Raw genomic sequence first — 60,948 nt, 5'->3', positions numbered from 1 at the left:
CATGTACCTAGGGGTTAAGTACATATTCATAGCAATTCCTGCTACCAATTGAGCTACTAGCTCAAGTGGTAGCAGGAATTGCTATGAATATGTACTTAACCCCTAGGTACATGGTTCGATTCCTGCGGGAGGCAAAAACAATATTTCCTAGGAAGCCGATAAGCGGACCTAGGGGGGATTATTGATTAAGCCGGTAACATGCTCGGTTGGCCGACACGGTTGAAGCGTGCAGCGGATATCGGGGTGTTACAGAAATGGTATGAAAACATGTTGATTTACGAAATATGCTTTGTCATGTTTGACCACTTTACTTGAAGCGACTTTGAAAGTTGTCTCTCCCATAATAAAACCTCCAGTCCTTAGTCCCACCGGTGGGAAAGCCCCAATCAGGTCTACACATGCATGTTTCTCTCCTACCCACCCATACACCAGAACATCTACTATCCTAAGAGTCGATCTTCCCTCTTGTGGATCAGTCAAGAAGTTCATAGGCGCATCTTTTTTCATAGATACTCATGCACGCCAAAATATATCAAATATGATATCCCTAACATAATCATGTCGCTGTCTGAATCCTAGAAGCTCCTTGCAATAAATTGCATGCTCCCCAAATGTAAACACGCCTTGCGACAAATAGGGAAAACCTCATCAACAGGAAATAAAGGGATCACAAGCCAGTATTTAAGGATGATACGATACTCTATCAAGGACATATGTTGGCCTAGACTGTCAATATTGATAAAAAGGAGAAAATCTTGAGCATGTGATGCTTGCAAGCAGCCAAAAACTACTTTTTATCTTGAAGTCATGTGAAACTTTACATTCATATCGTGAATACTTTTACTAAAAAGGGAACTCGCCAAAACATGTTGTGCTTTAGGATGGATGAAATCCTTTATAGTAAAACTGTTAAGGTCAAAATCAGGAATCGCAACACTAAGATCATCCAAAGTTTTGTCAAAATCAAGGTCCATACCATGTATCCCATTATATCTCAATATATGATCCTATAACACCTAATATTGGGTCATAAAATCCACAAATGCGTATGAGATAACCTTTACTATTGAGTACAAACCCAATCCACCAACTCTAATAGGTAAAGAAGTCACCCTCCATTGAAGATCCCCGAAGAAAATACATTCGCAAACCACAATGTCTTCAAGCGCCCTTCATAACCTGTTATCAAACCAAATAATTGATTTCTCCATATGATTAGGTTGACACGTTTTAAGGCCAAAAAAGAGGTTGGCATTACCCATGCAATAACATAGTAGAAACAACTCATTATGAGGATCCCTTAGTTGTGGCAGAAGATGCATGAGATCAACAACCCTGGCCGCTCTCTTCATGGACAACCCCTCGATAAAGCCTTCATCTCGACTAACATCCCCTCAAAGAAACTCCATCCCTAACATCGGCCTCATAATGTATGAAGGAAACAACTCCCCACGAAGTTTACTATCATCACACGAAGGCTAAAATATCTCAGTTTTATGAATATTCAATTCGTGACCTAACCCTGGATCTGTCTCCCGAATGATGTCACAAGCTTTAGCCACCTCCTCTAAATCTCCTATGATGGTCCCATCATTAAGGTACCAAACATGAAGAAGAAGCTTACAATTATCACTGATCTGATGAATAAGTGGGTGTAACACAAGGGTAAAAAAGAGAGGCACTAATGGGTCACCTTGTTGCACTCTAGTGGTTAACATAATATGTCCATCCTCAAGATATAATTTTGCGGCTTGACCATAGAGAAACTCAACCCAGAAGGAAATATACAGGCATCTCACCCTCACCTCTCGTAGAATGGCTGGTCGATCTATTTTAGGTTGAAAGAATTCATGAGCATAGTCAAAGAGCCATTTCTATAATGTTTTCTCAACCCCCTGTTTGCACTGTGAAAAATGGCCTTTACATCACCCGATACCCCGATCCTTAACTATAAGTCATTGAGATATCATGCCACATCCTTACTGACCCCTTTCATTGCAACCTTGAATACCAAACGTCTTCAAATAGACCCCATATCAATTGGTCGTATCCTTCCATCAGGATTTAATAACGATATCAATTGTGCAAAGGAAACAATCTCTGCTAAACTCATATGGAATCTCCCTCCCAACTATAGGTTCACAACTAGAGTGATTTCATATAGGATATCTTTAGACATATCAGAACCTTCTCCACACATTTCATCCAATAAATTTTGAGCTCGTAAACCATCTCTACCACATGAAGTCCCTTTGGGGAATAATTGAATGCACCGGAAGACAACATCAACTTCAACCACCAGAGGAGCTTCACAGAAAAAGTGCACTACTACGGAATACACCTTCGGCGACACTATATTATCACGACCATATACCATTGTAGTCATATCATATTTTCTACGCGCATGCTTTTTTGTTAAGAAACTTTTCATCACGGATCCTATAAATAACCGTTGTCATATAAGTTGGGTGGCAACATTTTTCCTTTTTTCTAGTAAAAAATAAGCGCACATCCCTTAACATTTTTTTATTTAAAAATTGAAAGTATAAAAACTACGGTTGTTCTATTCAACCATGGTTATAATTTTCATATATCACTACGGTTGAAGCTCACAACCATTATGAAAATTTTTCCACAAAATAAAAACATAGAAGGTACTTTATTTTGTTCATAAAAAATAGGGGTCCCTACGATAGCGATAGCAAAATCTTCACCATCCTCTTCGAATATCATTTCTAGAAGAGAAATATTCACAATCCTCTTCGAATATAATTTTTGGAAGCAAAATTTTCACCATCCTCTTCAAATATCATTTATGGTGCATCACCATTCTCTCTCTCTCTCTCTCTCTCTCTCTCTCTCTCTCTCTCTCTCTCTCTCTCTCTCTCTCTCTCTCTCTCTCTCTCTCTCTCTCTCTCTCTCTCTAACGCTTATGAATGTTTAGGGTTACTACATATTTTTATGTCCTTATGAATGTGTATTGTTCATGTTTTTTAAATTTTATGACATTCAGATTTCCTTTATTTTTGTTTTGTTGCAACTCTGTTTTGGTTTTATTTGGATTTTGTTGCAGTAGTGACACTTATGAATGTTTAGGATGAAAGCTAATATATTATGGTGTCTGAGAAAGAAGTTCTTGAGTTCCTTGAAACCATAGGATGAAAGCCTTATTTATAAAACTATAGAATTCCTCAAGATGATAGAATATTAGTTGTAACCTTAAGCTGATAGATAAAAAACTATAGAATTCCTTGAATACAACTTTCATTAAATAAACCTTAAGTTGAAAACTTACAAAAAGGCCAGTCTTTTTTTATTAATCATATCTAAATGCTCTAGCTAAGAGAATGTTTGACCAAATATAATCTGCTTCTTCATCATCATCATAATCAAAATCGATGATGATTGGCCCTTTCACTCTTCTTCTTTGTCTTGACCTCTTCTTCCTGATATCTCTCACGGGTCTCAAAGGTTATTGGACCTCTTCTTGATTCCGAGGAGAGTTTTGCACAAGAGCTTTGGCCTCTACAGCTACAACAACTTATGTTCTCTCAACATTGTTGGAAGTTTCAGCAGAAGTACTCGTTTTGATTCTTTCTATTCTCCGATTCTTTGGATGATCAAGTTATGTGTTTTCGTTCAAAGAGGAATTCCACTTTTATATTGGTTCTTCTGATTCTTCATCTTCTCTGAACTTTGAAAGTCTAAAAGCCAAAAGATTTCACGCACGCCAAGTTTGTTCATTATGGCTTCTTTAACTATCTATGTTTTCTTCTCTTAGAAGTTGGAATAACCTCGAGCTGTTGAATGATTACATCTTTGTAGGTTGTTTGGTTCCTAATGAAATTGTGTCATTGATATAAACAAGTTTCAAATAAAAAATGGGTGTATTGTTGTTTCTGGTATAATATTATTGAGAATTGTTTAGAAATAATATCACAACAGTTGTTTCCATAAATCGTAGTTATAAGTAGTGCGCTATCCAATTTATAAAAATGATCACACGTCCGTCGTGGTAACTAGCATACATACAATCACACGCTACCTAATAACAGACGTGCTACCGTCTTTTTATGTGTTCACAACCGTCATTTTTTGTGTTTTCCATAGTAGTGGTGGTTGGCATGGAAGAATATGGTTTGTACGGGTGTTTAGCCTCCAAAGCCTTCATAGTATGTGCATTATAGGGGGATACACCAGAGGACCCCAACACTTTCATAGCCACTATGAAGTGATCATTTGCAACCTTACAATGACAATGCTTGACGTTAGAGCTCACCTTTGCATTTTTCTCCTCAATATGAACTCCCTCATGACCCAAGTTATCTTGCTTAGAGCTTCCCAACATACTATCAAATAACTTGGCATGACCATTGACATCCCTCCAAGTAGTTAAGCACTCCAAAATATTATGTTTTTGCATGGAATTTTGATTTCTAGACCTGAGATCCCGCCTATTCCTAGGCTTAATCACATGTAAGATGAAACGGAAAAGAAGTAACAATCGAACCCAAGCACATACAAATTCTAACTCAACAACCACCTTGAGGAGCGCTTCTTTCATTGCTTGAGAGAAAGAAAAATGGAACTTAAGAGGAAAGCTCTTTATAGTGAAAATAGGTGTTGTGAAGACACACTCTAAAAACCTTGCGTCCAATACAATCCCTCATTTGCCTCAAGGTTATCAGAGCCTATTGCAGATGGTTTAACAATACTCGTAATGTGACTTTCGACCTCTCCTGTCCCAATAGTAACCCGAACCAGACCATCAGGAGGATGACAATGTTCGACTCATGGCATGAATGCTCGTACACCTTCCACATACCCATTGTCCAACTCCCCTTAAAGTCTCCTCGAATGTCGTCAACAAATTGTTATCAGTCTTAATAGCTTCCTAAATTGTGTTTTTGTGTTCGTCACTGCATAAATGTAGCATTTTAAAATGTGACATCATACGAGAAATGCCCTTACTCTCATCCTTGCCATCAGGGCAACGATGGAATTCCTAGAATGGACAATGGAAACCTCCTATATAAGTAAAAACCATAGGACAAAGCAAAATTGTACTTCTCGTTGAGAAATTTTAACAAACACCTTGTAGACAGTAGTGAATGAGCATTTCGCCATGGTTATGATGTTCTCTAATTCAACTCATTTATAATTTCTATTTTTGACTATTAATTATATATATATATATATATATATATATATATATATATATATATATATATATATATATATATATATATTTGTATAAAATTGTCAAAATAATTTATAATTTAAAAGAGAGATGGTAGTATAATATTGGGTTTGATTTTTCAGCGTTTTTTCAAAAATAATTTGAAGTATAACATATTTTGTTAATTTTTTAAATTTTTTTTAAAAGAAGCTTCAAAACAAAATTAATTTAAATAATTTTTATAAAATATTAATTTAGGTATTTTATGCTATGATTTTTTTAGATATCAAAATTTTCAAAAAAAAAATCATTAAATTAAACTTATTTTGAGAGATATTTTTGAAAATTTCTTTATAGACCTCCCTACTTTCTTGGTCACCCCTGGTGAAAAACCAAAAATATCCCTACTTCGGAAATGCATTTCCGAAGTAATTTTTTTTCAAAATTTTTCCAGAATTCGGAAATGCACTTCCGAAAACATGAAATTGGAGTGTTTTCGGAGATGAATTTCCGAAAACCCCCATTTTTGGGAATTTCGGAAATATACTTTCGAAAAATGTATACCCATAACAACTTCCATGGTTGAAAAAAACATAACTTCAAGATCTTGTTATGTTAGTTTACGGTTTCTCTTTCATGTTTCATGTAACTTTTTTTTTTCGTTTTCATTTTAGTTACATTTTACATTGGGTTATACTACTAATGACAAACAGAAGAAGCCCTTTTGTTATACTTTGATTTTTGTTGTTGTTCTCCTCTAACATGTTTAATGTACAATGATGATGTTGTTGTTGTTGGGAGTATTTGATGGATTAACAATATACAATCTTAGTTTTACATTTTGTTTTCTAGCTAATCCCTTTAGATATAGTTCTAATCTGTAGTGATTATTATGCAACTGTGATGGAGTCTTTTTTCAGATTTCATATAGAATCTATTGTCTTGAGTGGTGCAAGAGCTAATAATTAGGTAGAAAGTGCAGAGAAATGCTGGCCAACCTTTCTGGATCTGCTTACTGCTAGCGAAGAGGAAAAGGAATGCTTGTTGCTCTGGGTAAGTATTTTTCGGAAGTATACTTCCGAAATCTCCAAAAATGGGTGTTTTCGGAAATGCATCTCCGAAAACACCCCATTTGATGTTTTCGGAAGTGCATTTCCGAATTCTGAAAAAAAATTTAAAAAAAATTATTTCGAAAATGCATTTCCGAAACAGGGATATTTAGGGGTTTTCGCTGGGTGAGCCCCATAGGGAGGTGGATAAAGAAATTTTCATATTTTTTTGAAAAATTATGTAATTTTAACTATATTTTAACACTCAATAATATCTATTTATTTATGTTTATGTTGTTGAGTGTTAAAATTAATACTTAAAAAACAAATTTAAATATTTTGAGAAAATGAGTTTGATATATTCACGAGTTTTGTTTTATGTTGGCCCTTTTCTTTGTGTAATGACAATTTGCCAAACGTTTGTAGAAACGTTAAAGTTATATGACCCTTGCATATGGTCCTCTATTGCATCTGGCCCTAAAGTTGCACCAAAAGGTGAATGAATGGTCAATTGTGGATTGGGATGCTTCATCGGCTGCACCCATGTTCTCACATAATGCTAAGTAACGACACTCAACATTTGTGATTTTCATTCAATATTCTTACTAAGATAATGAAGTATTGACATGATCGGATTCAAAAAGTTTTTACCATAATGTATTGAAATGATGAAATAACTAAATAATTGACATAGATTTCCTAGGGAACAACTATGTCGAACTTTATAAGGGAATTAAGTGTCCCTCCATTTTTGCATTTCAACTCCTTTTACTATTACACAATAATGTTGAAACAAAATGTTAGGGAATTAAGTCTCCCTCCATTTTTGAAATTTTATAACTCTAGAAGTAATAATAATATAGGATTTTTGTGTATGGTAGCTATCTACAAGCTTGACTATTAGTCATGTGAGGTTTGAAATTGATGTCATTCTTATTGTCAATGAAGGGACGTATAGGTTGGCCACAAATACTATAATAAGGTATTTCTATTAAGACACAGCCTTTAGCCCACTAGCTCAAATTTGGAATTTGAAAGGACAATTTAGACCGACACAAGAGCTATAAATAGAGACCTTTGGATGAGGATCAACAATGCATATGAGTATATGAAGAGCTCTTTTATGTAGAAGTTCATAGTGGAAGTGCATATGTTTGTCAGCCAGTGGAGAACTTTGATTGGATTTGACCGAGTAGTTAGGACCGTTTTATTGGGCTTTTGACCATCCCGAAATCGTTTTCCCCAAGTCATGCTATTAGGAATGTAGTGAGAATGTTGGTGTTCAAGTCTTTCTGACCGGTCCAAGCGTGAAGCCTGTTGAGGAAATTGGCCTATTGAGAGGATGATCTCAGAAGAATAAGGGATTGTGTTGTGATGATAAGTGAGAGTATTTGACATTGGGAACAACACACTTAATTCCCATCAGATCTCCGTAATGTGGCCTCGGTGGGAGGCTACCACGTATCTTCATGCACCTAGGGCAGAGAGGTGACACATATATGATACTTGAGTATACTTGAATGTAATTACATAATCGAAGCTTCATTTTGACTCTTGGCCGTGGCTTTCATCTTTTCTGTTGATTTTCTTCCATTGATCTCCTTGCTTATGAATAAATAACTTGACGCTGGATTCACTTTTTGACATCTTTTATCTTTGAAAAAAATGATTTTCTTCTTCTCCGCATGATTATTGTGATCTTTGTTGATACTTTATGGGATTCAGGTTGTTTTCTTTTAACTCATTTTCTCTTCATTATTCAAAACTTACAAAAAACACTTTAAGATATTGATTTTTACCCTTCGCTTTTCTCTGATTTCCATTATCTTTGAGGGATGGCCATTTAAGAAACCTATAAATCCCATTTATCAACCTTAATATTGATTTAGAAATTAGTGATGCATCTACCCAAACTGAGGCGGAGGTGATAAACTCAAAAATGGTAGAACATGAGGCAGAAAACTAAAAGATTTATATCCGAAAAAATATAAAGCTCGCTCCTACTAGGATAAATATTAGGGAGGTTGCCTTTGGATTTACTTTTGCCGGAAATTCCTTGGATGCTCTAGAGACTGTGAGGAACCCCATAGAGGAGCATAAGGATTAATCTTATCATATATATTATAGAAGTTATGTCGGCCTTGAGCCTAGTGATGTTGAAATTAGGTAGTGGTTAAAGGATCAATCAAGGTGTCATATCACGATCTTCATTTTGTGTGTGTTGAAAGTAACACATAAATGGTGAGACAAGCACAATAAATTCTGAAAATCTATGATAATGGTGCTCAATATTCTTAGGCGGATGATGAATTCTTATGGATACAGTATTTGTATACCAATAAATGTAGACAAAAAATGCTTACCAAAATGTAGGCTCATCTCTTATTGAAGAATAATGATACAAATTGGGCAGGGAAAGGACTGTTTTCACCATTATTGTGGAACCTTGTTTTGCACATGATATGCTTTTAACAAGGACATCAACTATTGTTGATGATGCCAACTAACGTCTTATGATAAGTCAAACATGAACGAATAAGAAGATAAAGATGCAAACCTAATCATTAGGGTTTGATGGACTTGACTATCTGATGATGGAAATTAAATGGAATATAATATATAGTCGCATCTCAAACTAATCAAGCAAGTGTCTACAATAGAGAATGAACATCTGGAAAATTCTTAAAGTGTTGTGGTATTTACTAATTTAGTAGTGAGTGAACAAATTTGTAAAACATAATGGCTTTGTCATAAAAGCACGCATGACTAAAAGAATACAAACACTAAAAAAAATTAAAAATGTTTTTACCGAAGAAATATTTTCAAAAAATATCTTGGAGTTGTGCCAGATGAATTGGGAGCAGTCAAAATAGCTCTACGTGAAATTTTGACTTTTCTAATCTGTTGGAACATTTGTCCAATTGGTTAGATCAGCTCAATATTGAGTTTCAAGAAATTAGGAGAGCGCCTTAATGACATGCAACACTTAAATATGGTGTGTCCAATGCGCCTGTTGTGTTTATGAAATACATATATAAGATCTTCCATCCCTATTTGGATCAGTTTGTTGTGGTATTTATAAAGGATATTCTGGTTTACTTTAAATCAGCTGAAGAGCATGCATGACACATGAGAGTTGTGTTATAGACTCTGTAAGAGAAGAAATATGACAAGCGATCCAAGTGTGAGTTTTGGTTGAAATAGGTGAATTTTCTTGGCCATGTAATTTCTAGTGGTAAAATATTGGTGGACCTGTCGAAGGTTGATGCAGTGTTGTTATAGGAGACGCGTAAGCATGTCACTGAGATCAGAAATTTTCTTGGTTTGGCTGGTTATTACACGAGGTTTATAGAAGGATTTTCAAGGATAACCTTGCCTTTGACTCAGTTGACTCAAAAGGGTCAAGCTTATGTGTGGGATGCTCAGTGAGAGGAAAGCTTTCAAGATTTGAAGAAGAGGTTGACGATAACTCCATTTTTGGTTCTACAAGATGCTAGTGAATCCTTTGTGGTATATTGTGATGCTTCGATGACGAGCTTAGGTGGCGTGCTTATGCAAAATAGTAATATGGTAGCTTATGCTTCAAGATAACTTAAGGTTCATGAAAGAAATTATCCTACCCATGACTTAAAGATGGCAGCTGTCATATTTGTGCTTAAGATTTGGAGGTACTATATGTATGACGCAAGGTTTCAAGTGTTTAACGATCATAAAAGTTTGAGGTACATGTTTGATTAGAAAGAATTAAACATGAGGCAGAGAAGGTGGCTTGAGTTCTTGAAAGACTATGACTTCGAGTTAAGTTACCATCCAACTAAAGTAAATGTTTTGGCAGATGCTTTGAACAGGAAGTCCTGACATATGTCGGCATTGATGGTTAGAGAGATGGATTTGATCGAATAGTTCTGAGATCTGAGTTTAGATGCTAAGTGACTATGTGGAGTATTATGTATGGTATGTTGAAGTTTTCTAACAATATTCTGAACGAGATTAGATGTGGCCAGAAATCATATTAAATTTTTTTCCACATGTCTTCGACATCTGAATAAGATTAAAAAACAGTTACTCTATGTGATCCTTTTATCTTGTCACAGTAGATAACTCATTTTCTCGAGTTTATGGAAACAACACTCCCAAAATCTAAGGCAGATGTGTCGAACTCGACACCAAGGTCAAAAATTACTCTTGTCGAACATATAACCAAATGTCTTCACTTTTTAACTATGTATTATTTCAGCATCATATTCTCTTTGTTGAACTCAATGTGTTGAGAATTTCATGCTAAGAACTTTGTGTTCCAATATATGGTTCCTTGTAATTTTTACCTTTATCACAAATATTATTTTGTTGTTTACCCCTCTCTTGCCTGTTTGGATATGTGAACGAGTGATGATAACAATTACTTTATTCCTAATTCCAACTTCCTTAATCCACCTTATCATCTCTTCTCGTGTATCAAATTTTTTTGTAGTTGAAAATTTATTAGACATATCTACACATATTTTTATTACATATCTATAATATAAAAAGAGTTAAGAAAAAAACCTATCAGATAACTTACCATTAAGTTATCCGGTCTACAAAATGAGAATTCCCCGGATAACATTATAATCTAGTACATAAGTAAAACAAAATACAAATCGGAGAATGGACTAACAAGTTTTCTGAAAAAACAAAATACAAATCGGATAACATTATTTTAAATTATCCAATAAAGAAGAAAAATGTATCAGATGATTTGTGTCAGAGTTATCCAGTGAAAAAGAAAAATGTATCAGATGACTTGTCTCAGAATTATCGGAAAAAAAATGTGAGGGTGCAAAATCCATACAAATTTAGAAAATTTAAATGAATGGTAAAAAATAAAATGGTAAATTAGTTAATATGTTACAAAAAAAATTAAATTGAAATATTTTACAAAATGTAGGGGTAGGGGTAAATGCATGGGTATGGGGTAAAGTTTTCATGAGACACTTTAGGCAAGTGCCTGTGACCCAGCAAACGACACAAAGATGGAAAGGTAGAAGATATTCCAGGTGGATGTTAATACTATTAAATTGGGATTCAGCCTTCAAAGTTCTAAACAGCTGCAAACAGTTTTCTTCGAAAGAAAATCATATCAAACCATGCAAGTTTAAGTTATATATAGAAATTGTACCAAAAATCTTTCCTTCCAACACAGTACAGACTGTATTTTGAACAACTAGAAACATAAAACATAATCAAAATGTTTTGTGGTATGTTAGCTGATAGAGACAAGACAATCTATCATTAAGCAATGCAGGAGCTTGGATTGAATATGAAGCAGTGAAGATCTTGATCTAAACAAAGATGAAATCCTTATCATGTTATTTTTGTAAATGCGGCGCAGTTATTATCATACAATTAATGAGTAAAATAAATTTATGCTATCAATAATTTGATTATCAAAAGACAAGTTAAAAGATTCATCTTCCAAGCTATAAATTCTTCAGTAAATCAATGATAAATGATGCCCTAATTTTTATAGTAAAATTTCAATTAAATTGAATGAACGTAGATGTAACATGTATATTTTGTTATCTGCTTAAGTTTTATCAATGTCTTCACCATCATTGTTCCTCTTACGGCCACCCGTATCCTATGATATATCAGAATCATTCAAATCACTATCAATAGGTTGTATGGTCTGACCAAATAACATTATTGAACCTGCCCTAGTTTTCTTGGTGTTGCAGTTGTTAAAGGAGTTCAAAATATTACAATTCGGTGTTTGTTTCAAGGGTCTCATCCATGGAATCGTAAGCTCTTGCATTGGAATGGATGAGTGATCTCTCTCTCTCTATCTCACTTGATAAGACAGAATTTTGAGCAGCTCTTAACTTTTTGGTGGGTGGAAACTGTATATCTGGTGTAAGTGTGTTAGGAATAACTTCAACCTGCCAAGGACATAATTGCTTTAGATTCTCAGAGACATGAGGTTCATCCCATTCAATCTACAATATTGAGAAGAAAAATGTAAGAATCTAATACCAATCATTTAAGAGTGTAAGAATCAAAATCAAGATCCTTCAATTGTATTAACAGTATAAATACATTTGAAAATTGAAATACCTGAAGCATGCGCCATGGACGAGTTACGGGAGTTGAGAGATTAGATATTATGCCATGAAAAATGGAACATCCATTTGCTGTATCATCATTCTTCAACGTGTGTAATTCTCATCCCACTAAATATCATAATACTTTTCATATGAATTTGTTTTCAATCATTATTTTTTATTGTTTATCTTGAGTATTATGCTCGGATTTTATTCATATATCAAATATTTATTTTGTATTTTTATTTTAATTAAAAACTAAATTTATCTAGTATTTTTTTTATATTATATCCATAATAATTTTTTCTTGTTTATTTATATTAATCCATAAGAGTTTAAGGATATAGTATTTTACTCTATTTTCATTTTCAAATGCTTAAGGACAACTTTGTAATCAAAGTTAAACATTAATTGGATAATGTAGAATGCACTCAAAACGTTATCGGTTTGAGGTTTTCAAAGTGATTCTAAAATCTTGGAATAAAGAGGTTTATGAAAATCTTGACTCCTATTCGATAGTTTCAAATAGCAGATGTGTAAAGTGGATTTTTTTTTTGTTGATCTTAAACATGTATCTGTTGAAAATTGATTCTAGGTTTAAAACAATTGTTGACATGTGGTATTTGCTTAGGGTTAAAGATTCTCGATTGTTGATCTAGGTCTGAATGGATTAAGAAAAGTGACACTAATTTTGGTTACTTTCGTACTTCAATTAAGGGTATGAGAAGAATGAATGTTTTCTTAACTCTTAAGATTGGTGAGCCGTGGTGTTAAGAAAAGTGACACTAATTTTGATTACTTTCGTACTGAACCATTTCTTTGAGATTTTTAGAGAACTGAATGTTGTAACACCTTATCTAGAGGTGTAGTTTTTCAATCTCTTTTGGATGACGACAAACTTTTTGTTGACTCCCTTAATTTAGTCTAAAAGAGCTAGATTGTGCAGTGTTCTAGTGTGATTATAATTGAAGTCTAGGCTCATATGATTTTAATTTCTCCTTCCTCGAAAGATTCTAAAATATGTTTAGAGTATACCTAAGGGTTATGTTTGATTAATTCCATCACTATGCATCTTTTCCTCGTAGTTTTGCATATTACTTTGTGACGTTGATCCCCAAAGTTAACTCCCTCTCTCATTTGGGAGAATTTAGGCATATCTCTTTAGTGTGGTCCTTGTACAAAGAGATGGTTGATCATTGGACTTGGATCAATGACGGATAAGCTCATATCCCCTAGTAAATCGGCGTTCTTAAGGACCCGTATCCCTTGTCGGATATTGATTTTGAGAGTTTTTTTACCTTTACAATGAATATCCACCAAAGAACTTTTTCAATAAATTCCGCAAAAAACTTTGCTTCGTTGTGTGTCACAACCTCCGCCCTCCCCTTCCTTTCTCTTCGGTCTTTGATAGCGTTGAAATCTCCTCCCATTATCCAGTCTCGGTCTTTAAAAGAATCCTTCAACAAAAACGAATTATTCCATAAAATTTTCTTTTTGCTCAAGCCGCACGAAGAATAGATATTAACCACATAATAGATATTACTCTTCCAAAGAACTTTAATCCCCAAGTAACCATCCCCTTTAAAACTATTTAACACTTCCAAGTTTCCAGCCTTCCGTATAATTAAAAGACCTCCCGACATCCCTGATGAGTTAGAAAAAGAATAACCAATATCTGTGGAACTCCAAAAACTCTTAGCAACACAATCTTGCAAGCAAGTTAATTTTTCTCTTGAATCATAAACACATCCGCATTACCCTTTTTTTAAAAAGAACTAATCCTTCTCTTTTTAAGAGCATTCTCACCCCTCTAATATTCATGGACCCAATAATCATTTCGACCCGGTTGTATTCTCCATCCTAACTTCCTTCCCTTACTAACTAGTTTACTCCGACCCTCCGAATCTATCACTCCCAATGCTATTATTGCTAACCAAGGTTTGCAACCGATATTACTATCCAAAAACTCACACTGTCTTTCATTGTTTATACAAACATATGATTGCTCCTTTTGATCTTCGAAGCAAAATGAAAGGCTCCCACTATTTTGCCTAACCGGAACCGAAAGATTAGGAAGAATTGGACCTTCCTTCCCCTTTCCGTCCTTAGAACAACTAAAAGAATTGGAATTCCCCTTATGCTTCAAAATAATCTTCCCCCTCCTTTTGTTACATTTCCATTACGAAATAAACTCTTGCAACTCATTATGCTCATCTTCAACATGTTCTTAAACTTCACTTTTTAAAGTCGTTTTCTTTTTGGAGAACACACGAACAAACATTTGACCACTAACTGATTCGTCTTCGAAGAAAACGAGAGCAGGAGATATGTCCTATTCGCTTCTGGATCTGCACTCTTAGACCCTTGAATATTGACTAATGCCTTATCAAAAGATCCATTTAAACCTTCCTTTGAGTTGTTACGACTCTAAGATGAAACCATTTTCCTCACTTCAGAATTGTATCCTCTGTCCGTCTTCTAAGAAAACCTGCCAGAGTAATGTTTTGTACCAACCGAACCCCCTTGAAGAGATAATTTCTCTATGTTGTCTATTGAATTAGCTAACCTAAAATCATCTTCCCTGACGAACATGTCATTTGACCACTCATCTTCTGACACAGGACCAGTAATTTGATATTTAGAGTTACCTGAGACGATACGTAATGGACCGTACGTGTCTCCCCTGAGAATAAGATTAAACGCCTTGCCATCGATGTTCACTCTAATATTATCCATGAGCTTGAACGAGAGAGGCACTCTCACCATGAGTCTCGCAACATCGAGATTAGAACCTTAAGATGTATATCTATGCACACGAATGAACCCAGAGAATCGGCCAAAGTCACAAAGAAATCAACATTCCAAGCATGGGCCGGTACACCGTAAACTCTAATCCAAACAACTCTACCATCATCAACCTCCATCTCATCCCACTTCCTAATATCCAAAAACCTTCCACCAAGTTTCTCGCTCCCCTTTAATATCTTCGATTAAACCTTCCTCTGATTCTTCTAAGAGACATAAATTCCCTCCCATCTGACTTTTATCGTGAAGAAGCTCTCCGTCTCAAAGTGAGTTTGAATAATATACGTGAGCTCGGAACAATAACATGACCAACATAAGCTTTGTTAAACCTTACTTTGTTTTCCTCTTTTGAAGGCTAATTGAAACTTGAATAGACCTCCTCCTTGTGACCTCCCTTTGGATGAACGTTTGAGACGACATCAACAAAGTTCTGTTATCCCTCCATGTGTTGATACAAACCTTCTTTCGACCCTATTCCTCACCAGAATTCCTAGCCCTAAAATCCGCCTTCCCCCCAAATCTAACCTCTTCTGAAGCCTTGAATCTCTCAAGTCGTGGCAGATTAGCATGAATTTTTTTTCCCGAAATAAGAACGTCATCCAATTTGACCGCCATAACCTGTCATCCTCCACCTCCTCAAACCTTGCAAATCCAATTTTTTCTCTATCTTGTCCCTCCTAGAAGAAATCGACACTTCCACCACCTTCCCTATGCACCCAAACAACTCAAAGAACTCCTTCGCCTTGCAAACCTCCGGGAATTCAGAGAAGTAGATCGAAGTAACCTTTGAAAGCTTTTCTCTTTGATTTTGATTTCTTCCTCCTAATAGAAAGATGTCCCATCGAGGGACCCAGTTTCTCAATGAACGCTTCCTCGCGACCTCCTAATCGTTCCAGTTTCATCATGAAGGGTGAAATTCAAACCCTTACCCCTTTTAGAGAGAGGTTAGAGAAAACGAGCCTTAGAGAGAGAGAAAAAATTTGTTTGTGTTCTTTGTATTTATACGGAAGTATAGTTCAAAATTTGTTTTTGTATATCATTACTCTATGAAATTGAGAACCAGTTGAGAAGTTGGTATCACATTTTAACTGGTTCAGGAAAAAAATAGAGCCAAGTCCATTGAAGAACCAAGATTGAGAGGCTGCATGTTTAGGCAAATTGTGTTTAGGCTGCATTTTTTAAAACAGGCTAGCTTCAAGAGTGTGTTTAGGCAAATTGTTGAAGTGCTGCAATAGTTAGAAAGGTAGAAGAAATTCCAACAAAGTAGAGACTGCATCAAAAATCTTTCCTTCCAACACAATACAGACTGTGTTTCTGGCATATTTCATTAAGCAATGAAGACCGTGATCTTATATTCTATACATAGATGAAATCTCTATCATATTTTTTTTAAATGTGGTGCAATTATTATCATACAACTAATAAGTAAAATAGATTTATGCTATCATAAAAAACCTAAATGGATTTGTATTTGATAATCAAAAGACAAGATAAAACGATATATTTAACAAGCTATAAATTCGTAAATAAAAAAAAATTTAATGATTCCATAATATTTATAGTAAAATTTCATGTAAATTGAATAATGATTCCATAATTACTATAACAAAATTTCATTTAAATTGTACCAATGTACATATATATTTTGTTATCTACTTAAGTTTTATGAATGCCTTCAACTTCATGGTCTCCTTTGCTATCAGAATTATACAAATCACTTTCTATAGGTTGTATGGTCTTACCAAATAACACTATTGAACCAGGAGTAGTTTTTTTGGTTTTGAAGTTGGAAGAAGTTGGAGTGGAAACAAGATTTTGCATGTTATTTGGAATGGATGACGAGACAGAAGCTTGAGCACCTCTAAACCTTTTTGTTGGGGGAGACATTATATATGGTGGTGTACGTCTGTTACGAATAATTTCAACTTGCCAAGGACTTATTTGCTTTAGATTCTCAGGGACATGTGGTTCATCCCATTCAACCTACAATATTCAGAAGAAATGTGTAAGAATCAAAATCAAGATCCTTCAATTGTATTAACAGTATATGCATTTGAAATACCTGAAGCATGCGCCACGGACGAGTTGAAGGATGGGAGATTGCACATATTGTACCATTAAAAATGGAGCATCCCTTGGAAGTATCATCATTCTTCACCATGTGTGTAACTCTCATCCAACGACTCCAATTAACTTTCATTGCATCCTCCACTATCTTCGCTCCCACCACAAAATCAAAACCACCTACCGTTGGATAGTACACAACTTCAAACGCGGCGTTCTTCTCTGCCAATTCTACTGCCAACTTAACTTCCTTTTCTGTCATTTTTGCAGCGGCAGCCAACTTCCCATTCCTACGAATTCCAATGGAGATATTTCCATTCGAGTTTTTAACAAAAACAACTGTATCACCGACAACCAGTTTCTTCTTGCTAACAAATCCACTCCAGCCAACGGTGAACAGGTGTTGAAAGGGACATAGACGGTGGAAGTGGCGAATTTCCGAGACTACACCGCAAACGTCCTTGACAGATATATCTTGAAACCGCGATTGGTTTCTAGAGTCAAGCGGCGGGAGTGCTGGTAAGATCGCCTCAGCGCCGGCCCTAGGAATGTAGAGTACAGCCCCGCTTCTAACATCAGTATTAGTGAGAGTCTTGGCATAGGAAACAATCTGATCACCATCGGCTCCATTGTCAGACTCAAGAGGAACAACACTGCCGTCAATTACGGGAGTGAGGAGTAATTTTGCATAAACTTGATCAGTTTCAGGATCTGCAAAGAGATCAACGGCGGAGACTGTGCAGAGAATCAACGGACGGCAACGATCGAGTGTTTGAGTGTTAGGACAGACATGTTGTAAATGACCTTGAGGGAAATAGTATATTCTGGAATGAAGTTTTGGAACAGTGAAGGAATCTCCGGCGATTTTCTGCCAGATTTTGGGATCAACACGGAGGTGTTGCTGTTGAGACATGGCGGAATGATATCTTGCGGAAGAGGAGAACGAAATGAATAGAGAGCGGGAAGCTGCGAATAGGTTTGAATGTTTGATTTTTGGTTTTTGAAAAGTTGGTATATATACACGTTAGAATCAATCGTCGCGCACCAAATTTTTCGTTTAGGTTTTAATCTAACGGCTATCCATCATTATCTTCCGGGTACCTAAAACTTTTTATTCATTTTCTATAAAAGCTTTTTAAAACTATAGTAATTATAAATACTATTTTAAAAATTAGACCGAAACAGTCGAACGAACCAATCAACCTGAAAAATGGAGGTTTAATTGGTCTGATCTGATTGCTAAATCAAATGCTTTGAACCAGTGCGAATCAGACAGAATCAGAAAAACTGATAAAATTCAATGAACCGCCGATTTTGAATAATCGACGAGTGAAATGCATGATTTTTTTCTCTGACAAAACGATATGGTTTTGATAAATTTTTTGAAAAAAAATAAATTAAAATATAAGTAACTTTGTTCACAACTTGTTTGAAATTACACCTTATTCCAAATTTATTTGTATTTTCTACTATTTTGAATTAAATCATAGTTATTCAATTTAATTCGGTTTAGTCGTGTGGTTACGCTTAGTTATTTATTGGTTCAACTAATGAACCAGTGACTTTGTACCCTCACCAATTTGATATCGGTCATATTTTTAAAATATTGCTAATAAAAGTTTGTATTCATCTAATAATTAAATAATCATATTATTTTTCATATAAATTGTTTTTAAGTAATTTTAGATTTTTTATAGTTTAAATATTTGTCTCGAGTTTATTTTTTATATTAAACATTTATTTTACATATTTATATTTTATTAAACACTAAATTTATTGTATATTTTTTATATTCAATCATAATAAATTAGACTATGTACAATTCGATCTCTCATCCATTCTCTGTCCCTAAAAGCATTTCTCTTTCACATATCTCATATATATATTTGAGAGACAATGTACATTCTAATAAAAGTCTGGTTCTCACTCAGAGTTAATAGAGCATGTCCCAATATAATTCTCAACATGTCCATAAAGATAAAATTAAGCTAAGATAGTAAAAAAAACAAATTTATCATCTCGGTATTTGACCAACATGGAAGGAATTGAATAAAACATCCCAGTCATATAAATAGCCATAAATGGTCGATATTAGATAGATAAGCAAGGACTAAATTCTCGATAATTGCTCTCAAGGAGACAAAGAAACATATGTCAAAGTGACATCTATTTTGACTGGTCAAATAGAGGTAGAATTATTAATCTGTGTACCTAGTGTATACATTTGGCGTCCACTGTGAAGCCCAATAAAACTAACTTGGGCATCAAGTTTAATCCATATAACGCTGCTACCAACGACACGATGATGGCGCTGCTGGCGAAGGCATTTGGCGATGATAATGAAAAAGATGAGGACAATGATAAAGAAGATGAGAACTTCATAGTAATCTTCTCCATGCTTATGTAGGAAGCCTCTTGCAACTAATCTAGCCTTATAATTTGCCACTTGGTCATTTGGTTTCATTTTTGTTTTGAATACCCACTTAACACCAATGCACTTCTTGTTCCTCAACCTCAATTTCTTCTGTCTCTAAATCAGACAGATAGAAGTGACTGCCAAGCTTGTTTGATGCCTTGTCCTTCCAGTTCCAGCATTTTGATTCATCAAACTTTACATCTTTGTTGAACACTATTTTCTTACTATTTGGATCATATAGTTTGTAGGCACCAGTTGAGTGATAACCAACCATAATCATTACCAGAAGTTTATCATCCAATTTTCTTCTCAGTTGGTCAGATACATGTATGAAACACAATGAGCCAAAAATCTTCAGATATTGAACACTTGGTTTTACTCCATACCATGCTTCTTTTGGTGTCTTGTCTTGCAGCTTCTTTGTGGGACTTCTATTGTTAAGATATGTTGCAGTAGCAACCGCTTCACCCCACAAATAATGAGGCATCTGCTTTTGCTTCAGCATGCTTCTTATCATATTTACCAAGGTTCTGTTTTTCCTCTCTGAGATCCCATTGTGTTGAGGTGTGTATGGTGCAGTGACTTCATAATTTATGCCATTTGATGAGAAAAAATCATTAAACTCAGTGAAAGTATACTCACCTCCTCCATCAGTTCTTAATCTGCTAATTACTTCACCACTTTCATTTTGAACTAGCAGTCTAAACTTCTTTAACACACCAAACACTTCACTTTTCTTAGCTAACAAGTAAATTCATAGTTTTCTATTGAATTCATCTATGAATGTTACAAAGTAGCTATTTCCTCCTACTAATTTCACTTCAAATGGTCCACATACATCAGAGTGAATTACCTCAAGTTTCCTGGATGCATTGAATGGTACTTTTGCATCGTATGAGTTGCTGACTTGCTTTCTAGTGCAATACATATCACACACTTCATCAGGTAACTTTACCTCTGGTAAACCTTGCACCATTTTCTTCTCATGAATCATATTCAAATCCCCAAAATTGATATGCCCATATCATTGATGCCATAACCAGTTTTCACTCTTAGTTTCTAATAGCAAGCGCTGATCTTCAATTACATTGATGTTTACTCAAAAAGTTCTTTGCTTTGACAATTGAGCTTTCAGAATCAATCTATTCTTGCTATCGAAAACCTTCCTAGCTTGTGCTTCCATCTTCATAGTGTACCCCTTTTGCAGTAATTGACCAATGTTGATGAGGTTGTTCTTCATACTTGGTACATACAACACATCAGTGATGTATGCTTTCTTACCATCCTTCTTGTGGATCAATACTTTCCATATTTCAACTGCACAAACTATGCTATTGTCTGCAAATCTTATCTTTCTATTAGCTGAATCATCTAATTCAGAGAACCAAGATTTCTTTCTTGTCCTATGGTTTGAACACCCAGTGTCCAAGTACCATTCATCACTTCTTTCTTCTTCCTCCTTGACTGTTGCCATCAAGAGTGCTTCATCAGAATCTGAATCCTCATTGTGAGCAAATTGAGGTTCATCTTTGCTCCTTGGGACCCTCTTTGATCTGCATTCAGATACATAATGTCCCCACTTCTGACAATTATAGCACTGAATATCTTTCTTATCCTTCTTGAATTTTCCTTTTCTTCACATACTGGGCCTGCAATGCTTGATCAAAGGATGCACCTTTACCTCTTTCTTTGATCCTATCAGTCAATCTTAATTCGTGTGCTTCAAGACTTGCTTGCATTTCTTCTATCTTCATAGAATCTAGATCCTTAGATTCCTCTAAAGCAACCACAATGTGGTCAAATCTTGGTGTTAAAGTTTTGAGAACTTTTTCAACCTTCATCACATCAGTGAAAGTTTCACCATTCCTTGTCTTATGATTTGTAAGATTGATCACCTTGTCAAAGTATTGAATGATGGTTTCTTATTCTTCCATTGTCAACACCTCATACTATCTTCTTAATGCTTGAAGCCTCACCTTCTTCAATTTATCATCTCCAAAATACAGTTTCTCCATTGCATCCCATGTCTCCTTTGCACTTCCATAATGCATGATCTTCTCAAAGATCTCATTACTTCCACTCTGATGAATCAAGAACATGGCTTTTCCATTTTTCTTCTTCAATTCTTTATGTGTTGTTTGTTGTACATCAGTTGCATTTGCTGCTAATGCTGGTACATTTTCATTCACAACTTCAATAACATCCTGGAACCTGAAGATCACCTTCATCTTTACGAATTCTCTAACAACAATGAACGGACCATGCTCTGTTATACCAATTTGATGGAACAAAGGATGAAATGATGAAGAAAACTAAGCAAAACTGATTTTGAAATTGCAGAGGAAAGGAATAGAGCTTGACAATTTTATTGATGATTGAATGAAAAAATATTTACAAGACATATGGAACTATTTATACATCAAAAGATGTAACAACTATGAAACAAACTACTAACAACCACTTAACTTCATATGCAAGTTTCTAAACAAACTATTAAACAAATGTAAAACTGATTTTAACTAAATTGAATTACTAAACCAATAGTGCTGCAATGGATAGAAAGGTAGAAAAAATCTCAGGTGGAATTTAACACAATGAAAATTGCGACTCAGATCCTTCAAAGTTCAAAACAATGGCAAACACAGTACAGACTGTGTTTTGATTAAATAGAAAGATAAAATAATATAAAAATGTTTTCTGGTATGTTAGCTAATAGAGACAATCTTTCATTAAGCGATGTTGGAGCTTGGATTGAATGTGAAGCATTGAAGACCATGATCTATAGAAAGATGAAATCCTTATCATATTTGTTTTTAAATGCAGTACAATAATTATCATACAATTAATGAGTAAAATAGATTTATGCTATCATCAATAAATTGATATGTTTTTTCTAAAAGTGTGCCTATAATCAAAAGACAAGATAAAATCTTACAAACTATAAATTCGTCAATAAAACAATAATAATTGATTCCATAATTTTTTTAACAAGTTTTATCAGTTTCATTACTCCTCTTACAACTATTGTCTCCTACAATATCAGAAGACTCATACAAATCCCTTTCAATAGGTTGTATCATCTTACCAAATAACATTATTGAACCCGGTCTAGTTTTCTTGTTATTGCAATTGTCAATATCAACATTCTTTATTTTAAAGGAGTTCAAAGTACTAGAGGTGTGAGAAATGCTAATATTTTGCTCAGTTGACAACACAGAACCTTGAGCACCTCTCAACTTTTTTGTTGGAGGGAATTGTATATCTGATATAGGTGGGTTAGAATTAATAAGTTCAACCTGCCAAGGACATAATTGCTTTAGATTCTCAGGGACATGAGGATCATCCCATTTAACCTACAATATTGACAAGAAAAATTTGTAAGAATCAAAATCAAGATCCTACTTGCATCAAGAATATTTACAGTCAAAATTGTTAAAAGAAAGTTTTTAATTGTGCATCATCCAATGGAAATCATGTATGACTTAAATTATATTAACATTTGAAATACCTGAAGCATGCGCCATGGACGAGTAGAACGAGAGGAGAGATTAGATATTCTCCCATTAAAAATGGAGCATCCCTTAGAAGTGTCGTCATTCTTCACCATGTGTGTAACTCTCATCCCACACCTCCAATTAACTTTCATTGCATCCTCCACTATCTTCGCTCCCACCACAAAATCAAAACCACCTACCGTTGGATAGTACACAACTTCAAACGCTGCCTTCTTCTCTGCCAATTCTATTGCCAACTTAACTTCCTTTTCTATCATTTTTGCAGCGGCAGCCAACTTCCCATTCCTACGAATTCCAATGGATATATTTCCAGCCGAGTTTTTAACAAAAACAACTGTATCACCGACAACAAGTTTCTTCTTGCTAACAAATCCACTCCAGCCAATGGTGAACAGGTGTTGAAAGGGACATAGGCGGTGGAAGTGGCGAATTTGCGAGACTACACCGCAAACGTCCTTGACGGATATATCTTGAAACCGCGATTGGTTTCTAGAGTCAAGCGGCGGGAGCGCTGGTAAGATCGAGTCGGCACCGGCCTTAGGTATGTAGAGTACAGCCCCGCTTCTAACATCAGTATTAGTGAGAGTCTTGGCATAGGAAACAATTTGATCACCATCGGGTCCATTGTGAAACTCAAGAGGAACAACACTTCCGTCAATTACGGGAGTGAGGAGTAATTTTGCATAAACTTGATCAGTTTCAGGATCTGCAAGTAGATCAACGGCGGAGACTATGCAGAGAATCGACGGACGACAACCATCGAGTGGTTGAGTGTTAGGACAGACATGTTGTAAATGACCTTGAGGGAAATAATATACTTTGGAATGAAGTTTGGGAACAGTGAAGGAATCTCCGGCGAATTTCTGCCAGATATTTGGATCTACACGGGGGTGTTGCTGTTGAGACATGGCGGAATAATATATTGCAGAAGAGGAGAAGGAAAGGGAGTATTGAAATGAATAGAGAGCGGGAAGCTGCGAATAGGTTTGATTCTAGCTTTTTGAAACGTTGGTATATATACACGTTAGGATCAATCGTCGCGCACCAGATTTTTCGTTTATGTTTCAATCTAACGGCTATCCATTATTATCTTCTGTGTACCTATAAGTTTTTATTCATTTTCTATAAAAGCTTGTTTTCTTTTTTTAACGCTATAGTATTTATAAATACTATTTTAAAAATTGGACTGAAACCGTCGAACGAACTAATAGACTTGGAAATTAGAGGGGTAATCGATATGGATTGATTGTTGAATTAGATGCTTTGAACCAACGCGAATCAGATAGAATCAGGAAAAACTGATAAAATTCGATGAACCGGTGGTTTTGAAAAACTGGCAAGTTAAATGCAAGATTTTTTTTCTCGGATAATCCGATACAATTTTGATAAATTTTTTTGAAAAAATTAAATTAAAATATAAGAAACTTTGTTCAAAACTTATTTGAAATTACACTTTGTTCGAAATTCATTTGAATTTGTATTTTCTCCTATTTCGAATTAAATCAGAGTTATTTGATTTAATTTGGTTTAGTTGTGTGGTTAAGCCCAATGATTCATTGGTTTAACTAATGAATCAGTGACTATGTACCCTCACCAATTTGATACCGGTCCTATTTTTAAAATATTGCTAATAAAAGTTTGTATTCATCTCATAATTGAATAATCATATTATTTTTCATATAAATTTGTCTTAAAGTAATTTTAGATTTTTTCAGTTTAAATATTTGTCTCGAGTTTATTTTTTATATTAAACATTTATTTTACATATTTATATTTTATTAAACACTGAATCTATTGCATATTTTTTATATTCATTCTTAATAAACTAAATTATGTACAATTCGATCTCCCACCCATTCTCTGTACCTAAAAGGAATTCGCTTTCACATATTTCATATATATTTGAGAGATGGTGCACATTCTAATAAAAGTCAGGTTCTCACTCAGAGTTAATAGAGCATATCTCAATTCTCAACCTGTCCATAAAGATAAAATTAAGTTAACATAGTAAAAAAAACAAATTTATCATCTTGGTTTGTGACCAACGTGGAAGGAATTGAATAATGCATCCAAGTCATAAATAGCCATTAATGGCCGATATTAGATAGAGAAGCAAGAACAAAATTCTCGATAAATGCTCTCAAGCAGACAAAGAAACATATGTCAAAGTGACATCTATTTTGACTGGCCTAGTAGAGGTAGAATTATCAATCTGTGTACCTAGTGTACATTTGGCATCCACCGTGAAGCCCAATAAAACTAACTTGGACATCAAGTTTAATCCATATAACATTGCTACCAATGGCACGATGATGACGCTGTTGGCGAAGACATTTGTTGATGATAATGAAGAAGATGAGGACAATGATAAAGAATACCCCAAACGAAATCTTTAATGAAAATACAAAGGAGGATCATCCTCGTGAGAATGAGGATAAAAATATGTTGTTAAGGCCAATTTCGATGAAGTGGTGATTCCATTCGAGACTATAAAACCGATGAAAATAAGCAAAATTTATAACAACCAGACTCCTCCCATCAACTCTCATGATCAAAATAACATAAGTGTTAGTACTATGGTTTTAGGATTGGCAAATTTTGCTAAAACATGGTTTTATGCAAAGATGTTATGGAAGATGTTCTAACATGTTGCTCAAGAAAGATGTCCTGACAGATGTTGTGACAAGTTATACCAGAACATTAGCATAGGCTATTTTAAATCTTGACAGATTTGATTTGATTCTATGATATTTCTTTTGGATATATGTCAGTATATTTCCCTGGTCAAGAAGATTTAATTTGGAACAAGTTTTTATATCTCCGACAATTCAAGTTGCCAAGAATGGATGAAAATACAATTTAGGAAACTTGATATTTGTATTCCAAGATTAAAGGAGATTTATCTAAACATTTGGTACATCAATCAGCTTATGGATCAAGAAATATTTGGATGCAGATTTCGAACCCCATGGACTGCAATGGTGTATTTAAAGAGAAGATCAAACCTAATGTAATTTGTAACTTTCACATAATTTGTAAATTAGGGGAAGCTTAGAGTTGCAGGTTTCAGAGTCACTTGTGTAGGTGTTTGTCAACCTTGTATCTTCTGATACTTGTGGTAGACATTTCTTCTCACTCATAAGCCTTTAGGTAATGAGTTGAGTTTGTTCTCACTCTTGAAACTTTTAAACAATAGAGTTGAGTTTTCATTTTGGAAGAGTAATCTTCTTATTGAGCTGTTTCTTGATGTAGTCACTAGGAGGATTGGGACTGTTAGATATCAATGCAGTTATTTAGGTTGTGGGATGTCGACTTCCCAAGTCTAGATGTCGACTTCTAGGCAGAAGTAGTGCTAGGTAGTGATTAGGCAAGAAGTTGTAAACTGAGAGTGTTTAGTTTTGAACAAATACTACTGATAGTGGACTTTCTTCCTGGCTTGGTGGCCCCCAGATTAGGTGTTGATACTACAATTTTTATTTCAATATCAAATACAGCTTGATAAATCTGTTCAGTTTAGAGACAAATGTTGTAACATATGTCTTGACATTGTTCTGATGTAAAGACATCAGTATTAACATGTTTTTCTTATACCAGAAATTTCAATAAGGTACCATGTAATTAGTAAAATTTATTATTTTTTGCATTGATACACATCCAGCTAAAATAGGAATACACTACAACTAAATATTCGCAATTATTATAGTTTATGCCTTTTATTCAATTACTCAAAATTACAACCTGTGTGTAAACCTTATACAAGTAATCACTTGTGAAAATCCAAATCACATTTGTAAATTGGTCCAGAGCTTATATGTTTTAAAGCAGGCTAGTAAAAAGTGGTATGAAAAACTCAATTTTTTACATTTAAAGCTGGGATATGCTCAGTCAAGTTTAGATTATTTCAATGTTTACTCTAAAAAACAATCACATCATTATCATACTAGTATATGTTGATGCTATTATACTAGTAGGAACCTCCTTGTTTGATTTTGACCACTATTGTAGGCAATAATTTTAAAATCAAGGACTTAAAAACCTTGAAATATCTTTTTGATCATAAGGTGGCATACTCAAAATAAGTTATTATTGTTTCACAAAGAAAGTACTTCTTGGACTTATTGAATGATACATGTTTATTGGGTTCAAAACATACGGCAAAATATTTGGATCTTTCAACAAAATTGCATCAAGATGGAAGTAAATCTTTTGAATACATTATTTTTTTATATAAAACTCATTGGAAGACTCTTGTATTTGAATAAAACAAGACCATACATAACTCTTACTACTCAACAATTAAGTCATTTCATTCAAAATCCAACAGAAATGAGTTACCAGCCTGCTTGTAGAATGATCATATATTAGAAACATAATCATGGTTATGGTACTATATTATTTCCTAGGTCAATTGAGTTGCGATTCCTAAGTTACTCTTATTCGGATTGTGTTGGCTTCATTGATTCAATGAGATCTACATCATGGTATTGTTTCTTCATGTGATCATCTTTATTATCATGGAGGATAGATAAGTAACAAGCAGTGTCTAGATCTTATGAGGCATGATATTTGGCACTAGCTACGGTCATTTGTGAATTAATTTGGCTTTTATGTCTTCTAAGAGATTTGTACATCATTTTTTTGAAGATATCATTTTTATATTATAACAATAAAAATGTTCTTCATATAGATTGTCATTTGACGAGAGAAAAGGTTTGACAAAGAATGGTAAGATTGCTTCCCATTCCTTCTCAAGAGCGAAAAGGTTTGACGAGAGAAAAGGTTTGACGAGAGAAAAGGTTTAACGCTTTTATTTTCAAGCTCGGTATATAATGTATGGGATCGTGGCTCAAGAACAACAGCAAAAATTGAATGCCCCATATGAATTTACAATCGTAGGTCAAAGAGTAACCATAACCGACTAGTAATCAATTTAAGATCAATAAACGCACCTAGTCTATTTAATTAGATTTCATAAGCTTGGTATATATCAGCTTATTTAGACTATTAGATTTCATAAGTTTTTTTAATAATTTAACGTCGGTCTAATTAATTAAATAGACTTTAAAAAGTCTAAGTCTAATTTTTTATTAAATAAACTACTCTAACAAAGATAGTAGGTCAATGTTCAGCCAAAGTAATCAGAGAGTGGTTTCCGGATATGGTTCCTTTTCACCCGGTCAACTCAACCTCCCAATGGATCGTCTTCATTAGAGTTTGAGCTTTTAAAAACACGTAAAAGACCTGGAATTTCTTTCTCACACTGCCCCACCCCCAAATTTAATACGCCATATGCCACACTTTGAAAATAATAATTTCCCAAAGTGTCATTCCAACCTCGTTGACATGGCAACAGAGTATGACACTTTAGAAAATTATTTTCAATGTGTAGCATTTAGGGTATTAAATTTGGGGGTGGGGCAGTATGAGAAAAAATTCTAAGACCTGCTTGCATCACCCTCTTATCCACAGACTTGAGATGCTCTTCAAAAGCACCGTTGCTTATGTGGAATATCGATTTGACTTGGCTATAAACCGGAGAGTAACCATGAAGTATTTCGAATAAATTAAGGCACGGTTCAAAAATTATGATATTTGCACTACTTTATTTCATTAGGTGATTAAAGAAACTACTTTTTGCAATTACAGTGTTTTTTAAAGTGAGCCTCTATTTGACATTACTACCGTGGGTCAATACAGACTCCTCTAATCTATTGAAGACTCTAACCAATTTAAGATCAATAGCGGCTCAAGAAACATTGAACTTGCACTAACTCCATTCAATAGGGCTACGGCACATATCTACATTTTCTGGACAAGGGAGGGATCAACAAATGTAAAAACAAAATAAAATTCCAAACAGTAACTACTTGGAATCCAAAGAGGGTGGTCCGCCCTCATCCGAAAAGGCACCACCTGCATCATTTGATTTCTTCATTGCTTCCAAAATCCCAAAGTTGCCACATACCTCTGAATCACCTTCATTGTCTCCATTGGAGGATACCCCAGATAACGACACTAATCCCATAGCAGCAATGCTGTTGGCAATAACATTTATATCTCTTGTTCCTGTGTAAAGCCCACGGCTGCCAGCAACAAGAACATTGTTTTGTTTTTCATCCAGATTGGTCAAAATTACTGGTAAAGGGTTCATCATAACCTGTTGCTGGTTCCCCTGGCTTGAACCACTAATCAGCAATCTTAGAGTCTCTCTTGCACCTTTCACCACAGCATCAGACTCAGAGATTAGTGGGTTCACAAGATTTGGATGCATTGGTGGAATACTAGTTGACATTGCAGGACCAGCACTCACAAGATAGCCCTGCCCCGAAGAACAGATATCAATTACTGGGACGTGAACAATTGGATCACACATTAGTGGTGTGAAAATGGGAATCTGTTGAGAAGATGGTAAAGACATTCTGACTAGTGGTTCAGGAAAAAATGGAGGAAAGTCCATTGAAGTACCAAGATTGAGAGGCTGTATTGGTTGAAACAGGCTAGCTGTGAAGGTGTTGGGCAGTAGAGAGGTTCCAGAGGCAAGTGGCTGTGATCCAGCAAATGACATGGGAGATTGTGGAAGTGCTGCAATTGATGGAAAGGTAGAAGAAATCCCAGGTGGACACCAACAATAGTAGGGAGAAAAAAGAGGGGACACCAGAGGTGGGACTTCCCCAGCCGCTCCAAGGCTTGATGGAACACTAAACATTCCTGCTGATCCCATAAAATTTGGAGAGAATGCATGAGTTTTAGTTACTTCCGAAGCTTTGTCGTGATCAGAAGTGGATGATAAATCCAAGTTGTCAGCTGCCAGCTGCTGGTTTTCACCGCGGCGCTTAATCTTCTCCCTAGCAGCAATCCTATGGGAAGACAAGTTTCTTGGGGGAACCTCTTTAAATGAACTTGACCTTGGACTAAGAATACTCTGGTAAAGCACTGAATCTCCCTTTGTTGTCTGTACAATATGTCGAGATCGAGGAAATTTTGATGAAGAGGGTGAATTTTCAAATGCAACATCACAGTATGTTGTGGAATTGGCAGACATTGAAGCACAAGCTGAGCCATCATGACTACCTCCAGCTGTTGACCCCACAAGAAAAGCACGAAGCTGAGTTGCAAAACAATCAAGCCGTGACTTGCTAATACCACTCAATTCAGCAATTGATGGTTTCCTCTTGAGTAAATCCTTCATCTGGTTTATAGGAATATGAGTTTGATGACAAAATATCAATAATCAATGATTGAAATATTCATAACATTACCAGAAATGATGAGAAATTGGGAAGATTGCAGACTAGTTATCGTGTCTAATAGCATGCACTAACTAAAAGCTAAGAATACCAAAAATTACCTTTGCAAGTAATTCAACTCCTAGCAGTTTAGACTTTTCAGAGCACCAGAAGAAAAAAGATCTATCATCAGGAGTAGTAACATGGAAGGATCGGCCAGAGCTGTCAGTTAGGATTCCCTCAACAACAACAGCAGAGCATTGGGATGTGCTAGAAAGAGTGAATAATCTCTCTGTTTTACCATCATCCCCAATGAATGAGAGACGAAGATCAGAGCTTGGAAGTAGAACAAGTGTCAAGTTACCCCTGTGAACAAGTAAATGAGATGTTACGTTATATATGTATACTAAAGAAGATAAATAAAAAGAAATAAAAAATCAATGTATTAATTTTACGCAGAAATTGTGATGCAGAGCCTTCAAGTTCAAAACGTTAGCCCACAATAATTTTCTTTAAGAAAACCTTCCAATGATAAATACAAAAGTTCTTTAAAAAAAGTACCAGTAAACTTTTCTCCCAATAAAAGCAGACTACATTTTCATCACTAGAAACTTAAAATATAACTAGAATGTTTTCAGGTACAGAAAACCCAATGAATTTCTTGAAGTGAATTTGCCAACACTATTTTCCTTCTAATAAGCATGCCTAAAACACCAAGGTACAAAGTTCCTAATAGAAGTTGAAATCATTGGCATCTTAAAAGCACGGATATTTCTAATTTGTAACGGAATACTGAACATATCAGTTTAGGGCACAAAGGCATTTGCTTCGAACTGAAAAATCACAATCAGTGACCAGAAGGTACATTTGAAATAGAAATACTGCCCCCATATTAAAGAAACGGTCAACCTTTATGACTGACAAATTTAACCCTTTTCACCATTGCAAATACAAAAAAATCTTCCTCATAGGGAGATAGTCTAACCATTTTCTTCTAAATATTTTTTAACAAGTTTAGTTAACAACAAACATTAAAAAAAAATCAAATACCAAACAAAAACCATATCGTATTGTTGCCAAATTTTGGGGGAAAAGGAGTTCACCATAATAACATTGTCAAGCATCTCAATTTAAACATGTACAACATGGAATATCACATTCATATAAAGGAAGACAATACATCGTAAATCAAGTACACAAAAACTAACAGATAAAGAATATGCAAATAAATTACATAACACAAATTTGCATACAAACCTAATAGCCTAGTCAATTAGTAATTCCCCTCATACAAAAGCGTCAAACCTAGCGAAGTGATCTAACAATCTGAACAGCAGCAATATATAATATAGGATTATGAAACTACCTTTACTTCCTCTTATTTCAGAGATCATAATAGAATACGTCCAGTTACCTACAAGTCAAAAGACATTTTTACTTGGAAGAACATATTACCATCAATGAACTAAACTACACACTCCAGTTATTACTAAAGATTATTTAAACAAACTACACATTGCAATAGGTTAACCACATTTCTCAATAAGATTATATTACAATGAGTAAAGCAAAAAAATATTTAAAAAAAGTATCCAACTGCAAAGGGATTTTCACATTGTACTGCAGACAGTCAGTAGGACGAAATGGAAAGCAAAGTTGCCATATAATAGATAACTTAATTGGTATATAGCAGACTGACAGTTAAACGCAATTTCAATTTTCAGAACAGCAACAAATGATAACAAAATGAGAAGTAATTGGCTATAAGTATAACAAGTAGATAAATCAACCACAAATATGAATTGGCAGATAGCCATAAAAGAAATTATGCCCATGTTAATTGAAGCCAGTGTTGAAGATTAGTCAACAAGAAAAACAACATTACTGAATTTGAATCTTAACTTCTCAAACTTGAACAGAACTTATAAAATTTAATTAGTTCATGGCTGTGGCACGATAGATTTAGTGTAAATACACTCATTAAACTTAATTGTTATAAAAATCTAGATCTACAAAATTAGGATTGCAATTGACACAAATCAGGCATACTTCTGACCACTTTTCTCTTCCAGAATCAGGTCCACAACTGAACCTCACCACTTGCCCGGCCCTAAGTGGCTTTAGCTGAGGGAATATACATAATCTGAACATCTACGTCTGTACTCTTTCTAATGAACAGGTCATACCTTAACTGAGAAAAAAGGTGAGCAAAGAATAATAGTAGGCCAGCAAGTCTTATGAAATTAGGGGGAACAGGAAAGAACTGCCACAAAATTCTGTAGTTTATGAATACAAATCATAATACTCCTCACTAGCAGAAATTTCTAACTAAGTAGCATCAGCTCTTCTGGGGTTAAAGCCTGAGTAAGGAGTATTCCCAGGCTATCCATAAGGTATTAGCTCTCTCCCTTATTCCACCCAACCTTGAGATCATTAAACAAGGGCTTCTTCAAAAAGTCATCGCTCTTTGCTTTATCCCAGCTAAAGAAACTACAAAGGATCCATATTCTGTTCCATATATTTTGCTGCAACAGCTACTACTATAGATAGGAAGGCTTTAGTCATATACTCCCTCCGTTTCAAAATGAGTGTCACTTTAACAAATAAAATTTGTTTCAAAATGAATGAATGTAGTAATTATTGCTTTTTTTTTCAATTATACCCTTTAATTATTACTCTATACCCAACTTCCAATACATTTATAAGGTTATATTAGTAAAAGTGTAGTGTTTTATGATAATATCATTATATTCCTTAATCTGTGTGCAAAAACCTTTTAACGACACTCATTTTGAAAGGGATGGAGTACTTCGTTTTCTACTAGGGTGGTGAACCAGCATCTTCCGTATGACATGCAATAATGGATCACTCTCCCTGTTAGGCTGAATGAGTATCGAGAAGACTGCGCTCACAATTATTGTAATATAGATTTATATTGTGCATTTTAATAATTTTTTCAACTGATATGCGAATCATTTAATTAATCAAGCAAATGAGTATACAAATGTTTGAATTGTGTATTCAATTCTATACAGTGCATGGTAAGAGTAAAAAGTAAGTTACTAAACAGACGCCATTATTTGAAGAAAAAAATTAGAGTTATAATATTTAGCCCGAATAAACCATCAGTTAACACTCATAAACTATCACATTCTCTCCAATTCAGTCCCTGAACTATGTAAATATAGTAAGTAGCCTTTAAAATATATAAAACATGTCCATCTAGTATCTTCTGTTAAGATGTTAATTAATACTAGCTTTATATACTTACAAATCTATATATTACTAGTACAGTTAACGGACAGAATCAGGGAGAGTGATGATTTAGAGTCAAAATTGATGTTGTATTCATTAGGAAGATATCCACACAGTTTTCAAGTAATATTATTACCTATTAGTAGTAGGACATAAGCGACTTCCTTCCTTGTTGATCTTCCCAACGCGGATGGAAACAAGAGGCAAGCAAAAGCATCTAGCCAGCATACCAACCTCCGATGGCTCAAAATGCTGCCAAAACACAAAGATACTTTATCACAACCATCACACGATCACATCGAAGAATTCATCAAACCAAAGCCTCAAGATACCTGAATCAACTGAGCCAATAACGGATCTTCAGAAACTCCAGAGACAGCATTCATCTTCAACAAAGGCTTCAACCGCTCGTCAGCTCGACACGCTCCCATAACTTGCAAATCAAGAGCCTGCAGCCACTCCATCAACCGGTCCTCACAATTAGTTTGCTGAATCAACAGATCGCCGTCGCCTTCTTCAACAATAATATCCGTCAACCGCTCCGTAAGTCCAACGTCACTCCTCGAACCGCCGTCATCTCCCGCCGAAGAACTGTTTCCAACGATTCCATCACCTGATTCCACAGACGAAGAATCGTCGAAATCAACATCCGATTCAGCAGGATCTATGCAGTCTCTATGAATCAAATCTTTTCCTCTACGATTCGCCATGTCAAGAAAATTATCCGATTAAAATCCGAAGAAAATAACGAAAATCCGAAACCCTAGCTCTCGTCGCAAAATCGGAATCAAATGCAAAGAATCGTTATCGTTATCCAGAAATCACGCAGTTCATAAAACGGATTGGAAAAAGAAATGAAGATTGCGTTGTAAAGGGTTTTAGAGAGAGAAACAGTTTTAGAGAGAGAAATAATATCTTGAACAGGTGGTAGTAAGAGAAAGCCCGAAACAGATATAACTGGGCATGTTGTTACATAAATAGTATGAGAAATTGAGAATAATGGTGACGTGGCGGACGTGAAATGAAATATTAAATGAGTTTTTGGTATTTGTTTCAGTTCCACTTGCAGTGGTTTGTAAGGGTTTCTCTGCCACGTCAGCTTTGTTATAACATTAGGAAATGCCACGTCAGGTTTGAAAACGACAGCGTTGTGTAAGGACGGTGATACTGATAGGTGGGGCCCGCTGTGAGAAGTTTTCATAGGCATTCATTTCTCTCACAAATTATTTGTTTGAGTAATTCAAAAAAGAATTTGTAACACAGTTTTTATTTTTAAATTTTTTAATACGAAATAACATGATTTTTTTTATGAATGGTCAGTAATACACTACAATTTTTATGATTTAAAATTTTAAATTATTGTGATAGGGAATGATTGGATAAAAACATAATTAAGAAGGTGACCATTGATGTCATATATATGGGCTCTCTTTTCACGGACGTCTCTTTCAAGTAGGTCCCTCTAATGCTACTTGCATGAACACAAATTTGATTTGAGACTGGCATACTGCACTTGCATATGATCATAAATTTTGGGGTTACTTTTTGCATTTTTGCATTTTAATTGTCTCTATCATTCGGAAATACATCTTTAAACACAATTTTTTCATACAAGGTGAGCTGAATTTGTTGAAAAATTCTCTATTATGCTAAAATTTAGTTTAGGGTTATATCTTTGTATGCATAAAAGGTTAATCTGAAGATATATTTTTATAATATCTCTTAGTTTAATATTCAGTGAGTTTTTTTAGAGATTTGTCTTCAGAATTTGTCATGTTAGTTCAAATTAGAAATAACCAAGAATAATGATATAATAATGAAAGAACAACATAAATTAACTTTAAAATAAACATTACATTTTGATAATCGTCAATGATAACATAAATTTAACATTACATTTCATTACAAACAGGTGGTTTAGGTTTAGGACGTTGCAACATCCTTAGAATGTCTTTGGTCAATCTTGCAATTGTCGCATCTACTTCAATCGGACCCTTTGTTGAGTAACGGTAAAATATATTTCACATAACCTTTAAATCTTCATTCGTCTTCAATTCAAGCATGGTGAATAGTATCTTTACTTCGTTGTCAATCGAGTGTGAATAATAGTCGAGCTTGACAACTCTTTGATTTATTGAATATTGGAGGACAGTCAGTTTGATTTTCAAATCAACGAGAAGTACCCGGACACCCTAAATTGAAGTGGAAAATTTGCACCATTGAAATACACAATGGCAACAAGGGAATATGAATGCATTTTGGTTTTTTAAATAAAATGGAATGATGAATTTCTATTTACAGAAGGTGTAGATCAAGTTGTACAATAGAAACCATATCCTTTCATAAGGACATATTTTGGATAAGCATACATGGACGCATCTTTTCTTTAGAATAAAGGTGTATATGGAGATGTACATGGACACATGATGCGTTCGGATGAATTTTGAAGTAGTCTACTCCGAAGTGGAAAAAATATTTCCGAGAAACTGTATCTTGTCATATTAATACATACTTTGTCATAAGCATTTGCTATAAGATTTATCATTTCCAGGAAGCGCGTCTATTTGTCAAACGGTGGTAGACCACTAAGACAAGGAACAAGAGCATTAAGAATTGCATCGTAATTTTCTTTTTTTCCCCGTATAGATTTATGTATGATCCTCTATGTGTCATCAACTCTTATATAAGCTGAAGGTGGAGAAGTTTGTGGTCCTCCTTTCTTTTACCGAGCAAACCCGGAACAGCTCGAAAACCACAATTAACATCACCTTCAACATCTACAATTCACTCAATGTATTTGTGCATGAAAAACGACATCTCTTCGACGTGGATGATTTTTTGTAACAGATTTGCAGGAGATAGTTTGCTAATGCGAGCATCCTTGAAAACACTTTTTTTAAATTTTGGAGTCGGAAAATTTGGAAAATGTGAATCAACATGTTCCAAGTATGAAGGAGACCGTCTTGTAGAGTTTTCATTATGTGTCGGTTTGACCTTTTGAGGGACACTCTTTGTTTTAACTGGTTCCAACGGTGGTCTCAAATTTGTCGTTTCTGGATAGGCAATCTTCCCCAGCTGCTCTTTGATGTATGATTTCACTATTTCACCCGCTTTCGAAAATCTCTCTTGGATTACTTCCCATTTGGTCATAACAATTAATCTTGATTTATCATCTTTTTTTCACATCAAACTGAAGCCTTAACCTATGAGTGTAAACTTCATCTGTATGTATCGGTTTATCAAGCTTCATCTTCTTTGAAATTAATCAGCACAAGAAAGACAGTATGTCTTCCTAAGTGTACAAACACACTTTGAGATATTCAAATAAAGGATGTTGTCTTTGGATCGGTGTTCTAACACAATAATGCTCCGTCCATTTTTCATGTGTCGTCCATTTTTCATGTGTCGTCCATTTTTCATGTGTCATTTCTTTTGCATCTCAGTGTTACAAATGCATGTCTTTTATTAGAACCATTGTCATACCTTCCAATTACAACTCACACCCCTAATTTCCCGGCCTCAATGCGGACACATTGTAACATATATTCACGAATAATAAACTTTTGTTTATTTGTAAATTGTACATCAACATCTACCCCGACAAAAACCGGTCGATCACTTGGTTTAACACCATCCAATTTAACGCCATCATTTACTTCATCCAGTTTAACATCATCCTTCACTCCGTCCACATTCATCCTCGCAATAGCTTTGAGAAACATATTACGGTACACCATATCCAATACCACCAATAATAGAAAAACAACTTTAAAACTCCAACTATCAGGCAAATCTGAAATATATATATATATATATATATATATATATATATATATATATATATCGGGAACAAATAAACTAAGTTCGAAGAAAGATATCTGGAATCAACGTTCATTTTTTCAAACCAAAAAACACATTATTGCAGAAATGAGGAATAAATAAATGAACTTTACTTTCCATTCTAGCTTCTTTATCTCTTTTTTATGTGATAAAATACAATAATAATATTTTGGTGTTGAAAAATTGATTGAAAATGAGAGAAATATTTCTAATGGTGATGTTTTAACATGAAGAAGAAGATCATGTAAGGTGATGTTTTATCCAATTCACCGCTTGATATTTCCAGAAATGCATCTATGGAAATATCACCGAATTGTTAATTAAATCAGTTCAATGAATAAAAATACCACATAGGATATTTCAGAGATGTATTTTCAAATATACCTGCCATATAGGCGTGTTTTGATTTACCCCCTTAAAAAAAAAAAATTGGCGCAGACCTCACAAAATATATTACCATCATTAAAGACTCTCTTCCATTTTTTGGGCAAAAAATACCTACGTGGACAATAAAAAAATGCTGACTGTGCATATGCTGCACACGTGGCATTTATTTTTATTTTTTTATAATTCCACCTTCCATGTGTGCTTTCGATTTTTTTTTTTAAAAAGTTTTTAATTTTTTTTAATTTTTCTTTTTATTTTTATTTTTTTTAATATAATAATACTTAAATTAAGTGACATATAAATAGATGATATGTAAAATAGAATTTGATGGTATATATATATATATATATATATATATATATATATATATATATATATATATATATATATATATATAAAATAAAGCAAAAGGAAAAAATCAAAATTATAGAGTTGTTCTTTTTACACCCCATGGTTTTCTTACCCACTGGAAAAAATTCCAATTTTTTCCCCAGCTTCCGTAGATGCACATCCGGAAGCACCCCATATTTTTAAAAAAATTAATTCCTTCCGTAGATGCATCTACGGAAGTCTTATGGATAGACATTGTGTGGTCCATATTTTCCAAATGCTTCTATATATTTGGGGTTTCTAGGTTTGCATCACACACAAACACAAACCTTAAACATAAACACAAAAATGTCTCGCATTAGGCCAGATGGATGTCACCGCCCAGATGTTCACCGACTATCAATGAGGCATCAGCGTCCATTTCTTGAACCGGAATATCGTAGAAGGAATGGACATGTCATTTTTATCTCCCGTCAAACCCCTCGTGCCAGTGAAGTTTTGGAATATCCATTCCTACGACCAACTCAAGAGGAATATCATGGCTTTTTTAGAGGGGGAGTACAAACTCGGAGAAGAAATCAGAAGGATCCAGAGGCAAAGAACAAGGACTTTGCTTCCTTCCGGAGAAAAGGAACGTTGGTGGGTTGAAGTGAAAGACGACAGGGATTCCATTGAAAGGATGCACGGAGCAGATGAAATTATTTTAACTGTTGTAATTTCTTAGACCTCTTAGTTTGTTTAATTTTTTGTTTGAAATTTCGTTGTAGTATCTCCGTTGTAATATCTCTATTGTTTAATGAATCAATGCAATGTGTGTTTTATGGTTAAAAATGCTCCTGTTCTGGGTTCAAGCTTTATGTTTATGCTTTGTGAGGTCTTCCGCATGTCCATCTACTCTATAATGAATGAATGCAATTTTGATTTTTCCTTTTGCTTTAATATATATATATATATATATATATATATATATATATATATATATATATATATATATATATATATATATATATATATATATATATATATATATTTATATATATTTATATTTATTTATTTATATGGGTTTTGCTACAATAGACCCACTTGTTTTTATGAGGGTCTATTTTAGCAACATGCACCTTAGGGTACATTTAAGTATTTTTTAGTTAAAACTTACTAAAACACACCTTCATAAAAATAAGTGGGTGTATTATAGCAAACTCCTGTGGGGTTTGCTATAAGGTGTATGTTGTTAAAATAAACCTTCATAAAAACAAGTGGGTCTATTGTAGCAAAACCATATATATATATATATATATATATATATATATATATATATATATATATATATATATATATATATACCATCAAATTCTATTTTACACATCATCTATTTATATGTCATTTAATTTAAGTTTTGTTATATTAAAAAAATATATATAAAATAAAAAAAAAATTAAAAAAATCAAAATTCCACGTGGAATTATAAAAAAAAATAAAAAATAAAAATAAATGTCACGTGTGCAGCATATGCACAATTAGCATATTTTTTATTGTCCACGTAGGCATTTTTTGCCCAAAAAATGGAACAGCGTCTTTAATGATGGTAATATATTTTGTGAGGTCTGCGCCAAAAATTTTGTTTTTAGGTGCGTCCGAAGATACATCTTTAAACACAAGAAGGCCATTTCCGCATTCGTAAAGGTGTGTGGTGCATCCTTAAGGGTGGAAAGAACATTCCCCTACTGGGGGAATAGCAATTTGACTCCAAAACATAATTATACACAAATTATACATACCTACACAAAAGTTGAAATTTATTCAAAGAATATTAACAAAAGAATCAATAAGTGTTACAAAACTATATGCGAAAATAACTACATTTCGACACTTATCATCGTTCTAAGTCTTTGAATTCTTCTAATAACTTCATCATCTTGGATCTCCCCGTCTAACCATCGATCAAAGACCCTCTTAAGATGGTCCATGAAATGGATGTTTCAGAATTTCATTTTAAAAAGGGATTTGTTAGCCGAGAAACAAACATACTCATCTCTTTTGAAAATCATGTTGGATGAAATGAAGAAAAAATTAGAGAGAAAGTGAGAAGAGTTGTGAAGAATGGTGGAGGAATGAAGATATTACTTGTAGAAAAAATAAACTTAAACTCATGCCTCATATAAGACGTCGCCCCCTCACAAAACTTGCATACATAAGCCATCTCATATGGCGCCTTGGCTATGCATGTCTCATCTCATATGGCGCCCTAGTTGCTTTTTGAGTACATGCGTCATATGAGATGATACCTCCTCTTAAATCAAAAACAAAACCAGATAATTTAGGTAAATTATGGGAAAACATGATTACTGAGAGAAATTAATTGGAAAACTTGGTAATTACTGAAAATTTCCATATTAATGGGTGGGAAAAGAAATTCCCAATAAAAAACTTGAACCACGATTATGCATGACTGAATATCTCAAGTGGAGAACCTAGCAACCCAATACTACCTCTGGGATTAAAGTTTGTTTGAGAATGCTGTAGGAGGAAGATGTCATTTCAACAACAATCAAGTCTTGTTTCAAGTTGTAAATTTCAAAAACTTATAATCTAATTTTTTTTAATAAAATAAAAGTTCAGTGATGGTGTATAAAAAGGCCATCACCTTTGATTGAAACCATGGGCAGAACTGGCCTGACTAAAATCTATGGATGGAACCCCTGCACTGCAAAAGATATGCACTCTGCACTGCAAAAGATATGCACTCTAATGACTTCAGAAAGTGGATTTTTAGCACAAGGTTAACATGAGATGAGAGCCCTAGGTTAAACAAGCCACCCAGCACAACCTTAAGGCAAGAGAGACCAAAGGTTTTGAGTTGCGGTTACCGCCCTCTTCCTTCATACTACTCCTTATCTAATTAAAAAAAATCTACCAAGCAAAGTCTAAAAATATATAAAGATAACCATTAAATGGTTTTAGGAGAACCTTTTCCTATAAAATAAACGATGAAAAATGGGAAGTAATTTTGTTTTAATGTTACTGAACGCTTAAATTGCTCAATATCGTTCTAAATGTTGAAAATGTATGGAAATGAAAACCACATCGAAATACTTTTTTGTCCTTCGAAAAGCTCTTTGGAGAACAAAGTTGATTTCTCCATTTCACTTGCTCTTCTTTGGTTCTTTAGTATATTGAGCTATCAGAGTTTCAACATCCTTCCAGAGGAGGCCTTCAACTAAAACACCATCTTTAGTGAACCTGCAATCCAAACCAAAACAGATGGATGCATTTTGAGTACCATAAAACAGTGTGCGCATGAATACTAATCCATATGTCCAGTATAAATATGTGAGCATGCATTTTAAAGGTAAGAGAGACATACCACTCGGTAACACTTTTGGTAAGGTTTACTGGTTCATTCGCAGAAATTGATTTCGGATCTGCACTTTCTACCGTAAGTGTGTAAATGTCAGAAAATCTGGGTAATTTGGATGAAACTACCAACCCGGTACTGGTAAAAGAACCCTGTAAAAAGAAATAAAAGCCAAATTGGAATACATTGCTCTCATAATTAGCTACTAATAATTAATGTATGCCTTAAAATTTTTGCAGAGAGAATAACATCAAAAACATTACTTGATGAAGACAATTCAAAGACAAACCTAAATCTAGTTAGATAAAAAAAAAATAACATAAATTTCCTCACGGGCAGCCACTACAGAGATACAAACATGAAATCCACACCAAACAGTTTGCAACATTACATCACTATTAAAAAATGGAGCAACATCCAAATTAAGATTCAAATCAACTAGAAGTCTAAAACTAAATTGAGATCCTAGGAAGGATCAGGAAGGGAACTAAAGATCGATATCGTAGCACTGATAGTAAGATCGTACCAAAAATGTAAAAATATGTTTAAAGCTAAATTTAGATGCATGTCTAGATGAAATGTGTGAGCTGTCACAAGGATAAGTCTCAAAGGCTGATGTGATGCTGAAAATAAACTCTGTATGTTTTATACAAGAAATATATATATATATATATATATATATATATATATATATATATATATATATATATATATATATATATATATATATATATATATATATATAAATAGAAAAGAAAGTACTTAGAAGTGAGTGAGAAACATCTTGCAAACAGCGGCAAGATGCAAGAAAGGTAAAGATGATGTTGAAAAGAGATGGTGGACGCGTCTCACTCACAAAACTCTTGTAAAGCACAGAACTAGAAAGGGACGCATGAATCTAAGTGAGACTTATGGGTTTTCTGACCCATAAAACAGTTTTTTGAAACCGTTTTACAAACCAGGCCCGCAAACCTGGCTTATTTATGCACCTCTCCAGGTTCAGAAAACTCGTTCGTGCCCACAATTTTTCGTGTTTGACCCACGACTCCATTGTCCCCACCAAATTCCAAGTTTTCTTCGGCATGAGATCACTCAGCCTCTTCAAGATCGCAAAGTTGCACAACCCTACAGGTTGGATTGCAATTTTGACTACCATGACTAAAACCATAAAGATTTTAGAAGTTTGGGTTAAGAAAATGGATGAGAGTTAGAATAACAAAGATAAAGTAACTATCTTGGTCAAACAGTCAACCTTAAGACATGACATAGTCTGGACTCTGGATAATTAGTTTGTTTGCCTTGTTTGATTGTTGGATACGCAAATTATGCCACTGCAACTTTTACCAACATTTATTGAAATTCAACAAAAGGATACAGAGAATATGACATGATACCAGATTTCATTTGCCACAACCTATTCAATGCAACTATTTCACAGACATTAACTATCAACTAGATATTACTATTTTATCAAACAAAGATTTGTTTCAGCTAACATGTCTATCATGGCTATTTAGCTGAAATAGATAGGTTCAAATTCTTGTATTTGTTACTATGGCACAAAAGACCAAAAGAAACTTGCCAATTGAAGCAACAAGAAAAAGGTATACACCTTTCTCACTCCCTCTCTTGCAGACACGCAATGACACAAAATAGATTACAGATATAACATACAACTCCTAAATGTTATTTAAATTTTCAATATATTGGAAAATGGATTAAAATGGTCAGATGATATGGGGATATATAACATCTAGAAATTAATTATTACAAATATGCATATACATCTAAAATATATACTCTATAACCTTTACTAATTGAAACCAATGGGTTATAAAACACCGCACATTAAACATTATGCAAATGAGTGCGTGGTACAGTTTCTGATTCAAAGGCAATCTACAGTTTTCATATTCATCACCAGTGGAGTGGAATGATGTATACTATTTACGCATCCCCTCCAATTTAAGAAACTAAGGAAGACAAATTACCAAAGCAAGGCAAATCAAACAAAACATCTAGTCTATAATATATAAACAGAACTGGGAGGTGCCTTAGCGAAGTTCACAGAAACTTACAGCCAGAGGATAAGTAAACAGAATGGCATTCTTCTCCTTAGTATATATGATCAGCTGCAACAACCCATTGAAGATTACATATGTACGAGAGTCAAGGATCAAACAACAACGAAGCAAATAAAACAATCCCATTTCCCTTTTCACATAAGGGGATTCAAATTCACTTAGCAAAGAACCTCAACAACTTTCAATTTGAACAATTCCCACATCCCACTCTACTTCAAAGAGTTAATTTTATCTGTTTACGCATCCAATCAATTATCCCCTTCAAAACTATAACAAAAAACCCAGTTTTCCCCCCACTATGCAATATCATCAAGCATAAATTTTTACTTTAAAAAAACACAATAAACAAATAAAAGGATATAAGGCGATGCAAGCAAGAAGAAAATCCCTATTCTCAGGAAACTTCTTCTTGTAAAACTGAGCAAACAGAGCAATGACAATAATAACAGTCCCAATCAACAGCCTCACATTGCTCAATCTCACGTCTTCAGAATACCCACGTCCCTTAACCACCTGCAACCCAAAATTCAATTCGATCAAACACAAAACAAGACAAAAAATGATCCAAATTCAAACAAAATCGAAAAGGGGAAATTAGGGTTAGGGTTTAACGAACCTCAGAAACAGACTCATCGAGAATGTGCTTGATGGAGTGATGATCTAAGAGATTGGCTTTCTTCTGTGATTTGGATGCCATTGAATTGTTCGAAAAGACTTCACTTGACCCAAATGAGAATTTTGCGTTTTTGGTGGCTAATTTGCACTGTGAATAAAGCTTCAATTTTATGTGTGCGTATTGCGCACTCTTCTTCTTCTTCTTCTTTGTTACAACTTTTTTTTATTACAATAAAACTGTTTTTTTTTTTTAATTATGCACGTCATTGTTGAATTTTGGTCCAATCAGATTTTATTATTTTTCTACTTTGTGGATGCTATTAAGTGATTGGATGAATGGCGTGGCGTGATATGATTGGCTAAAAGTCTAAATCTATTACACTTTTTTATATAGTAAAAGTATATATTTAAAAAGATTATTTTTCATTATGAATTTATTGTATTTTGTTCTTTCAGTTTATTATGTTGGATTTTGAATTATATTTTTTTTTATTTTGATGGTATATAAAAGTAATACTTATAAAAATTTGTGATGGATTTCAAAATATGAAATCTCTTTCACCGCTTAGTGTTCTCACGCACCATCTGCATTTTTAAAAATTTTTTTGTTTTTTAAGATATATGTCTGAAAGTAATTTTTATTATTTAACGTTGATTTGTTTCGTAGGTTTATTTACAAAATCTTTTTTTAACGTTGTTTAAACGGTTTTCCAAATGCATTTACAAAATAATTCAACATTAAATAAAAAAATACATTTAGAGATACACCTCCAAAAACAGAGACAAAAATGAAATTTCACAAATGCCTAAAATATTATATAAATTTGTTTTACGTTTACAACATACTACAAATTAATTTAAATAAAGACCAAAATAAATAAACAACAATAAGAAAACTATCGACAATTTTGATGAAAAAGACTTTTTTTAAAAGGAGATAATATTTAATTAATAAAATATTAGAGCATTTTCAATATCATCTTGAAAATCATATATTAAAAATATATCTATGAACAATATTAATAAGGTCAAAACAATAAAATAAAAAATACTTTTAAAAAATTAAAAAGAGAACCAGAATATAAAATATGTTTCTTTAAATTGTTATTTTTGTAATTAAAACTTCTTAAATCTTTAAAAAAAATATATTAACTATGTTAAAAATATAAAAAGTTAAGAGGTCGTAGATTCATTTCTTATATAAGTGTTTTAGATAAAAATATATTTAAAAATAATATGAGTTAAAAGGTAGTGCACTGACAGTGTAAAATTTTTTTACACTGTCATCCAATAGAAACATTTTATTTTGCCATATTATATCAGTAACTTAAATTTTACAGTATGACTTGGTACTTAACAAGGTTGTGATTGGTTGACAGTGTAAAACTTTTTTACACTGTCAGTGCATCACCCCTTTTCTCAAATAATATTCAAATTAACAAAATATATTTATGAATAATACTAATAGTATCTAATACAGTCAAAAGAATAAAAATAAATATTACTTTAATTTAAAATAGATATTATTTTTAAAAAAAAATTAAAAAGAGAACTAGGATTTAAAATGTGTCTCTTTAAATTTTTTTTTTTCCATTAAAACTTCTTAAATCTTAAAATAAAACATATTAACTATGTTTAAAATATAAAGAGTTGAGAGGTAGTAGATTAAATTCTTATATAATTATTTTTAATAAATAATATGTAAGTATTTTTATAATGGGAACAACTTTTCTTATTATTATCCATGTTTCTTTCTGAACTAAACCATTAAGGTTATATAACTTAGTTATTGTTGTATTTAACTTCTAAAAAAGATAAATAAATATGAATAAAACTATTATACAAAACCAACAGTTAAAAATCTAAAAGATGCATTATAAAGTTGGATTCTCTCACATGTCTCTCCAATATAATATATTCAATACGGTATTGCTATGTATGACCACATCTATACACTAATGAGACAAATGTAAAAGAGTTTAAGAAAACTAATTGCGTTCTAAAAATAATTATATAAAACTAAAAGTATGATGTAAAAGTCATTTGCATTATATTTAATAATAACAAGAATTAAAAAAATATAGTGGGACCGAACAAAACAGTGGGACCGAACCTGCGACCTTGCATTTGTAAGTTTTTGAACACTCTCTTCACTATCAAATGTGTTATCTAATTTATTCGAGATAAATGCGACAAAAACTCATATAATAATAAAAATGTGCGGATAAATTTGGGATATAACAGTGATGACAACAAAAAGGTGGATCTTCGGCCACTTTGGCAAAGAAAATTTTATCTTTTAAAGAATATTTTGATGATTTGACATTCAGTTATGACCACATTAACAAGATGTTGAGAATGCAAAGAGGACGGGCTCACAGAAAATGCTTTAATTTCTTGACACATATTTGATGGGGAGTGTTATGTTGGGTATCACAATGTTCGAGGAATAAGATTTTTTTGAAAAGCAGAACACGACATTGAAGTTCGACCTTAAGAAGATGAATGAGACGTATGAGCTCAACAAAACCATATTGATGTATGCTAATGAGAGGAAAAAGACACAATTCTGGAAGAAAAGAAAACCTTAGAGGCAAATTACGAGAATCAAAGGATCAAACCTTAAGGGGGCGGGGCGGCGGGAACTCATGCCTCTATTGTTCGAACTCTTTAGACAGGGCTAGAAGAGGCTCGTATGAAAGGTGTTGGAATTATAAAATATTGGAATTATAAATTTGTATTTAGGAGTCAATACATGTACCTAGGAGTCTATGCCTAGAAAATTACATACATGTATCTAGGAACTAGCAACATCCTTGAAAATCTTATCTTGTATTTACTCTCTAGTGTGTGTATAATCAAATTACTTGAGTGCATTAGGAACTCAAGCATTTTACCAAATATTCAATTCTCTACATGGTATCAAGAGCTCTCGATCTTGAGAGACTTGCTTCCGCATAAACCCTAGCCGTCTTCATTTCGGTAAATCCTAAGTCACCTTCATCGTGACAATTTTTCCGCCTTCATTGCAGCCTTGTTACCCTTCATTGCAATTTTTTTTCTGCCTTCATTGCAGCCTTGTTACCCTTCATTGCAGCCTTGTTACACTGTCCGAAACACCTCACTCAAACCCCTCTTTATTTCTTTCATCTGTCAACCCTTCATTGCTGTCTTGTAGGCCCCTCTTGAGGAATATTTCATCTTCTTGTTATTTTTATTTTTAGCTTGCTTCTAATGGCTAAAAAAAATTATGCTGATTACTCTTTATCATTCACCGAGGATGAGGTGAATCATTTAAAGGTTATACTTGACTCTGTCAGTAAGCCTTTTGGTAGTTGTTCTCGACCGACGATCGGCTTGAGCGTATGCTCTCAATCCTTTAGTGTTTGCGATAAAATCCCTAAGAATGCTTGGATTTTGGACTCTGGTGCCACCGACCATATGACATTCAATCCCAGTTGGATTTCATCTTACACCTCCTCTGAGAAGAACCGTTATGTTACGGTTGCTAATGGTTCTTATGCTCGTATTGATGGCTCTGGGAGTGTTAACTTGCAACCTTCACTTCAATTACAGGATGTGCTACATGTTCCCACACTCTCTCACAACCTAATATCTGTTCGTAAACTCACCCGTGATCAGAACTGTAAAGTAATATTTTTCACTTCTTATTGTGTTTTTCAGGATCTTACCACGGGGAAGACAATTGGAGTTGCTAAGGAAAAGGGAGGGTTGTACTACCTATCTAATGAACCAAATTGTTCGAAGGTGTTGGCTTCCTACTTGCAGACTGAGTCTTCGGTGTCCTCTTCTCATTCCGCCGCACAAATTTGGCTTCAGCACAAACGTCTTGGTCATCCACCATTCTCTTTAGTTAAGTCTATGTTTCCTTCTTTATTTTTACATCATTCAGTTGAGTCTTTTAAATGTGACGTTTGTGAGTTAGCTAAACATCATCGTGTCTCTTTTACTCCTAGTTCCAATAGAAGTGTTGAACCTTTTGATCTCATACATTCTGATGTATGGGGACCAGCACCTATTTCTAATATTTCGGGTGCTAAATGGTTTGTATCATTTATTGATGATTGTACTCGAGCAACTTGGATTTTCTTGATGAAGGATAAATCAGAAACACCGGAATTGTTTATTAGTTTTTTAAATATGGTACAAACACAATTTGACAAGGGGATTAAAAGAATCCGCTCTGACAATGGCAAAGAGTATGTCAATCACATCCTTTCAAATTTTACCAGTCAACGGGGAATAGTTCATGAATTTACATGTGTCGACACCCCACAACAAAATGGTGTTGCAGAAAGAAAGAATCGTCATTTACTTGAAGTTGCTCGAGCCATTCTCTTCCAAATGGCAGTTCCCAATTCATATTGGGGAGAAGCCGTTTTGACAGCTGCCTACTTGATTAATCGAGTTCCATCTCGCATGTTAGGTAATGTCAGTCCTGTTCAGTTTATGACTTCACGGTTTCCTTCTGTTTCTATTTTGCAGAGTCTCGAGTCTCGAGTATTTGGTTGTGTTGCCTTTGTCCATATCCATAAACAACACCGAAGTAAGTTGGACCCCCGTGCAGCCAGATGCATCTTTGTTGGCTATCCCCCAAACAAGAGAGGATACAAATGCTATCATCCTCCTAGTCGTAAGTACTTTGTCTCTAAAGATGTCACGTTTCATGAGAATTTAGCCTATTTCTCTCGTCCTCAGCTTCAGGGGGAGAGCATTCAGAATGTAGACTCTGATTCCGAATTTTTAGTCCTACCAGAGTTGCCCATGACTCCTCTCATAAGTCCTATTACCGGTCCTACAATTGAGTCTCCCGAGTCGGCTGTGAATCCTGTGTCAAGTCCTATTACTGATCCTCCTATTATTGATCCTGCTTCTCCAAATACAGAATCTGAGTCGCCTGCTTCTATTTTTGTCCCTCCTTTGTCGTCTGTTTTGCAGGAACCATCATCTTCTATACCAACAAAAACTAAGGCTGGTGAGCCAACCTTGGTGTATCAAAGAAGAAGTAAGCCCGACCTGCTCCAAACACAACTCCAATTGCCAGAACCGGAGGTAAGTGTTGAAACTCATAATCCTATTAGTGATTCCCATAGCTCTGACACTTGCGACACTAATACAGATGATTTGCCTATTGCTTTAAGGAAAGGGAAAAGGTCATGTGCCAAATACCCTATATCTCAATTTGTCTCCACTAAAAATCTTTCCTTGCAGCATCAAAGTTTTATTTCTGCAGTTGACTCTGTGGTCATCCCATCATCTGTTCAAGAGGCATTGAAAGATAGAAATTGGGTCCAAGCCATGGATGAGGAAATGAAAGCTCTTGAAAAAAATGGAACTTGGGAGATTGTTGATAGACGGGAAGGCAAGAAACCCGTTGGTTGCAGGTGGATCTATACAGTCAAACACAAATCAGATGGTACTCTTGATCGTTACAAAGCCAGACTAGTAGCAAAAGGATACACACAAACATATGGCATAGATTATGAGGAAACCTTTGCTCCAGTTGCGAAAATGAACACTGTTCGAATCTTATTATCTCTTGCTGCTCACTATGGATGGGAATTACAACAATTTGATGTCAAAAATGCATTCTTGCATGGAAACTTAGAAGAAGAGGTGTACATGGAAATCCCGCCGGGATTTGGCCCTTCATGTGGATCCAACAAGGTGTGTCGATTGAGGAAAGCCTTATATGGGCTAAAACAATCTCCTAGAGCATGGTTTGGAAGATTCACAAAAGCAATGGTGTACTTAGGCTACAAGCAGAGTCAAGGAGATCACACTCTTTTCTTTAAGCACTCGTATGAAGGAAAACTGACTATCCTTCTTGTTTATGTTGATGATATTATTATTACAGGAGATGATCAGGCAGAGAAACAATTGCTAAAGGAAAAACTATCGGCAGAATTCGAGATGAAGGACCTTGGACAACTCAAGTATTTTTTGGGAATTGAGGTTGCTTACTCAAACCAAGGCATTTTCATATCTCAAAGGAAGTATATACTCGATCTCTTGCAGGAAACTGGGAAACTAGGATGCAAACCTTCAAGTGTTCCCATAGAGCAAAACCACAAGTTGAGCCTTGAAGAAGAAAGTGCCAAAGTTGACAGAGTCCAATATCAGAGGTTGGTAGGGAAGTTGATTTACCTGGCACACACTAGGCCTGACTTGGCTTATGCAGTCAGTGTAGTGAGTCAATTTATGCATGACCCGAGAATGCGACACTTACAATCTGTTGATCGCATCTTGCAATACCTCAAGGCTACTCCAGGAAGAGGACTATTGTTCAAAAGAGGTGGAAGTTTAACTATAGAAGCCTACACCGATGCTGACTATGCAGGATCAATTAGTGATAGAAGATCCACTTCGGGTTTTTGCACCCTCTTGTGTGGGAACCTTGTCACATGGAGAAGTAAGAAACAAAATGTAGTGGCTCGATCAAGCGCTGAGGCAGAATTTCGAGCTTTGGCTCAAGGAATTTGTGAGTTACTTTGGATGAGGATCATTCTAAATGATCTGAAAATACAATGTGAAGGGCCTATGAAGTTGTTCTGTGACAACAAGTCAACAATCAGTATTGCTCATAATCCTGTTCAGCATGACAGGACCAAACACATTGAGATTGACCGCCATTTCATCAAGGAAAAACTAGACAGTGGTTTAATAGCTACATCCTACATTTCTTCTAAGCATCAACTAGCAGATGTGTTAACAAAAGGCTTGCCACCTGATCGTTTCAATCAATTGACTTGCAAGCTCGGAATGATTGATATCCATTCACCAGCTTGAGGGGGAGTGTTGGAATTATAAAATATTGGAATTATAAATTTGTATTTAGGAGTCAATACATGTACCTAGGAGTCTATGCCTAGAAAATTACATACATGTATCTATGAACTAGCAACATCCTTGAAAATCTTATCTTGTATTTACTCTCTAGTGTGTATATAATCAAATTACTTGAGTGCATTAGGAACTCAAGCATTTTACCAAATATTCAATTCTCTACAAAAGGTCTTCTTTCGGAGGATCAAGGATTTGAAAAGTCGAAGGAAAAAACTGTCTATATTCAAAACTCGACCTTGGAGAGATTGATTATTTCAAGGTGGTCATAGATGGTCAATTGGTGGAAGAGATTGATCTCCAAGCCAGTCAAAATCTGAATGAAGAGTTCGAGAATGTTGAGAACCCGATTGTATTGAAGGAGGCAACTGCAAATCATCAAGAGCCAATGACGTCCACAGAAGGTGACATGGATAGAAGATTTGTTTGAAACCACCCAAGAGAATCAGGGTTCTTTTATGTAATTTTTTTGGGGGTCTTTTGAATACTTCTCCAAATGCCCCATCTTTATTTGAGATATTTGTTTTTGGTACATGAATATTGCTTGAAGTTTTTGTTTATTTGTAGCTATTATAAGGCCAAACCCAACCCCTTGCATGCAATTTGTTCATATACCCCGAAGGGACTAGTCTGCATGCTCAAGGATACTACTTAAGGTTGCAACATATTTTCCTACAGAGCATGGGACTTTGCTGATCTTTTGTACATGTTCTCATATTCATATACACAATTTATTTAAATTCTAACCTAAAAAAAAATTGTTTATTCTAGCAATACTGCTAATATAAAACATCTGCATGTTTACTAAATGCTAGTAATCAAGTTTAAAGCAATGCACAACCTTTATTTAAACACAAATTTCCAATTGAAGCCATGTCTTAAATAAATAATAAAGTTTAAAGCAATGTTTTAATCTCCTATTAATCAAGTTACAATCTTTCCAATGCCACACAATCTATTTTCTATGATAAGAACGAAAAATATGCCAAATGAAGATGGTTCGTGAATTACCGATTTGAGGTAAATTAAAAAATAAGTGATTTGCAAATCACACAAGCTATGGCTTTAAAGTGTTGGGAACATTCTTTCCGAGCAAGAGACGTGTCTGCGTAACTAGTTCTTCTTTCACCATAAACAAAACAGCTGCAGCTAGAACACTTTGTACAATTTTGGTTCCCATTCCTTTGTAGAATCCATTGAACCCTTCATAGCGGATCATCTTAAATATAGCATCCCTTGTACCTGAATTTGAACGTCATGCCAATTTAGAGTGGAACACAAAAACACGCGGCGGTTGGATTATGAGACATATTCATGGTAAATACTAAGAAAAGACTGTCACAAGTTGAACCTTTATAATGGTGTCTCTTGTCTCCATTTTTAACCTGTCTAGCTTGAAGCCTTGCCTGCAATAGCAACAAATGAAACATTTTGATTATTGAAAATTGAGTACATGAACAAACACAAGGCGAAAACAGGCATAATGTATGATGTACCTTCACAACAAGAAGAGGATAGGTTACAACCGTAGCTCCGAGCTTAGCAATGGCTCCAAGAAGAAATATCTAGTAACACAAACCAACATAATAGAAAATATGAATGAAATCATTTGCATGTGATTTCATCGAAAGAAGTGAAATGAGAAGATACCTGTAGAGCAGACACGGTATTGCTAGCGCTTCTTTTTTTCAACTTCGCCAACAAGGTTTCGTACAGCATGAACTGTATGGAAGGATTGCTAACCTGAGATAAGAAGCAACAATCAGTCATTAAAACTCCTTTAGCATTAGAAGGATTCACTGCCATTTACCAACAACGTACCATGACCAATGTTGGTAATACACCCTTCCAGAAACCCAAAACTCCAGATTCATCGTAAACTTCTTGAATCTGCAAATATATATATGAGAATATTATATACTAATCACGAGTCTTGAATTTAGACTATAAGCTCGTGTCACAAAAAACTCACATTAGTAACTTAGCCACTTAGCATAACTTAACAAAACTTCACTGAATATGACATACTAGTAATAATTCTTTTATAACAAGGTTATGGAGACTATCAATCAAGATAGACTTTACCTACCACATGGCTAGTTCCATAAGCATGAGGCTCAACAGTAGAAAGCAGTTTTTGTTCAGTGGCGTCTGACAGCCGCGGATCCGGGATAGTTCTCTTTGACTCTTTTTTATGTGTCTGCACGATAAAAGACGAAATGTAAGACTTGTTTATGTCCTATTTCTAATAGAGGTGGAAATTAACTAATGCTAATCACCTGCATGCGGGTAACAACTAGCCATATCGGATTTGTCAGCAGCACGTTAACACAACTGCATGAAGATTTATCAAGAAAATTTAAGTCATATCATCATGTGAGCAATTAGAGTAATTGTCTTTACAAAGAGAGTAAACTTTACCCTGATAAAGCAGCAACAATAAGTGAGGAGAACATTCCGACGGAACCATCACCATTGCCTAGCATTTTCTTCTCTAATGCAGCTGCTTCAGCTCGGTTCCTGAATATTTGATAGAAATAATAGTAAACACCCTGTACCATAAAATTGCAGAAATTAAAAAGAGGACACTTTATAAACAAAATTCATCAAGCAGGATCCATTTACTTTTAAAAACCTCAACTTATTTTGATTTAAGAAAATGCAGAAAGAGTAATATCACAGACTGTCAACATCAAAAACAAATTCTATATCAAGAAGTATCCATGATAATTGAATAGAGAACTAGTTTTTTGTTCTTTTTTCAAAGTCGTTTCATTAACTTTGCAGAGTCAGAGGCACTGCGGATTTTTGGCATGAATGGACATTAAGCTTTACAATAACCTACACCATATCAAGGACATGTTTGAATAAACAACTTATTTGCATCTTATCAAAATAATCACTTATGAGTAAGCTCGCATAAGCTATTTTTTTAACAAAAGATAAAATAAATTAAATTGTTTTTATATATGTTATAAGTTATTTTCATACGTTATTTTGGAGAGCTTATAAAAATAAACTCAAAAAAGTTTATGAAATATGTCATAAGTTGTTTTGATAAGGTCTTTTCCAAACAGTGACACAAAACTTATGTCAGTAGATAAGCTTAAATAAGCCAATCCAAACAGATCCCAAGTTCAGACTTCAGATAGCTAATATATTTTGGGTGCAATTTGATGTTGTTAATGCAATTTAAACCTACAATCTTTAGTCAAATCTTCCCCCCAACTAATGTTTGTCAACCCCAGATAACAAAATAAAACAGCTTGTTGAAGTTCCACTAAGCTACAACATTATAGCGCTGCAATAGCTGTTATTTGACAACCCTTGGTACTAAATAGTGTATCGTGGAACAATAGCGCTTTGTTCAGATTTTTCCTAGTTATAGCGCTGTAGCACCACCATAGCCGCTATTAGACCATTTGATTGAATATTAAAAAACCTTGAATATTAGTATAAATAATTGCAGCTACTCAGTATACTTGCAATTGCAAATATAAGGAATTGGGGGAATAGATATGAACAAAAATGCTTTAGAGAGAAAGCCAAAGTAGTAAATATTATGGAAACGATGGTACAATCTCATTTCACGCGGTTTGGACATAGGTGAATAGACCTACAAAAGCCCCAATAAAGAGAGTAGAACAAATGAAGGATAGTTCAATAACTAAAGATACGGGGGAAGACAAAAGAAAATTATAGATCATTCCATTAAAAAGTATTTAGATGTAATGACAAGAATAAATTTGTTGTTGGACTTTCAGCCTTAATTGCGGTCCGCCCCTAGTCGCCTTAATTGCGGCAGTTTGACTTGCCTCGTTGCAGTCCCAACACCTTCATTGTGTTGGCTTTGAAGGGGGTGGATTTAGTCCCACATTGCTTAGAGATATGGTTTGTGTTGTGTTCATAATTGGGGGCAATTCTCACTTTACAAGCCGGTTTTGTAGGGATAAGTTAGGTCTAACCCAAATTCTGAGATTTGCAATAAAACATTATGACATCATTGAGATTTGCAATAAAACATTAAGACATCATTTGATCCATGAAGTCAACTCCACCTAGTAGAAAAAGGTTTTCATTCTTGTTGTTTTGATTGTTGCAGTATTCGTAGCATACGACAATAATATTGACCGTGGAGAACTTCAAATTACATTATTCTATAGAAAATGTAACATGTATACTAAATTGACTACTTTAATTTTTCCTTTTCATTCTTGTTCTTAGCAAACAAACACCTCAAAACAAATCACATAAAACTAATGTAAAATTATAGTTTTCCCACTCCATCAACAACAAGGACAAAATACATCAAGAAATCAAATGCAGAAAACACAACACAGACTACGAAGTTAAGAAGAGGCAATCTGACATTAAAAAACCAACAAGTAAATCAGCATTTTGGTCCTCAAAATGTAAGAATCATGCAACTTAGCCCCTCAAATCTCAAATTTACAAAACCACAAGTTAGTTCTTTAAAATGTCTATCAATAATTTAGTCCCTCTGCCACTTGCCACATCAAGACAAACACAGAACGTTTAAAATTGTGGTGCTAAATTTAAAGAAGAAAATACTAAATTGACCAACATTGTTCAACTTAACGGAGTGAATTGCCTTTTCACAAATATTAAAATTTAAACCAAACAACCCTTACAATTTCAATGACTAAAATACTGAGTTACTCAAAAACTAACAAATCACTAAAACCTAAGGTAAAATGAACCTATGAATCATGGACACCCCAAACAAGACACGACATTAACACAACGACACCGGCAATACTTTTTTTTCAGAGAAATGAACTCACCTGAGATGTAGCTGTACCGACAAGTGATGGAGTCAAACCTCCATACAATCGCTCCCACCCCTCATGTTTCACAACCTACAATGCATTCACATAACCACAATCACTACACAACAAATTTTAACATAACCAAAATTACCAACTTCTTTCCATCCAAAAAAACCTAAAATCAAGTTTCCATTTTTTCACTGTTTCAATAACCAAACCAAAAAAAAAAACATGATCTTCACTAGAAAAACAGAAACCTGACACATTTGCTGGAAAGTCCCAAGACTTTTATTATTCTTCTTCGGATCACGATCGGTTTGTTGACGAGTGTTAACCTACAGATCACACATATAAGAAATCAAAAATCGAAACAAACCCAAATGAGAAAAAGATTAAAACTTTGAAACCAAAATCATACAGTTTGAAGAGGGTATGTGATAAGTTGAGCAATGATCCCTCCTCCAGCGCCAGCCAATCCATTGATCAAAGCGTCAGACATGTTGATTTTTCTCGACAAAACCAAAATCAATTTCGGTTTATGTTTTTCTCTTTCACGGGATCATGGTACGAAGAGAGACAGCGGTAACTAGTACGGTAGTTATCAATTTTAGAGTTTGTAGTTGTTGCATTGCACTAATGCATTGTTTCAGTGTCAACGTTGTTGCGTTTGGGAAAGGAAATGATGTTAACGTTGGTAGGTTTGGTGTGAAATGACTGTTGTGCCCTTGGTTGAATGGAATATGCTGCGGTGGTTTGCTTTGGTATAATCGGAAAGAGTTTGAGATCGTCGGGGTTCTTTGACCGTAACAATTTTCCCTTGAGATGTGTGCTTTTAAGATAAATTATTATACTCCCACTCTATTTTTATTATAAGTTGTTTTGAAAAAAAAATTATAGATAAATATAAGTGCTTTTACAAATCTATAATGATATATTTTTCTATTATATCATTTAATATTTTTTATTTTCTATGTTTTTAATTATATAAATTTATCTTTCACATATCACTAATAAAAATTAATTTTATAAAAACCTTCATAATTTTTCAATTTTATATAATAGTTATGAAAAAATGGAAAAATGTAAGTGCTGGCGGTGTAATTCAGGTAGTATGTAGATTGAAAAGGATCCTACTCTTGTCCCTGTTAGTGTGATATGCAAAATATGAGATGTGGGAATTGAGAAATCTCCCTCAACAGAAAAGAAAGTTCATGTCCTACGAATATTGGAAGAAGTACGTAATCGCATTATTACTTGGGTTCTTGAGATACATCACGCAACCAATGAAGTTGAAATACATCACGCATTATTCGCATTATTAAGAATCAGAAATACATTTTCAGTTTATACTAAAAGTGCATTTGGTTTATACCGAAAGTGCATTTTCGATTTTACGTAAGTGCAACTTAAAAAAGGTGCGCATCGAAAATATAATTTCGATTTCTCAGAGGTATTTTTGAAAATGCATAGAGTATTTCTTTATACTATAGGGTGGAATAAGAAATTGTCAAACAGAAAAGTTATTTAGGCAACCCACAATCCAAAAATTAGAAAGTTTGTTTAAATCGGCCCGTTACTATAACAAATGGTTATTTTACTTTACCCAATCCGGAGGCCAATTTCTATTTCATCCTTATTGTGTTACTCACTCAATGCAAACAGAAGAAAATTGTCCTTTAAAATTTTCGAAGACACCTTACGCTTGATACACGTTTTCTTTTATAGCATTTAGTGTCTCAAAATAAAACTCAATTCATTTCAATTACATTTTTTTTAATAATTTAAAACATAAAATAAATATGAAACAAATATAGTGAGTGAACCGTGGCACCGCATTGGTTGTCCACTACATTTGCTCTTCCTCAGCGAAATGGAGAAAACCCCCTAAACCCAAACCCCAACGTCACTACAATGAAGACGAAGCGCGATGACGATTGTTTCGACCACCTTCACTTTTCCCCTCCATCAAAATCCTGCAGACTGGTTTGTACTTTTTTTTTTCCACATTTGTTTTTATGATTATCATTTTCCAGTTCCAACTCATTTGTTTGTATCACTAATTTAAGGACTATTATGAGACGACGGAGATGGAGATGGTCAGATGGAGTTGGAGGAAGATACTCATGCAAATGAAACTACCGGTTTTGTTGCGTATGTAGCACCAACACCTCTAAACAAAGGTGTGTGTGTCTGGTGTTTGACATGTGGCAGACATTGACAAATGTGATTACGTTCGATTTATTAGTTTTATGAAATTGTTATTAATATCGATATGTTAGTGTCGTGTTTGGTGTCTGTGTTAGTGAGATTATGTTACTTTTTGGAGATCGTCTGGTGTGTTTTAGCTCCCCAACTGAGCTACTTACTTGAAGCTCTTGTTGTCTATGTTAAACGGTATAAAGGAAGGGGAAAACATAGCCTCTGAGACTTTATTCTCTCAACTCAACAATTCCTTTCTCTGATTGGAAATCATTTATTTAGAGAAAGCCTGTTGACAAATCTGTATCAATGGTGTTGCTAGCATTTTCTTTTTTCGAAAAAGTCTGCTACTCTTTCCCAATTATAAAAGGCTGCTTGAAATTTCACAAGTTTTATTGATTGAGAACTATGAAGCACAAACACTCCGAATTTGATCCCGACACTGACACGGCGACACCGGTAATAATTTGAAAAAATGAATTAATTAAATATAATCACAAGTATTGGTGCAAGTGTCTGATACGGACAGGGACACGGACATATCTTTTTTCAGAGGTGTCGGTGCTACATAGATTCAGAATGAGTTTAGTTTTTTAATTTGTCAATGGAGTTGTATGTCTGCTTTGGCTATGTGGTAAATGTTGTCATTTTTCAAATTTTTTGGTTTCTGGCTACGAGCTTGCAGTTTCTGTTACTCTCACCAGAGTCTTCGCTGCATCCTTTGTGTCATGGCTTTGATACTTCTATTACTTCCTTTTATGTTTCTTGCTAAATTGTATTTTAAACGTTAAGTAAACTTAAAATCCCAAAAGACAACCCTAGAAGTAGGGATGTCAATAGGGCGGGGCGGAGGCGGGGAATACATTCTCATCACAATCCCCACCCTCGAATCTATTCCCCATCCCCACTTCGGGTCCCCGCTACGGGGAGATTTTGTCCCCCATCCCCATCCCCGCGGATCCCCACGGGTCCCCACGGATCCCCATGGTTCATGCGGAGATTCATAAACATATTTTTTATTTTTTATTTTAAATCAAATTAATAGTAAAAGCTTAAAAAACTAACCACAAGAAATTTAGAAATTATTCTTTTATGATAAATATATTGTTTTAACAATATTTAATCTATAATATTGAGTGTCATGACCACAAAAATTTCAAACTAAAAAAATTGAAATAATCATTTATATCTCACTCTTTTACTAACAATACATATATATTTTAAATTTGTGTATAAGATTAATTATATGAAATGACAAATAAACTTCCATAATAATTTAAAATTATATAAAACTTAAAGGACATTATGTTACTTTAGGCGGGGCGGGGACTCCACGGGGCGGGGGATATTTACGCCACCCCCGTCCCCGAAGTGCCTTCGGGGAGACTTTGTTCCCCATCCCCGTCCCCGCGGGGAAAAAATTCCCCGTCTTTGGGGCCCCAAACGGAGAATCCCCACGGGGATCCCTGCTAATGGAGGCAAGTTGACATCCCTACCTAGAAGTGGATTTTAAGTGGTTTGAAGGAAGAAAAACCATAGCCCAAGACTTAGTCATCTCAATTTGAGAAGGCCTTCACTAATTATACAGTATGTAGAGGAATGTTTGTATTGTGATACCGTCTTTATCGCTTTCTTTTTGACCCTGTTATAATATTGGGTGAATTTCTATTTAGTCCTATCCTCACTTAACTGGATCTTCTCTCTTAGTAGGTCTAGCACATGATGTCAACAAATAATACTTATTAGAATGAGTACTGAGTGTTGAGAAGAGTGTATCAACTATCAAGGAATGTGTTATTAGTATTTTTCTAATATAGTTATACTATAAACATGCTACACTTTCTTACTTAATTCAAATTTTGTTCCTTTTGTCTTTATTCAAAATTGACTTAAAGATTTGTCTATGGTTTGGGATGTATGGGCTGTCCATGGAATCAATATATTAATATTATATGTTTGTACTTGGTTTCTACTTTCTTGTAATGAGCTTGTCGGTTTCTAGTGGTGAGCTTGTAGCTCACATGATAGCAACCACAGGATTGGCTATGTCCTTGATCTCAAAGTTTTGATCCTTCATGTTCCTTTTCCAGTTTCATTAGTCATCCTACATAACCTTAAAATTGTAAGTTTCTTGCTAACATTCCTCTTTTAGAGGTCTACAAGAGTGGCATGATAGGTCCCTTAATTTTTTAAGGTGTGTTGTGTACAAATAAGAAGACTGGCTTGAGAGGGAGGGTAGTCATTTCTTCCAGAAGCAGAATTGGGTCAAGGGAGAGTCTTGAAACTCTCATATATAGGGAATTTACATACTTTCTGCATATTCCTTTTGTACATTCATAAAAATATATTTTCTGCATCCCCGGGAGAACTACTGTTCTTCCTTGTAACATTTTTCATGCTTCCCATCAGGAGAGCAACGATAGTACACTGTCCCTGTTGCCATTTTGAGTTGCTTCCTATAAGTATTTGTGGATTTCCCATAAAAACAATCTTGTTCTTATGTCTAACCAATTATTCAGTGACGCCAGAAGTTATTGCATTTTCAATTTTTAAATTTGCGAGATAGGTGAAGTTTGTTACAATAATAGTTTGCGTATTTTATATTTCAAGTTAGAACCACATGTTATTTGGGCCATAGTATTACTAATTTCTTTGATGACGTTATTGATCTGGGTGAATATCTTACGAATATTTTTTACCACCTTTAGCAGATTATCTGTTGTCAGGAGGAACTATCTGTTTGGCTGTTATCCCATGGGTTCCAAATCCTCTGGCATGCAAAGAAATAGTACCAGAGATATCTCAAACATTAGAGGCAGAAGATAGTGAAATGATGGACATGGATGATCCACGCGCAAATAACAACAATGAGAAGGTGGAGGCATGTGGAGTATC

At 34.5% G+C, this 60,948-nt stretch overlaps 6 protein-coding genes across 6 annotated transcripts; all 6 read right to left on the bottom strand.

The window, feature by feature from the left end:
* Positions 1-16,769: 16,769 nt before the first annotated feature.
* LOC131633298 (auxin response factor 17-like) lies at positions 16,770-18,090 on the bottom strand. The gene is made up of 2 exons (XM_058904012.1): positions 17,176-18,090; positions 16,770-17,096 (listed from the first exon to the last, which is right to left on the bottom strand). Exons 1-2 carry the CDS (start codon positions 18,088-18,090, stop codon positions 16,770-16,772), a joined length of 1,242 nt encoding a protein of 413 aa, XP_058759995.1.
* A 2,602-nt stretch (positions 18,091-20,692) lies between these two features.
* Positions 20,693-21,821, bottom strand: LOC131633297 (uncharacterized). The gene is made up of 3 exons (XM_058904011.1): positions 21,570-21,821; positions 21,323-21,488; positions 20,693-21,156 (listed from the first exon to the last, which is right to left on the bottom strand). The coding sequence occupies exons 1-3, from the start codon at positions 21,819-21,821 to the stop codon at positions 20,693-20,695; spliced, it is 882 nt and encodes a 293-aa protein (XP_058759994.1).
* Positions 21,822-22,577: 756 nt separating this feature from the next.
* LOC131633296 (auxin response factor 17-like) lies at positions 22,578-24,037 on the bottom strand. The gene is made up of 2 exons (XM_058904010.1): positions 23,102-24,037; positions 22,578-22,946 (listed from the first exon to the last, which is right to left on the bottom strand). Exons 1-2 carry the CDS (start codon positions 24,014-24,016, stop codon positions 22,578-22,580), a joined length of 1,284 nt encoding a protein of 427 aa, XP_058759993.1. The 5' UTR covers positions 24,017-24,037.
* Positions 24,038-28,683: 4,646 nt separating this feature from the next.
* LOC131633284 (uncharacterized) lies at positions 28,684-34,528 on the bottom strand. The gene is made up of 4 exons (XM_058903998.1): positions 33,922-34,528; positions 33,726-33,841; positions 30,457-30,700; positions 28,684-30,297 (listed from the first exon to the last, which is right to left on the bottom strand). The coding sequence occupies exons 1-4, from the start codon at positions 34,297-34,299 to the stop codon at positions 28,972-28,974; spliced, it is 2,064 nt and encodes a 687-aa protein (XP_058759981.1). The 5' UTR covers positions 34,300-34,528; the 3' UTR covers positions 28,684-28,971.
* A 6,459-nt stretch (positions 34,529-40,987) lies between these two features.
* Positions 40,988-44,535, bottom strand: LOC131633281 (signal peptidase complex subunit 2-like). The gene is made up of 5 exons (XM_058903995.1): positions 44,202-44,535; positions 43,947-44,098; positions 43,580-43,661; positions 41,511-41,653; positions 40,988-41,386 (listed from the first exon to the last, which is right to left on the bottom strand). Exons 1-5 carry the CDS (start codon positions 44,280-44,282, stop codon positions 41,290-41,292), a joined length of 555 nt encoding a protein of 184 aa, XP_058759978.1. The 5' UTR covers positions 44,283-44,535; the 3' UTR covers positions 40,988-41,289.
* Positions 44,536-51,887: 7,352 nt separating this feature from the next.
* Positions 51,888-56,636, bottom strand: LOC131633292 (peroxisomal nicotinamide adenine dinucleotide carrier-like). Its single transcript, XM_058904005.1, has 11 exons — positions 56,273-56,636; positions 56,112-56,189; positions 55,870-55,944; positions 53,486-53,616; positions 53,344-53,398; positions 53,154-53,264; positions 52,886-52,954; positions 52,715-52,807; positions 52,561-52,629; positions 52,416-52,470; positions 51,888-52,306 (listed from the first exon to the last, which is right to left on the bottom strand). Exons 1-11 carry the CDS (start codon positions 56,351-56,353, stop codon positions 52,122-52,124), a joined length of 1,002 nt encoding a protein of 333 aa, XP_058759988.1. The 5' UTR covers positions 56,354-56,636; the 3' UTR covers positions 51,888-52,121.
* Between the last annotated feature and the right edge of the window lie 4,312 nt (positions 56,637-60,948).

The sequence above is a fragment of the Vicia villosa genome, unplaced genomic scaffold (genome assembly GCF_029867415.1).
Source record: "Vicia villosa cultivar HV-30 ecotype Madison, WI unplaced genomic scaffold, Vvil1.0 ctg.001104F_1_1, whole genome shotgun sequence".
Taxonomy (NCBI): Eukaryota; Viridiplantae; Streptophyta; class Magnoliopsida; order Fabales; family Fabaceae; genus Vicia; species Vicia villosa.
Note: the sequence above shows the minus strand (reverse complement) of the source record. Positions and strands in the feature narration are given on the sequence as shown.

Coding starts and splice junctions, on each gene's coding strand:
- LOC131633298 (XM_058904012.1), bottom strand. CDS start 18,090: ATGTCTCAACAGCAACACCTCCGTGTTGATCCCAAAATCTGGCAGAAA. Junction 17,097..17,175: donor GTCCGTGGCGCATGCTTCAG/GTATTTCAAATG, acceptor TGAATATTGTAG/GTTGAATGGGATGAACCACA.
- LOC131633292 (XM_058904005.1), bottom strand. CDS start 56,353: ATGTCTGACGCTTTGATCAATGGATTGGCTGGCGCTGGAGGAGGGATC. Junction 56,190..56,272: donor TCACATACCCTCTTCAAACT/GTATGATTTTGG, acceptor TGTGATCTGTAG/GTTAACACTCGTCAACAAAC. Junction 52,808..52,885: donor TATTACCAACATTGGTCATG/GTACGTTGTTGG, acceptor TTCTTATCTCAG/GTTAGCAATCCTTCCATACA.
- LOC131633297 (XM_058904011.1), bottom strand. CDS start 21,821: ATGAAGGTGATCTTCAGGTTCCAGGATGTTATTGAAGTTGTGAATGAA. Junction 21,489..21,569: donor GAGATGATAAATTGAAGAAG/GTGAGGCTTCAA, acceptor TACTTTGACAAG/GTGATCAATCTTACAAATCA. Junction 21,157..21,322: donor GATAGAAGAAATGCAAGCAA/GTCTTGAAGCAC, acceptor GACATTATGTAT/CTGAATGCAGATCAAAGAGG.
- LOC131633284 (XM_058903998.1), bottom strand. CDS start 34,299: ATGGCGAATCGTAGAGGAAAAGATTTGATTCATAGAGACTGCATAGAT. Junction 30,701..33,725: donor TTATGTCCTACTACTAATAG/GTAATAATATTA, acceptor ACTTGTTCACAG/GGGTAACTTGACACTTGTTC. Junction 30,298..30,456: donor GAGTTGAATTACTTGCAAAG/GTAATTTTTGGT, acceptor CCTATAAACCAG/ATGAAGGATTTACTCAAGAG.
- LOC131633281 (XM_058903995.1), bottom strand. CDS start 44,282: ATGGCATCCAAATCACAGAAGAAAGCCAATCTCTTAGATCATCACTCC. Junction 43,662..43,946: donor CTTCTTGCTTGCATCGCCTT/ATATCCTTTTAT, acceptor TGACTCTCGTAC/ATATGTAATCTTCAATGGGT. Junction 41,387..41,510: donor ACCAAAAGTGTTACCGAGTG/GTATGTCTCTCT, acceptor TTTGGATTGCAG/GTTCACTAAAGATGGTGTTT.
- LOC131633296 (XM_058904010.1), bottom strand. CDS start 24,016: ATGTCTCAACAGCAACACCCCCGTGTAGATCCAAATATCTGGCAGAAA. Junction 22,947..23,101: donor GTCCATGGCGCATGCTTCAG/GTATTTCAAATG, acceptor TCAATATTGTAG/GTTAAATGGGATGATCCTCA.